The 72,089-nt window shown below is 33.9% G+C and overlaps 1 protein-coding gene across 1 annotated transcript; it reads left to right on the top strand.

Moving 5' to 3' along the window:
* The first annotated feature begins 12,634 nt into the window (after nt 1-12,634).
* Nucleotides 12,635-13,633, top strand: LOC134840619 (serine protease 1-like). Its single transcript, XM_063856555.1, has one exon. The coding sequence runs from the start codon at nt 12,635-12,637 to the stop codon at nt 13,631-13,633; it is 999 nt and encodes a 332-aa protein (XP_063712625.1).
* The last annotated feature ends 58,456 nt before the right edge of the window (nt 13,634-72,089 follow it).

The following is a 72,089-nucleotide window of genomic DNA, read 5'->3' on the forward strand; positions in this document are numbered from 1 at the left end:
GTTTCCTAGAATTTTATGGTTGACATTTTTTTCTGTCCCTTTGAATATGTCGAATTATTGAGCTCGACTGTAACAGAAATCATTGAGCTACCATGATTTTTTTCCAGTGAAATTTGGTTCTGTCAAATTGGCAAAGAGAAATTTTGTTGAAATAATTTTTAAGCTAATTATCTATGACGTTCAGAGTGAAAAGCAAAACTAATTTGAGGTCGTCAAAGTACTTGAATATTCGACGCCTTCAAGTAAACCTTCCTTGAGACTGAAATTATTTTATGCTAATTATCTATATCGATCAGTGTGTAAGCACAAATTATTTGAGCTCAACGAAGTAGTTCAAATTTCGACGAGTTCAAAGAATCATTTTTTGAGACTGAAATAATTGTACCGCAAACTATCTATGACGCTAAGAGGAGAAACAAACACAATTTTTTGAGGTCACCGAAGTATTTCAAATTACAACTCGTTCATTTATCTTTTTTTCTGACTGAAACCTTTTTATGCTAACTATCTATGACGCTCAGAGTTTAAGCACAACTTAATTAAGCACACCGAGCGCGTTCGGATAATCATGATTGAGGCATGTTGATTGATCCCATTTTTTCCATAGAACTGTCTTTGGTACCTTGTTTCAATCACAGTTCTGAAAAACCCGGTCTTGTTCAGATCAATAAGCTAAATAAGACTAAAGCATAGACATCCTTTTTATTGGATAAAATTTGGCTAATACAGGTTTGTTTCAGGCATTAATTCAGCCGACTGGAATAAGAGTTTTTTATTTTAGAAAAAAGTGCAACATAAATGCTGAAATGCGAAAAAAAAAATTGTTTCAAAAGAGTTGGTTTTTATGATTTGATTTTTGTTGAACATTTTAATTTGAGAAACAATTTCATCGTTATTCATAATATGCTTTTTCACTGTCGCCCAGTATATATGAAAAAGTCACGAAGCGATTTGATACTGAGCTGTTTACTACGCAAACTATTATAAACTAAACAAACTATAGTTTTTACGCAAACTTTTTAATGGATCAACTTGGGATCAAAAAATCAAAAAAAAATGCTAAAATTGCTAAAAACACTGCTTCAAAAGAGTTAGTTTGTAACATTTGATTTTCTATGAGTTTTTATATTTTGAGAAAAAAAATTAGCGTTTTCCATTATAATGCGTTTTCACTGTCACCTAGTATTTTTCGAAAAAATCACATCTCGATTCAACCTTCAGTCCTTATTTATTAATGGCCTAGAGGTGATCAAGGCACGTTTAGACAAGTTCAGCACTGTCTTTAGTACCTAGCATCAAATTATAATCCCTAATGATATCTACTGAAACACTCCTAGTTGTTTGGTTGTCAATTAATTGTAAAAGTCTGCCCATGTCAAAAAAGAGGGTTCAATGATCACCCGCACCGGAGTTCCATGGATAATAATCGATTATAATGGATAAATTTTGTCTAAAAGGTTGTCATTATAATCCATTATTGTGGCAAATTTAGACCACGAAATCGATTATATTGTCATTATAATAGATTATTTTCGTAAAAACACAATCTATTAAAAACCATTATAATGGATCATAATCCATTTAAAATCCATTATAATAGTTTATAATCCATTTAAAAATCATTATAAATGATTATAACGGATTATAATCTATACATTTTCTTGCAAAATTATTTGCAAAACTTGCAACAATTCTGCGTTACTCACGGCCTAATAGCAATCTAAACCTAATCGAATTAACCCCCTCCCCACTTTGCTGCCAATTCGCGTTTGCCCAAACCCCCTCCCCCCACTCCCCTACGTTTGTCCCTACGCCCAACCCCATAATTGTTAAAGTTTATCCCCAACCCCCCCCCCAAGTTACAGTCCCCCCCAGTGTGTTTATCATTTTCAACGGGGACGGGGGAGGAATAATACTCAGTTGTTCAGGTTACCTCCCGCCCACATTTTTTACACCCCCCCCCCCCCCACGTTCAGTAAAACGGGGGGGGGGGAGGTAAAACTAAGATGGGGGGTTAATGGAGGTAAATGGGGGGTGTATAAACAGGGAGGAAAACGGGGGGGGGGGACAAACAGGGAGGGGTAAACGGGGTATATAAGACAAAAATTATAAAAAATTGAAAAGTGAATTGTAACATTTTATGAAACCTAATAAAGCAACTGCACTAAACAAAGAAATGCGATAGTTTTGAAAAAAACTTGTAAATTTCATGACTAACCTCTCGAAAAAGTCCATTATAATTGATTATAACCGATTATAAGCGGTTATATTGGCATAAAATATGTACGAAATTTAATCCATTTTTAATGGATTATAATCGATTGTAATCTATTAAAATGGATTATTTTGATATAAAAAAAAAGATTTTTCAGACTGAAACTTTTTAATGCTAACTATCTATGACGTTCATAGCTTAAGCACAATTTAATTGAGCGCGTTCGGATAATCATGATTGAGGCATGTTAATTGGTCGCAACATATTGATTCCATAGAACTGTCTTTGGTACCTTGTTTCAGTCACAGTCATAATGCGTTTTCACTGTCACCCAGTATTTATGAAAAAATCACATCCCGATTCAACCTTCAGTCCTTATTTTTTTTAAATAGCCTAGAGGTGATCAAGGCACGCTTAGACATGTTCAGCACTGTCTTTAGTAACTAGCATCAATATATAATCCCTGATGGTATCTACTGAATTACTACCAGTTGTTTGGTTGTCAATTAATTGCAAAAGTCTGCCCATGACAAAAAAGGGGGTTCAATGATCACCCGCGCCGGAGTTCCATGGATAATAATCGATTATAAGGGAAAATGTTGTGTGAAATGTTGTCATTATAATCCATTTTTGTGGCAAATTTGTACCACGAATCGATTATATTGTCATTATAATAGATTATTTTCGTATAAACACAATCTATTAAAAACCATTATAATGGATCATAATCCATTTAAAATCCATTATAATAGTTTATAATCCATTTAAAAATCATTATAAATGATTATAACGGATTATAATCTATACATTTTCTTGCAAAATTATATGCAAAACTTGCAACAATTCTGCGTTACTCACGGCCTAATAGCAATCTAAACCTAATCGAATTAACCCCCTCCCCACTTTGCTGCCAATTCGCGTTTGCCCAAACCCCCTCCCCCCACTCCCCTACGTTTGTCCCTACGCCCACCCCCATAATTGTTAAAGTTTATCCCCAACCCCCCCCCCCAAGTTACAGTCCCCCCCAGTGTGTTTATCATTTTCAACGGGGACGGGGGAGGAAGTATACTCAGTTGTTCAGGTTACCTCCCGCCCACATTTTTTACACCATCCCACGTTCAGTAAAATGGGGGGGGGGGGGTAAAACTAAGATGGGGGGTTAATGGAGGTAAATGGGGGGTGTATAAACAGGGAGGAAAACGGGGGGGGGGGGGGGGGGACAAACAGGGAGGGGTAAACGGGGTATATAAGACAAAAATTATAAACATTGAAAAGTGAATTGTAACATTTTATGAAACCTAATAAAGCAGCTGCACTAAACAAAGAAATGCGATAGTTTTGAAAAAAACTTGTAAATTTCATGACTAACCTCACGAAAAAGTCCATTATAATTGATTATAACCGATTATAAGCGGTTATATTGGCATAAAAAATATACGAAATTTAATCCATTTTTAATGGATTATAATCGATTGTAATCTATTAAAATGGGTTATTTTAATATAAAAAAAAGATTTTTCAGACTGAAACTTTTTAATGCTAACTATCTATGACGTTCATAGCTTAAGTACAATTTAATTGAGCGCGTTCGGATAATCATGATTGAGGCATGTTAATTGGTCGCAACATATTGATTCCATAGAAATGTCTTTGGTACCTTGTTTCAGTCACAGTCATAATGCGTTTTCACTGTCACCCAGTATTTATGAAAAAATCACATCCCGATTCAACCTTCAGTCCTTATTTTTTTTTAAAGTAGCCTAGAGGTGATCAAGGCACGCTTAGACATGTTCAGCACTGTCTTTAGTAACTAGCATCAATATATAATCCCTGATGGTATCTACTGAATTACTACCAGTTGTTTGCTTGTCAATTAATTGCAAAAGTCTGCCCATGACAAAAAAGGGGGTTCAATGATCACCCGCACCGGAGTTCCATGGATAATAATCGATTATAAGGGAAAATGTTGTCTGAAATGTTGTCATTATAATCCATTTTTGTGGCAAATTTGTACCACAAATCGATTATATTGTCATTATAATAGATTATTTTCGTATAAACACAATCCAACATAGTAATAACATTTTATGAAACCTAATAAAGCAACTGCACTAGATGGGAAATGCGATAACTTTGAAAAAACTTGTAAATTTCATGACTAAATTTCGAAAAGATCGATTATAATTGATTATAACGGATTATAAGCGATTATATTGGCATAAAAATTATACGAAACTGAATCCATTTTTAATTGATTACAATCGATTAGAATCGATTATAATCGATTATATTGATATCAAAAAAAATATTGGATTGTAATCCATTTTTAATCGATTATAATCGATTATTACCAAAATTTATTACAGACCAATTATTACAGACCACGAAAGTTCAATATAATCGATTATTATCCATGGAACTCCGGTGCGGGCAACGCTGCTAAGTGATCGTGCAATAAGCAAGGGTATTGCAATCGGGTACTGGACTTTTTCCCGTAAATAACTTTGTTCTGAGAGTTGTCAAAATTAGAAATAGTAAGTTTAGGTCCAGTTCATAATAAATTACCTTTTTTTGCATCTCCTGCGCACGTAGTCTGGAGGCAAAGAATACGTCTGGGGCAGCAAAGGTCCTAAGTTTGAATCTGACAGGAGTTGTTTTCTTTTCAAACGGTAAATATTCCATTTCAAAAAATTGTCGGTCTATTATTTTTTGCTTATGTTTTGTCGGCTTGTTGCCACATCTTGTTTTTTTTTGTTGCAGATACGTTGCATTGTTGCAGGTAGAATACATTAATTTTTTTCTGCTTTTTGTATTTTCATGAAACTTGACTCAGTATATTTTCTTCTTTTTTTATTGGTTAAAAGTTTTATTTTGCCCAAATATTTTTGGCTCAATTTTTATCTGTTTTCGGTGGTTCGATTTTTGATTTATTTCAAAGGAAACGTATTTTTTTGCCCCCTTCAGTGCATAAAATGCTAAAAACTCTTCAGAGAAATTATAGTTATTAAGACATCAATTTTGTTTTGGTTTTCCCTTTTTCCGCTTGATAGGTTTCAGTTTATATTAAATCAGCATAATGGCCTAATTTTGCGCTTTCGACGAGCGAAAGAAAATGGTATACGTAACTGGTGTGTTATCAGGTCGAGGGGGACCTAAAGTTTTTTCAAAAAAATTTTCAGCTTCTTTATTATTTTCCTTTTTCGGCTTATTAGGTTTTGGCTGGAGTTATATCGGATTAGTGGCCTCATATTGATTCATAATATGACAAGCAAAAAAAGTTTTATATATATATATATATATATATATATATATATATGTGTGTGTGTGTGTGTCTGCGTGTGTGTGTGTGTGTGTGTGTGTGTCTGCGTGTGTGTGTGTGTGTGTGTGTGTGTGCGTGTGTGTCTGCGTGTGTGTGTGTGTGTGTGTGTGTGTCTGCGTGTGTGTGTGTGTGTGTGTGTGTGTGTGTGTGTGTGTGTGCGTGTGTTTGTGAGTTGAGCCAGAAAAAGGAATTATTAACTTTTCATAAGTCTTAAATCTTGTTGATTTTTTTGGCTTGAAAGATTTCTTATAAGGTATTTCTCGTTTGTTACCACTTGGTATTTTTGTCGATGCTAATTTCACATTCGTTTTTTGGCATTTTTCCAGAACGATCGCTATTCATTTTGATAGATCTAGTTTTTTGACGTTTTCGATTTTTTTTCCGTTTTAGCGGCTTTCTTAACTTCACCTCTGTGTGTAAAGTGCCCTCGACCGTTTCGACTTTGTTTCATAGTAAGGCTAAAAGTTTGCTGTCAAAAATTTAGTTTCTAACTTGGCGGTCTACTGACTGCTCAGTTAAAATGAAAAATTTAATTTTTTCGAGCCAAGCCTGCATTTCTGCAAACAATTTTTGTTGCAAAATATGTTTTAGCTGACTTGAAGTATTACTAGCTAGAAAAATCTAGTTCACTCTGCACTCATTGTTTTTTTTGCTCTTTGTTGTCTAAGAGCGTTCACTGCTTCTTTTCCAGTACAATAGCATTTTATCTCCGATAAGCTAATTTTCAAAACCAATTAGGCGTGTAAAAACTTGATGCTTTGCCAAAACTTATTCCTTTTTTCTCGGTTTCTTTTATGGGGCATCCCCTATTGTTATGTCTGAAAAGTTAAATTTCGCATCTTTGTAAATAAAGCTTAAAAACTGGTTTGACTCCTCAAAATTTTAGAAATCAATTTTATCTATCAAAAAGTAGCTGAGTAAAACAGTATGATTTGTTTGCGAATCATTATATCACTGACCAAGTCAACGATGAAATGCATGAAAACAAAATCTTTTTTCCTTTCAACTCAAAATTTTTTTGAAAAGAAGTTATTCAGTTACAGTTCAAAGAAGCTTTATAAACATATTTTTATATTTAAAAATAGTGCTTTGGACAATTAAATCAAATGTATTTAAAATTTGAAGTTCCTGGTTTGAACTGGAATTCTTGAAAAGGGTCGTGCCTAATACGTTCGAGGTCAACGAAAAGGTCAATAAAAATCAGCTTTTTAAAATGAATTTTCTAAAGTTTTAAATTGAATGTTTTACTGATTACGCATGAGAGCTTTTAAACATAATTTTACTTAATGAGCATGCTTATTTCAATGCAGTTAGCTTAATTTTGTCAAAAGTTTTCTGGAAAGTTTATCAAAATATAAATTTTGATGGACATTTGTTGATTATCTCTTAGATGTATAAGAACCATGATCTCAATGTACAAATATATTTGAGCTGAGATGGAGATCATGCTTTTGAGTTTTAAGAATTGCCTTCGATCATGCGTTCGAGATCTACGAAAAGTGAGCTACAAAGAATTGACTTTATATTTTAACGGTGAATGTTCTCCTGATTACACATGCAAGTTGCGAATATAGTTTTATAGGGTGAGCATGCTTTTTTTTCAACGCTTATAACACGTTTTTGTCAAAAATTTTGTTAAAAGCTTATCAAAATACAAACTTTGAAGGACACTTGTTTATTTTTTTTTGGATGTATCAGATCCCTAATCTTAATGTAAGGTTTATTTTCTTTTGGATGTATCAGATCCCTAATCTCAATGTAAGAAAATTATTTCATTCAAGACCATGCTTTCGAAGCTGAGAAATTGCGTTCACTCATGCGTTCGAGGTCAGCAAAAAGTGAGCCATAAAAATGTGACTTTGAATTTCAAAAATGAATGTTCTCCTGATTACACGTGCCAGCTTGCAAACATAAGTTTATATGATGAGCATTCTTTTTTTCAATACAAATAGCACATTTTTGTCAAAAAACTTGTGCGTAGCTGATAAAAATACAAATTTTTGACAGAGATTTGTTCAATTTCTGCTGAATGGACCAATTTCCCAACTTTAAAGTAAAACAGATATTTGATCTGCTTTTGGGTATTAAAAACTGGCACTTTAATGGGCAATCTGACGAAAGCTTTTTAAGGTACTTAACTATGAGGCTCTAAGTGAGAGCGCAAATTTCTGAGTGCGCTGTAGTAATCTAATTTTGCGTTCAAATACTCAATCTAAAATTAATTTAGATGACTAATTGCTCAAAATAGTTTTGCAAATAAAAATTTTGCTAAAACAAAACATATCAAAATTTTTCACCACAGAAAAAAAAACATTTTCTATTGGTGAACCATGGTTGATCAAAACATATTGAGACGTGATCAGCACTGCAGTATCAACGAATCATCGCTCAAATGATCAGAATTAAAGCATTAGAACAAATTTGTTGCAACACTTAACTCCACTGTCTAATTTTACTCCAACCTTTACTGGTCTAAGCAGTATTGTTTTTGTATCTGTAACACCCACATTTACATTTTCTCATCCCCTTTAACACCCACATTATTCTCATCATCTGATTTTTGGATTCTTCTCGTTTTCTTTTCAATTCGGCCAAAAATTTTTATAGCATTTGGTGTAATTTTTTTCAAAGGAAATTAGGTGGTTATAACAATTAAGTGTTAATTGATAAAAATGCATAAGCAATTTTTGATGAACTTTGAAAAATCGCAATTATTTTTTCGGGTTTTTGCTTTTTCCGTATAAAAATGATTTAGATACCGATCTGCCTTTGTTTTCAACGGTTCAATGGTTTTAGCGCATAATTGAAGCTATTAATAAAATATGTGGCACATCAAATTTTGACTAGAAATAGTTTCTTATAGAAATAATTAAAATTACTTTATTTCTTTGTTGTTCCAATTTTAGGAGGAAGGATTGAAAATTTATGCTCGAGGTGGTTTTTATTATTATTCCACAGTTTTCGACTTTTTCACCAGCCTTCTTTGAACGATGTTTTAAACGAGCTGAACAGTATTGACCCCCTTCTCTGAGCTCAAACTTAAAAAGATATCTCATCTACCATTGCTCTACGTAAAGTTAAGGGAAATTAAAAATGCCAATTTGGCTAATTTGGGACATTACGACATGATATATTTCGTTCAATGGCGCGTGATCGTCAATTTAATCCGGCTCAAAATTTTTACAACTTCATTTGAGACACTCTGACTGAAGCTATTCCACGTTGGTCGATACTAAATATATTTTTTTGTAATCTACATAGCGTGTGGATGGACGGAATTTTTAAAAAGTGTTGTCAGAAAAAAGTCGAAACAGTTAAGGCTTTTTACTGATACGAGCAATTTGGTTTGCTGGTTTGCTTGGTAAACAATTGATTTTTTTTCTTTATCTTTTTTTGGTGAATTTATCAGACCTGTTTTTGTTAAAGCAATAACGACTTGTTCTCTCGCCTGGCCCAATAAAAACTGCGTATTATTTGAGATGACTAATGCATCAAATTATGTTACTTTGTATTCTGTTTGCAAAATTTTTTTAAAAGTTTTAAAAAAAAATCAGTTTTTTAAATATTTTTTTTAACAATTTTTAAATTAAAATGTACCTTAGGTGCCTTATAAAACATTAAGAACACACCCGAAAATGCAAATGTTATGCCCCATTACTAGAAGTCATGCTTGTATTCATAAATTGAAACAACTGTGTACATATTTCCAAAAGTTGAAGCTCCAAATGATGTTGAAGCTCCTTTGCCACCCTCAGATTTTAATAATGGGAAAAAAAGTTCGACGAAGGCAATAAAAACAGAAGGATAACTGGTAGCTGTGCAATTAGCACAGAGTATTCCGACCATACTCTCAAAAAAAAAGTAAAGTTTTTTTTTTGAGTGTTGTGATGAGAGAGTCATACGAAATTGTAGAACTTTTATTGAATGCGAGCTAACCGACAAAAGTCCTATTCAAAGCGAAAAAAAAAATAAATTTGAAATTTGAGATAAAAGTTTTTAACATGTTTTTTTTTTAATTTCATTGCTAAGGAAGCGTAATTGAAAATTCCAAAACTAGTTTTTCCTAGTTTGTTCTGAAACCAGTAAAACAGAGAATTTCCCAACTTAAATGAAAAACTATAGTCTAAAATTGAGCGAGTAAAGCGAGCGAGGTATTATACTCGCTTGAAGTTAGACTGAAACACAAAAAAATTCCAACCGGTTTTCTCGACATTGGGACAATTTATAAAAGAGAATCAAATTTTATTCGAATTACGACTAAAAGGGTTTCGAACATTTATGTATATAAATTTACCCATTCCGATTATTATTTGTTGTACCTGATTTGGCGTAGAAAAAAACTAAAACACACATCCAAAAACAAAGTTACTCGCCATTTTTAATAATCGGAACAAGAATCCTAAAGCTGCTAATTTAGCGCAAGTATGTAAAGAAATTGAGAAGCACCAAAAAATGTGCTGAAAAAAGATTATTATCGAAAAAAGTTTGAAAGTTTTCTCGTTTCTCAAATTTTTTAGGTGGACCAAATTGCGTTTCTGGGATCCCTTAAAACCTTATAAAGACCCTATTTTGTCAAAAATTTCTGCGCTTGAACCGGTGGCTGTGCCCTTTTGACTTAAAAATCCCGCGTTTACGGCGCGTGCTCCCCTCTCAAATTTAGCGAAAAAATGGATGTCATAAAAGAAAAGCGAAAGTATTGCTTATTCTACAGAAAATTATGAAGTATCATTTCTGTGTGCACGAAGCATTTCCTTAAAATTACAAAGTCTACATGCAGTCATTGAACTGCTATGCTACACTTCGACATTTGAGGCTTCCGACTTCACATGTGTTAGTATTGAGTACGCACATTGAGACGCAATTGAATTAATTTTGAAAATTTGCAATTGAAGAAGGTGGAGCTCGCAAATTATTTTTCTTTAGAGTTTTTGCTCTCAAGTACTCTGTCCTTGCCTTAATTGGAAAACTTATCGTCCTTATTACTGGAAATTTTTGTGGGTCGGCACAAAATTGAAAATTTTCTTCCATGGTCGATTGACTAGCGGAACTTTTCGTAGCCGACTTTGAAGTCTAGAAAACCAATTTAGCATACAACTTGAGTAGAGCTGGCATGTGTTAGTGCGACTAATTTCGGTGAAAACAATTTTAGCCTCAGACAGAGGTGGAGTGAAAATGATTAAACTAGTATAAAATGCAACGCCTGGGAATGTTCTGTCATCTTGGCGTTTCCTCTATCATTTTTGTAAAATCGAAACTTGAAAACTCCAAGGAGTCTATTGCTAAGAAGATGCTCAAAATAACCTGTTTTGTAGTAATTTTTGCCATAACGGTTTTTGCGAGACCATCAGAGGGTTTCAAGCGCATCGAAATACTGAAACCAGAAGTGCGTGAGATGACTAATGCATCAAATTATGTTACTTTGTATTCTGTTTGCAAAATTTTTTTTAAAGTTTCAAAAAAAAATCAGTTTTTTAAATATTTTTTTAACATTTTTTAAATTAAAATGTACCTTAGGTGCCTTATAAAACATTAAGAACACACCCGAAAATGCAAATGTTATGCCCCATTACTAGAAGTCATGCTTGTATTCATAAATTGAAACAACTGTGTACATATTTCCAAAAGTTGAAGGTCCAAATGATGTTGAAGCTCCTTTGCCACCCTCAGATTTTAATAATGGGAAAAAAAGTTCGACGAAGGCAATAAAAACAGAAGGATAGCTGGTAGCTGTGCAATTAGCACAGAGTATTCCGACCATACTCTCAAAAAAAATTTAAAGTTTTTTTTTGAGTGTTGTGATGAGAGAGTCATACGAAATTGTAGAACTTTTATTGAATGCGAGCTAACCGACAAAAGTCCTATTCAAAGCGAAAAAAAAATAAATTTAAAATTTGAGATAAAAGTTTTTAACATGTTTTTTTTTTAATTTCATTGCTAAGGAAGCGTAATTGAAAATTCCAAAACTAGTTTTTCCTAGTTTGTTCTGAAACCAGTAAAACAGAGAATTTCCCAACTTAAATGAAAAACTATAGTCTAAAATTGAGCGAGTAAAGCGAGCGAGGTATTATACTCGCTTGAAGTTAGACTGAAACACAAAAAATTCCAACCGGTTTTCTCGACATTGGGACAATTTATAAAAGAGAATCAAATTTTATTCGAATTACGACTAAAAGGGTTTCGAACATTTATGTATATAAATTTACCCATTCCGATTATTATTTGTTGTACCTGATTTGGCGTAGAAAAAAACTAAAACACACATCCAAAAACAAAGTTACTCGCCATTTTCAATAATCGGAACAAGAATCCTAAAGCTGCTAATTTAGCGCAAGTATGTAAAGAAATTGAGAAGCACCAAAAAATGTGCTGAAAAAAGATTATTATCGAAAAAAGTTTGAAAGTTTTCTCGTTTCTCAAATTTTTTAGGTGGACCAAATTGCGTTTCTGGGATCCCTTAAAACCTTATAAAGACCCTATTTTGTCAAAAATTTCTGCGCTTGAACCGGTGGCTGTGCCCTTTTGACTTAAAAATCCCGCGTTTACGGCGCGTGCTCCCCTCTCAAATTTAGCGAAAAAATGGATGTCATAAAAGAAAAGCGAAAGTATTGCTTATTCTACAGAAAATTATGAAGTATCATTTCTGTGTGCACGAAGCATTTCCTTAAAATTACAAAGTCTACATGCAGTCATTGAACTGCTATGCTACACTTCGACATTTGAGGCTTCCGACTTCACATGTGTTAGTATTGAGTACGCACATTGAGACGCAATTGAATTAATTTTGAAAATTTGCAATTGAAGAAGGTGGAGCTCGCAAATTATTTTTCTTTAGAGTTTTTGCTCTCAAGTACTCTGTCCTTGCCTTAATTGGAAAACTTATCGTCCTTATTACTGGAAATTTTTGTGGGTCGGCACAAAATTGAAAATTTTCTTCCATGGTCGATTGACTAGCGGAACTTTTCGTAGCCGACTTTGAAGTCTAGAAAACCAATTTAGCATACAACTTGAGTAGAGCTGGCATGTGTTAGTGCGACTAATTTCGGTGAAAACAATTTTAGCCTCAGACAGAGGTGGAGTGAAAATGATTAAACTAGTATAAAATGCAACGCCTGGGAATGTTCTGTCATCTTGGCGTTTCCTCTATCATTTTTGTAAAATCGAAACTTGAAAACTCCAAGGAGTCTATTGCTAAGAAGATGCTCAAAATAACCTGTTTTGTAGTAATTTTTGCCATAACGGTTTTTGCGAGACCATCAGAGGGTTTCAAGCGCATCGAAATACTGAAACCAGAAGTGCGTGAGATAAATGTCACTGAATCACCATCTCCTAGATCATTTCAGTGCGGGCAAGCTCCCTTGTTTGAGCCTCAGATAGAGAGAATCATCAATGGATCTTACGTACCAGTCCGAGGTGCGTATCCTTTTATGGTCAATATCAAAATGGGCTGGCAACACTGGTGCGGAGGAGCTGTATACGACAAATATAATGTCATCTCCGCCGCCCATTGTTTTTGGGAAGGCCAGGACCCTAGTAGTTTGAAACTCTTCTTCGCCGACAAAGATCAGAAACTGGGATACGAGATTGAAACCGGACAAGAAAGGAGATACGTGGAAAAGATCACTCTTCACCCGAGGTACAGCAAAGATGGCTGGAACTCAAACGACATCGCAATTCTGAAAATGACCGAGCCAGTGCCTTTCACTGATCAAATTCAGCCTATCTGTCTGCCTACGGTCGAGGTACAGGGTGGTGAAAACACAGTCACAATGGGGTGGGGGGACACGAGAGGAACGTCAAATGGGAACATCTTGAGTGTCGTGCAGGTTCCCGTGATTCCCAAAGACACATGCAAGCAATGGTATGGAGGACTAATTAAGGATTGTATGGTGTGCGCTGGATACGAAGAAGGGATGCAGGACTCCTGCCAGGGCGACTCTGGAGGTCCTCTGGCCATGAAGAATGCGGACGGAGCCTTCGAGTTGATTGGCGTTGTGTCGTGGGGATCTGGCTGTGCGCAAGCCAGACAACCGGGAGTCTATGCCGATGTTCTAGACTATGTCCCTTGGATCAAAGAAGTAGCTGGAGAAGCCATGTACTAACGCCAATATCAATGAAATAATAGGCAATTTAAATCTTGTTCGATAGGGTTCTATTATTTCTTCGGGTTTTCTGCAGATATTAAACAACTAATTGTTTTCTTTAAATAAAATTTATTGAGGAAAAAAGATGTTTTGAAACCAAAATCGGCTGAAGAAATAATCAAATTCAAACTTTTTGTTATTTTCATTTAAGGTGATCAAATCGAATAGTAGATTTTTTCTTGTTGTGAAGCATTTTCACAAAATCAGAAGCACACAAATACGCTCTCACATTAACTACCTTTCAAATGGTTTAATTCAGGGTTTGACCTTGGATTTTTTCGAGAGTATCTAGCTTTCTCAATAAAATAAATAGTGATACAAAATTTTCTGCGCTCTTCCAAAAATCTGAATTAGCTTAAAAGGCTCCTCCTTTACAGGCTTTTCAAAATAAAAATAGCGTTTTGTCTCACTCCCACTTTTAAAATAAATGCGTGTTAGGCAAAATTGGGAGTCGTACTGGGGACTTTTTGGGTGGCGAGGGGAGGGGTGGTGATTCGAATGGCGAGGGCCTCGACTTCCTGGCGGGAACTTCCACGCAAATTTAAGATGGGTCAATTCCTTTGAGAGTTTTTTAATTTTTCATACGGAGTAAAAACGGAGTAAATCAGATATCTTAGAGAATTTTAGTTATCAAATTTTCAGTCGAAGTGTTCTATATTGTTTTTTAATGGTCTTAGTTTTTGAATGTTTGCTGGATCTGGAATTTTCCGAGCTGTATACTTTAAATTTTAAGGATTGTTTTTTGTTTTTTAAAAAAGATTCCATTGCGCTTGCGATTAGCAAACCTTATGAAACCGGAGTATAGCCTATATTGGGTCAAAGAATTATTACACAAAGTCAGTCGAATCATTTGGCACATCTGCTCTGATGAAATGCCTGGCATTGTAAATGGCCATACACTGCCTTGTAAATGGCCATTCCTTTCAAATTTTAAATGTTTGTTTTGCGCCAACTAAATTTTTTCTAGCTTTTTTGCTGACTTCTAATTTTTTTTCAACTTAAGGTATCTTGGACTTCGCCAGGTTTCGGCAGATGCTATATCTGTTTAGAAGCCTCACTATTCGTCTTTTGAAGGACCAAAGTTTTTTTATTTCATTTTTGCTTCCCGTTTTTTTAAACTCAACATTCGTCTACCCATATCGTGATTGCTCTGTTAGAGCTTGATCAATTTTGTGTACAGTTTTTATTCAACACTGGCAATTGGGCCTCTCGTTATTTTTCCTGAAATTCAACAGCATTCGAGATAGGTTTTAGAAAAACCAATTTTTTGTTTGTTTTTTCAGTTGCTTTTTTGCCTACTTTATTAGGTTAGCTGCCGTGCTAATTTTTTGCATCGCAAGTGGTACATTATGAAAGCTTTTTGAACCTTAAATTGGGTTCCAAGATATTTTTAACTGTTCATTGAACCAACCGGTAAAAACTGAGCCAATGCACAATGAAAACAAGGAGTCAAAGTGTTCTCCGTCAAGTTCAAGATATTTCTCTTGTGAAGTTATGTTCAAATATACCTTCTGTGCATGGCACTAAAAATCCAAAAAGGAAGTTTTTTTTACCAAGGTATGACTTTTTTCCAGGAATTTTATTTGCATTTTGCTTCTAACAGTATCACTGCTTACAACCAAATCATAAGACTTGTTTCAAATTTCATGCAGAAAAGGTTTCAAAGTTTTCCGCGGACATATTGTTCGGTGCGTGATTCCCAAAAACTTGAAATAACTATCTTAACCAATGTTTCTCTGATTTTCTTTGAATCGATCTAATTGTTTATTATAAGGCCCACTAAAACTAGAATTTGGACTAGGAGTTATTGATATATCTAAAGTGCATGGAAACAACTCTCTAAAGTTTTGTTAAACGAGGTTATCAGAGAAAATTATTTGAAATTTAGGCTTTAATTTATACGTTTGCTTATGAAATTTGGGTCTAGGACAACAAGCCGACGGGACTTCAAGCCGAAGGGACTTCAAGCCAAAAAAACAAAAAAACGGTTTACAAGAAATTTAATTACGAAATTTACTGTAAATATTAGAAACACCTTCCCAATAGTTTTTCAAAGACAACTTCCATCTAAGTATAAGTTTTTTAGGCGGGAAATTTTCTCATTGAGGTCTCGATACTTCTTTTTTTGAATATGAGATGCTTCTTCTGGAGAAATACGTCGTATATCGAGTGGCGAAAAGCGCTCCTGTTCTCCAAGTTTTTGGACAACCGTCTAATGAACCGGATTTTTTGTCCCCGCAGATGCGTTCCAGTCACGATTCCAGCTCTCACATTTGTTGGTTGTCCTCAAATTCAGGGGCCGATTGAACACATTCCATAAACATTCCATAAAGTTAAAAGAATTTGGCCAAAAATCCAAAAATTTCACATATAAGCATAAACTTGTCCGGTTTCTGGGAATCGCGAAAAAATCGGATCTTCTTCGATATCGGCCTCGAAACTTCCGAGAGCGGCTTCAATTTCATTTCAGGCAAAACGCTAAACTGAAAAGCTTTTGCGCTGTTTTTTTTTCAGGTTTTCGTCTTGATAGCTTTTTTGAAGACCAAAATCTTTAAAGTTTCGAAGTATACATTGTTGAACCAGCATCCTCAAGGAGTAGATAAAGCGAAAATTTTCTTGACAGCTGCAACTGCCCCGCTTTCATAATCTGTAATGATTGATTCTGGCATCAAATAAACCGAAAAACTTTCGAACGATTTTTCGCTCAAAATTGTAAAAAATTTTGAGAAAGTTTCTTCAGTTTTTGAGACCAAAAACGCCCAAACTACCAGAACAATCCATTCACCGTTAATTCCGAATAACGCAAAAATTTAGTTAAACGGCGGGGGTGCCGATTTAAAAGTTCCATCGTTCATAATATTTTTGAACGAACCAAAAACTCTAGGCCTTCAGTTGTCGCAAAAGTTACCAGACCAATTTCTTAATGAAGAACAAATTCTTGACCTTGTTTCGTTTTTCGCCATGCACCCTCATTTTTCACGTCTTCTAAAGTTTTTGGAGATTCTGGTAAAATTTCTGCTTTTTTTTGACTCATGCTTTTTTCCTTTTTTTTCGCATTTTGGAGGCAAAAAATCTCCACTGTCCACTCGAATCCACTGTATTGCTTTGTCATACGATTTCTTCAAACTTCTATTGACATTTTGCTCAACGCTCTGAATCACTGTTTTTCGAAAAGTTTCTTGCAGAATTGTTTCGTCTGGGGGGACGTGATTGTGATCTCCAGGTTTTTTTAAAACCGATTTTGAGTCTCCTGTCATTGTTACACGCGATGGACAATTGATTTCAAAACATTTGAAGTAAATAAAGTTTTCATCAGTTTTATTTCTTCGGAACACAAATCCTTTTATAATTGAACCCTTTTATCCGTTTATAACTTGACCCTTTTTGTTTTTGGCTTCGATAAAAAAAATCCATATTTAGTTAGGATATAATAAATAAAACTGTTTTAGAACATTGGTACTTATTCTCAAAGGCTCAACCGGAACGAAAATTTTCGTTTCCGCGACCTTTTTAAGTTATTTTCTAAATTTGCATTCAAATTTTCGGCTTCCTGACATTTTTTTTCTATTCGGCTTGAAGTCCCGCGGGTTGTTGTCCAGCACCCATGAATTTTGACAAATTGCCCATAGTGACAAAAGCAGCAAAGCAAGCAAACCGTTAAAGTTTTTACGATTGTGATTAGTTGAAAAATCAAAATTGTAGGAAATTGGCTCACCGCATCGACTGCGGATTAACTTATGCTGTAACAAATCTGTAAACGCAAGTTTAAAAAACGTGTGATCATCTAAACTGAGTTCCCATTGGTAAGTTATTTTGAAACTTCGCTCAAACTGCATTGTTTATTTGAGCCAAGCTTTAAATGTAACGCTCTGCAACAGCTGTTTACAACAAAAAAACTATTGGTGTGATTTTTTTTGTGATTTTGCTACGGATCAACCAACCCGCATTGGAGTTCCATGAATAAAAATCTATTATAATTTAGTTTCCTTGTCAGTGTCCACAAAAGTCGACTATAGTCAATTAAAAATGGATTATAATATTATTCTATTCCGAGTCAACAAAAAACCTTTTTTCATCCATTATAATCGATTTTTTTCACTTTTGTGGACACTGACAACAAAACTAAATTATAATTGTCTTTTTTCCACTTTACTGAGAATGCGAACTTCAACGCACATAAAGTATTTTCTACATTTTGAATGAAAGTTGGTTACGTTGATTACTTGTTGTTCAATTTATTTTTTTTCTGCCTAACTTTCATATTTTTGTTACTTTTTTTGTTACTAAAAAACTGAATTTTGTTCTGTTCAACAATTTTGTTAAATAATTACAAACTTTGGGGGGGGGGGGGCGTAAAAGTGGAGGTGGACAAATCCTCTTTCCATTACCCCCCTAGCTTTTTCCCATTTACAACAACCCCCCCCCCCCGGGGGGGGCTTCAGGTGGGAAAGGCGGTGGGTTAAGGTGGGGGAGGGGTTGTTCAGGTGAGAGGGGTGCTCAGGTAAAGGGAGCGGTTCGGGGGGGGGGGGGGAGGCTTCAGTCAGGAGGGGTGTTTTCAGGTTGGGGACGGGTTGGGTTCAGGTGGGGTGTCTGTGTTCAGGCGGGGGGCGAGTTCAGGTGGAAGGGGGTTGTTCAGGGGGGAGGGGGGAAGCAAAGAGACAAACGTTAGGGGGATTGTTGGGGAGCAAAGGGGTAAACGTTGGGGAGGGGGAGGGGAAAGCTTAACGGAATCTTTTTGCAATTTGAGTTTAGGTTTGGAAATGGAGGATTAGACCATATACTCGCTTTGCAAAGTTTCCGCAGAAATCACTTGATAAATGCAAAAATTCTTGCAAAATTTTGTAAGACAGGCGAAACAAAAATAAATTGGAAACTTTCATATTTTTGTTACTTTTTTTGTTATTAAAAAACTGAATTTTGTTCTGTTCAACAATTTTGTTAAATAATTAGAAACTTTGGGGGGGGGGGCGTAAAAGTGGAGGTGGACAAATCCTCTTTCCATTACCCCCCTAGCTTTTGCCCATTTACAACAACCCCCCCCCCCCGGGGGGGCTTCAGGTGGGAAAGGGGGTGGGTTAAGGTGGGAAAGGTGGGAAAGGGTGGGAAAGACTGCCCGTACTTCATTATTTCATCACTTATTTTAAAACCCATTATAATGGATTCCAATTGAATTTTTGAATTTGAATTTAGATAGAGTTTAAAGAACATTAATGAACTAACAAACTGCATCAGGGTTACTGTACGGGCAGTACAGCCCAACTGGCAGTAACCCGAGAGAAACTTAGGTAAATCAGTGAAGGCAAAACCAGAGATATTAGAAATTCACCCTTGGATACCACATATAATCATCCTATTAGCGTGTCAACAAGCAATCGATTGTCATTCAGGTTTATTTTTTAAGTTTGACGAAAATTTTTTTCTTTTGCTTGTCAGAGTATTCCTTAAGGTTGAGGGGTAACAAATCGTTAGATAACAAAAATTTGAAGCATTTCAGAGTTTTGTAAGACACCGAATTTTGAGCTAACTTTGTTTTTCTTAAAGGTAGTGACTAAACTGCCCCTGCGCGTGAGTCTACCCATCTTTCTTGATTGAAGATTTAAAAAATTTAAGGTGGACACTTCTAAGAAATGAAACATTGCCTCAGAACATAAATGGCTGATGAACATTTCATACACATTTCGCAGCTGATAATTTGAAAATTACTCGGGCACATGATCATACTTACGAAGGAAAAAACTGGTTCTTATAATTTTTTCTGTATCAAAAAAAATTAATCAAGATTTGTTTTCGAAGCACATCCGTACGCTATCAAGCTAAAGGAAATTAACGGAATCACGTATGCCATGTAAAACTTAACTAATGACTGTTTAGAGAAGCATGATCTTCCTCTGTACAAAACACCATTGAATTTCGACAACTTTTTTCAAATTTGTTCAGTTTGATTTTTAAAATTCAGTTTTTTGTCAACTTCGATACCCAAACAGTTAAAACTATCCATATTTTCCATAGTTTGTCCAGCAATTGAAATTTTGGAATCCGATAGGTCTTTTCCAAAAGCCATTAGTTTACTCTTGTCTGTATTAATCGATAGCTTGTTGACTGCACCAGTCATTTATGCTCTGGACATCTTTGCTGAATTCTTTTATAAACATTGGTGTTTTTCCAGAACCTACAATGGCAGTGTCATCAGCAAAAAGACTTACTTCAATTACTTCATTAATAATTGAAATATCATTGATATATATCAAAAAAAGGACCCAAAACTGAGCCCAGGGGCACACCACAAGTTATTTTTTCTAAAGACGATTTTATGGTACTATCAATCACATATTATACCCTGTTAATTAAATAGTTCTGTAACAAATTTAAAAATTTTCCATGAAAGCCATTTTTTTTCTAATTTAATGATTAAAATATCATTATTAACAGTGTCAAATGCTTTTTAAAATCCATAAAAAGGGCCATCCCATAATCTTTTTGCTCCAAAACTGGGCACATATTTTCAGTTATCCGTGTAATTGCATGTAAAAATGAGTGCTTTGTTCTGAACCCAAATTGTTCAGGACAAAGTATTTTGAATTTTTGTTAAAATTTGATCATTCGTCGGTAGATAAGTTTTTCAAAAACTTTGCTAATTGTTGAAAGAAGGCTAATTGGCCGGTAAATATTTAAATCAATGTCACTTCTTTTTTGAATAAAACAATTACCTGGTCAATTTTGCAAATATCAGGAAAAGTCTCTGTGATGAACGTTTCCTTGAAGCAATCAACCATGAGCTTCATAATGACTGGTGCACAAAGTTTAACCATCATATTACTCAACCCATCATGACCAATCAAATGTTTGTTTTTTAAATTTTTAATAGATTTTGCCATTTCGTGAATGTCAGTGGGAAAGAAAACAAAAATCTCGCAATTGCAAGAGATTTTATCAATATTTTTGCAATCCCCAATTTTTTTTGAAAGTTGAGGTCCAATGGTTACAAAAAAGTTATTCAAATCGTTCGCCTCTAAATTATTTGAACTAGTTTTCTTTTTTCCTTAAAACTTATTAAAAACTTGAATCATTCTTTTTGAATCATTAGAGTTACCTGATTCATTGTCATAAAATTTTCGCTTTTCTATCGCAATTTGTTTTTGTTGATTTCATTCCTCTTTCTTTTTGATTCATCATTGGGAAAAGTAATCATTATTTTATGCGCAGTATCTCTGTTTTTGCACTATTTTTAATATTATTAGTTATCCACGTTTTTTTTAATGTTTTTTAATATCGTCTAATTTAGAAGGGGAAAACCTATCGAAAATATTGATCTTTGTCCGAATTAAAAACTGAACTTTAAAATTCACTGATTTATCTATGCTCAATTTTTCCAAATCGATATGTAGGAAAAATAGTAGTTTAAGTAGGTTGTCGTCAAAGTTCAGTTTTTAAAATTTCTGGCATATCAAACCGTGTTATCAGCCTTAGTGATTGTAAATGGCAATTCACCAAACAATGCATAGTGGTCACTTATTGTTGATTTAATAACTGTCACTGGAAAAAAAATCTTCTGATATCAAATGATCAATGCAGGTTGCACTATTTTTAGTGACTCAGGTTGTTTCACTCATGAAAATATTCAAACTAAAAGATTTCAGAAGCAATTTATAACTTAAGACTTCAGGTTTCTTATCACTCGAAAATATGTCAATATTGAAATCTCCCACAATTATAGGTGTTCCTTTTAAAAATTGAAGTTCATCAACAGAGTATCCAGATTTTCCAAAAATTTTAGGCACGTGTGATCAGGTGGTGTGTAGACAACGTCAAAATTAAACTTGGTTAAATTGCTGCAAGTAGTTATAGCTAGATATTCCAAATCTGCTTTCAGATCTTGAAGAATAAATTCAACTTCTGTTTTTACAAAAAATGCTACACCGCCACCCTTTTTTCCCTGTGATAAAAACCCCTTTGTGATAACCATCCAACTGAAACATTTCCAAACAATCGTTTTCGGTCAACCATGTTTCGCATAAAGCTATAACAAAAGAATTTTTCTTGAGTGAATCACACAAAACACAAAGCTGGTCATGATGTAACCTAAGTGATCTTATGTTAAGAAAAAAAACGCTCTAAGTTCTCCCAGTATTTGCCAGCATTAAGCTTCCCAAGTCCAACAAAAATTAAGGCATTAAATTAAGTTGTTGAGTTAAGGTTGAGTTAAGTTGTATGTTGGAAGTACTTTACTCATCGTTTTCTGTTTCATTTGACTGCGTAGTACCGCCCACGAATCCTTTAATGAAATGCGATAAGGAATTATCATCATCCATATGCTTGACCAATTAGATTTTCAGAGTTTGCCTTTCTTCGTTAGTTATAGATGCTGGTGATGGTGAAACTTGAAAGCGAAAACGCTTTTTTAGCCGGTGCTATTTTGTCCTTCAAAACCTTACTATACAAATTTTCCGAATTAGTTTTAGCTGACCTGATAGTGTTGACTTTGCTAACCGCAGTGTTGCTTAGCCCTCGAACACCTCCATAGTATCCATCTTGACACATTAAAATTTCCTCCAATATCTTTAACTTTCACAAAAGGAGTAGAGTTCCATGTAGAAACAATCATGCCTCTCGATTCAGCTTTATTGTTGCACGGGTTGACGAAACTTTTTTTGTCAAATCGTATAAATTTCGCAATAATTGGAGGCGGTCCGTTGAAGTCCTTAACAGGATACAAAGGATGGCAAGCCTTGAGATCGTCTCCTGTAACCGATATATTCAGCACTTTTAAACAAAAATATGATACATCTCCGATTAAAGTCCCAGTAATTCCCAGGGGCAAGTTGTTGAATATCACTGAATCCTTGGAGTTATATCTCTCTAATTCGTTTCAATACTAAGCTGTTGCACACTGGATTTTAGTTGAATAACAGATTTCGTAAGTTCCTTGTTTTCTTCAACCAATTGTTGGAATATTTCTTTATTATTTGGGTCTAAGCTCGCTGAATCCATAATTGTTTCCACTTTTTCTGCAGCCAATTCTATTTGACACTTGAAATTCAGACCTAAGCAATTGCTTTCGTTTGCTCGAAAATTCAAGCTATCATTTTCATTGCTCTTGTTTGTGTTTTCTGATTATAATGCTTTTTGTTTTGGCGAGAAAAAGTGGATTTAAATCCATTTTTAGTCCAATTTTGTTGTCTGAACGTAACGTCTGGGAGGTAATTGATAATGTTTACAATTTTACAACAAAAATCTATTATAATCGATTTGTTTTCAGTTTTCCTAATTGCGGGAATGACAAGTTGGTTGCCGAAAACAAGTATTTGGACGTTTTAATCAAATACTTACTTTTCAGCACAAAAAACTGCAAAATGCAATCTAACATTCTTGTTTCCCAAGATGATGAAAAATCAAGGAAACCATCTTACATCCAGTTTTCGTTTTTATCAAAAAAATGAGATCAAGCAGCTATTTTTTTGCTCATACCAAAAAGTGAAAAAAATTTCTGACTTTGCGCGTCTTTTAATTTTTTCAAGCAAAATAATACTGCAAAAAATCATCAAAGTTTTTTTTGCGCAAATTAAATGAGCACGTAATGAGCGTAAAGCAAATATTAGGCTATCAAATATGCTTTGCTTGAAGTTTCATTTTAAACACTTTCTCACCCAAAACTTTCAAAGATAAACCGAAAATTTTTTGAAAAATGAAACTGGTTAAGTTTTTTTTCAATTTTTGAGGAAAATTTTGTTTTCATTTTTGTTCTGAAATGAAATATTTTTTTGAAATATTTTTACTGAAAGTATTATTTTCATTTCCTGGCGGAATTTTACTCGGGGGCTTTTGACTCGGGGGCTTTTGTCGCTCAGCCATTATTCTCATTTCCTTGCGGAAATTTATCTCTGGCCTCTCAAATTTTGTTGTCACTGTGGTCGGAGCCGTCTGTGCTAACTGCATAGGAAACGGCTGTCTTTGTTTTATAATTGATATGGTTTTATGCAAATTTCATTGGCCTTTTTTTCAAGTTTCCGATCCAAATAGTATTTTTTTTATTCAAACAATTACAAAATTTTTATTCAAAGTTTTTAAACTGACGTTTTTTGCTTTTTCACAATTGTGTATAACTTTCGCAGATTCTTGATTGAACTGAAAACTTGTTTCCTCGGTGAGTTTTCCTTATTCTTTTATAACCTTTATTAGGATTGATTATCTTCTTCCTGCAAATCACGCGAAGCTCCGCTTCAATTCTGACAAAAAGCATCGGTATGCTTTTTGCATTTATTTCTAAATCTTGGTACATTTATTGTTCATAAAACTTAAATTAGGGAAGCTTTTATTCAATTACGCTATTTTTTTTTGCTTATATATAGTAATTGAAAAATGTTCTTTGTCATTCAGACCAAAAAAAAACTGATTAAGATTCCTTTATCAGGTGTTTTCGACTTCAAAATCAGTAAATACGCAAAATCAGGTACAACAATTATCTGTCAGATAAATTTGAGTAATATCAAATGACATTCTACTCAATCGTGGCTTTTTTTGAAATGAGATATTGCAAAAAAGTTATTAAATTACTACAAAAAATTGATATATAAGAACGTTTTTTGTACTAATATAAAGTGGAGAGTTGTCGATGACAGAACAAAAAAAATGACAAAAATCATTCGCATATGAAAACTAGACTTCTTTATTTCTAGACCGCTAAAAATACGAAAATAAATTTTCCAAGAAACTTTTCGAGAAACTTCTTAAGAAAAAATTTCTTCCTATGAAAAACCTGTTTTGAATACCATATTTCACATGCGCGCTCCAAATTTCATGCATGAATAAAAAATACTTTCACGTATTGTCTTAGGAACAAAAGTTTTCCCACCTCATCTAAAACCACGCAAATTGGGGGAAAAAGATGAAAATGAAAACAAAACAAAAATTTTTTTGTATACTGTGATCGGAATATTTTCTACTTTTAGCCGTTAATGGAAGGGTGATTTTGAAAACCAAGCTTACGGTCTGTTAACTCATTCCTGATCATCGTCATCATCATCATCCTTTCTAATCAAAGATAACAACTTAGCAAGACAAGCAATCTCTTTAAAAATTCTCGAGCATCATTTTGCAAAAAGGTTTCTTGATAACTGTCATTTGCGAACTGTGCAAAATTAAGCAAGGCAGTCAGCTTCAAGCAAATAGGATAGGTTCCAACACAAAACATATTTTTTTTATTGGGCACAACCAATATATTATTTGACTTATGATAACGCATGTTACTACGTTGATGACATTAGTTCAAAAGTTCTAATTGCTTGCAGTTTTTTTCCTTAAAATTTTAGCTTATCTTTTTCGCAACTTCTTCAGATTTGAGAGAGGGTACTCTGTTAGTGGACTCCTTGTTCGATGTTTTGTCGTCTTCATTGTCTTTTTCTTTTTCTTCAGTGGTATTATGCTGGCTCTTATCGTTATGACTCAGACCATGATCACTTATTCTCTTCGACTTCAATTCTGACGTCACTTCTGATTGGCTCTTATCGTTATGACTAAGACCTTGATCACTTCTTTTCGACTTCAATTCTGACGTCACTTCTGATTTGCGAGCAGGTGAGCCGAATGTCACTGTGAGGGGATCGAGATTGTCGAATGCGACTATGAAACTCTGTCGTAGCTTCATCATCTTGTCCCGATCCCATTTGTCCTGCACATCTCGACTCTTTTGCATGCGTTCAGTTCGTTTTTCCATCTGGTACACATCGCTCTTTGCGTTCTCAATCTGATATTGAAACAAAACTTAAAACAATACATTTACTAAAAACTATAGTTACTTTCGAGTATTTTCTGTACACACTACACTGCGTCCGTATTTAAGTTCATTTGAAATTTCAAATGTAGTTTGTTTTACTTTTTCTTTCTCAAAATTGTATGTAAGTTTGATCAAACCGACATTAACCAGAATTAATTATTCTAAGAAATCCTAATTTACGTAAAGCTCTCAAAGTTTTGACAACTAGGTCCGAATTTTTTCGTAAAAAGAACTCACAGATTTTGCGTCTGATCTCAAAATTTTTTAAAAATTTGATGACAATCAGGAACGTTTTTTGACAACCCGAATTTTTTTTTGTACAAAATCCGCACAGATTATGCGTTTGATCTCAAAAAAAATCAAATTTTGATGACAATTACGAACATTTTTTGGCAATCCGAATTTTTTCGTAGAAAGGCCTCACAGATTTTGCGTTTAATCTCAAAAAAAAATTTAAACTTTGATGACAATCAGGAACGTTTTTGACAATCCGAATTTTTTCGTAAAAATGCCGCACAGATTTCGCGTCTGATCTCAAAAAATTTTAAAAGTTTGATGGCAATTAGGAACGTTTTTTGGCAATCCGAATTTTTTTCGTAGAAAGGCCGCACAGATTTCGCGTTTGATCTCAAAAAAATTTTTAATAAAATTTGATGACTATTTGTATTTCAGCAGGTCATATCAATTTTTCAAATGATAAATTGCTTTTTCAATGGAAAAAACTTTTTTAAATGTTAATGAGCTTCAATATTCGGTAAATGAATGAGAGACGCCTCTGATGTAGACATTGCACTTTAAAAAGGCAAACAGACAAATTGGAAACAATTTGCCTGGTAATTTAATAAATTAAGGCGGTGAACGAAGCTAATGAGATTCCCAGAAACTGATTGCCCCTAAATTGAACTAAAATAAAACTAACTGATATAGACAATGGTGATCAAATTTTCGGCTAATGTTTATCGGGGGCTACTCGCATGGGCGATAGAAAGAAAGGACGAAGGGCCCATGTGCAAAAAACCGAAACCAAAAAAGTCAAAAATCAATAATTATAGTGAATCAATTACTGTTCAACAAACAATTTGCTTCTTTTATAACGAAATCCTTGAACTTTAAAATGTGATCCAATTCTGATTTTTATTTCTGCCCATTCGATCCATCGCCTATGAGCGCATCCAATTTGTTTACTTTTAAAATCAGTGCATTGCTTTTGATTGAACAAACAAGCGCTTGCTTCGTTGCTTAATCGACTCTCATGATTGCCTATTCAGTTTCTAAAGCAGACCCATGCCTATGTTATTTACCTCATATACCAAGAATATATATATTGCAGTGGTTGGACTGAGCAGAAAAACATGAAATTAGTGAACTATCAAACTAACCAAATTTAACAAGACTGCTCGTATCAGGACGAAACTCTGAATGTTCCGACTGCCTATTAAGGTATACGGAGCAGTAATAACATTAAAAAAATTAAATGTAAATAAATAAAATGAAAATGTTTTATTTTTTAAATTTGAGATTTTGTGTGAAAATTATCCCATGACACGCGATATTAAAAACAGAGTGTGAAAAAAATAGCTCCTAGTTACAAATCAAATATAGCAAATAAGCTTCCTTCAACCAATTTAGATTAAGAAAACATAGTGTGGTGTCAAAGTAAAGCCCTACGTCAAACTGTTTGATTAGTTTAAGCAGGTTTTGAGCAATCATTTTGGTTTAATGAAACATCCAACAATCTAATTGAAAATAAAATACTAAAGAGTCGATAAGAGCCTTTAGTAGTTTAGTAAGCCTCGTCTTAGCGTTTATAACTGAAATAAGTCAAATTTTCGATCTGATGTGTGCATCAACTGCAGGATTTTTTGGGTGTGATAGGTGTTAACATAAGGAGTTCACACAGCATGAATATCAGTGTTAAGTCATAAGAAAGGAGTTAAAATGTATGGGACTTACATTTTGAATTAGGTAGAAAAGTTTACGGTGTTAAATAAGCTGTTATTAAATTTTAGGACACCAAAAAGTTTGGTCACCGTTATATTTTTTCGATCTTGTCGACTGTCAAATCCATAATTCCTTCTTTTTTCAGTTTTTCTGCTCTTGGGCTACTGTTGAATTTTCTAGTGCTTGACAGGCGATTCAAGTTTGACGCAACACAAGAGAAAGAAGAGTAACACTTATTACAGATTCTTTTTAGTTAAAAACCCATATTCGATAGTCTGCTTGGAACTTAAAAAAATATACATCAGTCAAGATGAAATGACCCTGTAATCATAATGTGAAAAAAAATTGTAGCTGAGACTTCTTGGCAATAACCTTTGACTCTGGAGATGCCAGTTTGCTTTTTCAATGTTTTTTTGATGGCGTGAAACATTCATTTTTTAAAGAATTGTTTTATATCATGACATTATAGAAGAAACTAAGTAAGAAAGCGCGCTCAAAAACCCTGTTACTTTTCTGAAATTTATCACACCATCGGAGAAACTTAACAAAAATGAAAACTATACTTTTGTTAAGATAAACAATATGAACACGACCTTCAGAATAAAAAAAAACAGTAAGCAGTTTAAATTTAACTTTGATTACTTACTCAAAATGAAATAAGTGTCATTTCTGCCGACTGATTGAGGACTTTTTTTCGAACTTCAAACATTCGAAGTTTCAATAGTTCCCTTAAAACCAAGAGTTTTATGCTTTTAATTTTGTCCACTTGAGTATGTTTTTGAGTTTTATGCTTTTAATTTTGTCCATTTGAGTATGTTTTCGACTTTTGCGAATCTTGATGTTTTTGTGGTAGCTTGTTTTAGTTCGTGATATTACGATGAAATCATGATGGGTGGGCGTCGCAGTCGAAGTTTTGGCCTTTTTCCTGTCCAACATGAACAAGTGAACAGATTGGTATGAACACACCTTTTTTTTACGAGCAAATTGGTCTATGAACAATTTATCCAGAATGATATTTTGTAATTTTACGAAGGGGATGGGAAACTGGAAAAGAGCCGATATTCTGAACGAAAAGTTAAAAAAGACGTTTTAAAGAACTTTTGGAAAGTTTTGACCAAAACATGGCATTTTTTGTCACCCCTCCGTTGACAACTAGCAATTTTTGGCGCCATCAGCTGCTTGAAAAAAGCTTACGGTCGGTCAGTAAAAAATGGAGTTTATGAAATTGTACCAAAGGAGGGACCCTGAGGGAGATATCATTGGAGAAAAAGCACGTACCTGCTGTTTGAGTGACTCTATCTGTGCCTTGAGTTTATCCCTTTTTGCCCTCTGTTTGGGCAAGTGCATAGTCTTCTCTATAAAATGCGCCCTACCGAATGAGACGCTGTTGGAGAACAGAGCACCGTACGCCTCCAGTGTCATGTTGACTTCGTTGCGGATGCGCAGAAGCATTTTCCCCCAAAGAAGGTTCTCAGTTGACACTTGACGCAACAGCTGAAAATCAATTTTAGCTCAAAATCACTGTTCTGCTGAAAAATAATTTGGCCGAATCAAACATCGGTTTTAAGCTGTAACGAGTAGTTAAAAACTTTGTTCATAGTAGTATGAACAAACGTTAAAATTGAAAACTTCACAGGGTGAGTTAAAAGGAAAAATAGCCTTCAATTTAAGCTGAAAACCAACTGAAACCTGATCTAAACTATATTTTATGATTGGATAAATTAAATGTTTTACCAATGTAAAGTATTTAATATTAACCAATCATGATCCATCTAACTAACAACCCACTTATTTGTAAGTGCTGAAGTTACTTGTAATTTCAGCACCAGAGAGATTTGAATTTAACTTAGAAATTAGTTGGACTCTCCCGAGCACTTCAGCAGCCGCAATAAACCAGTATACCCTAGATCTATTGAGCCTAGCAGAGACTAGTTAAACAACCTGAGACTAGATAGTATAAGAGTAAGATTAGGATCGGTATTAGACTAAGAAGTTGCACGAATCTATCCGGCCGAAAATAAGATAGCGTGACGAGCAGACGGTGTACCCTATCCGAAATTACTCTATGAGTTACACTTCGGTCATAACTCATCTGGTGCGACCATAAGTCTCGAACAAGACCTTACTAGATTAGAATTAACCAAAATTAGATTAGAAATTAGACAAAAACATTTAAAAAATGTTATACGACAATAATTTAATTGAAATGTCTCTCCGACTCAATAGATCAGAGCCAATATTCCGAACCATAATAGAACTACCCGGAATTGGAAGAAGACCTCGAACCAAAGACGACATACGACAAAGTAGAAACTTGCCGTATAGTTATATGATAGTTCGGCAAAAGCCAGAACAAACTTTTATATTTCGAATACTACTTGCAATGAATTTAGATTTCCATTTGCAAACATAAAACCTTGAAGTTAATCTTCAAAATCATTTCAGGCGCTAAACAAAATTAATATTATACAATAACGATTGATAAAAAGATCTAAGATCGTTTTCCTAAAACTCTGCAGTATTATACAAAACATGTTTGAAAAATATTTATTGGAAAATAAAAATAAAAATTAGTAGCATGACAATAAATGGTTAGTAATCATAAATCATCTTGTTGTTCCAGCTTCATCACCTAAAACATAACAGCAATCATCAACTCACTAATATCATCAAAACACTAAATCTTTCCTTTACACACATTTAAAACTTTATTAAAACTTAAAGTCACTTAATTTTTAAAACCAGATCATCAAGGCTTATCCTTGGATCTTAAATCACTTTCTACTTAATTAAATTTTAAATTTGATCATCAAGGCTTATCCTTGGATCAAACAGAACAACTTTGTTCTCCCCCACCCACTTAATTAGTGTCTAACGACCTCAAACGTCGATTCACTACCCAACCCTTTCTAAAAACCCAGGACTAATAGAAATTTTTAAAACAAAACTAATCATTCAAATTAGGATAAACAGTGAAGAACTTCGGTTATTCATCCTTCACTTGACCCCCCCTCTTACCAGGCCCAAGATAAATCTTAGACTTAGTAAGTTTAAAATAGTATCTAACGAACTACTCGCGTTCTAATTATACCTGAACCTTGTGGATCGATTTACTATTCTCCAACCCTTGAACACAATCACTACCCCTAAGTAAGATTAAGTAAGTTAACACCTTAGCTTATACTAGTCACGAGAAAGTAAAAATCATTCTTCGGAATCGATATACTTTTCTCTCCAACCCTGAACAAATAGACCCAGGTTAAGCTAACCAAAAAATCGTAAGAACTAACAGTTTAAGAAAATAGAAATCATTTAACAACTTTTTGCATCCGTCATTCTAAACCTTATGTCATTTAAAAACCTAGGAAATAAACAAACAATCATTTTACACAATTGTGAAATAGATAACAAAAAATACGACCTTGTAATCACACCTCATACACAAACAGTTGGATACATTCGCACAAAACGACAAACACTAAAAAGAAAAATAATAACTAAACAAAGACAAATAACACGAAAAAGATTTTCAAAAAATCGAAACGCATTTTCAGAATCAGAAACCAACAGTTTAGACGAACTTTACAAATTAAAAGAATCAATAGATAAAAATTACCCACAACACGATCAATTATATTTTTCTGACTCAGAAACAACTTCAAATTCATCACAAAGAGGAAAAAGAAGAATAAAAAAAACAGTATAAACACAAACCAGTACATCTATACAATTGGAATCAACCAATTCGACACATTAATAATTACATATTAACAGTCATCGAACGGAAAAATGAGTTCAACACACACCCCAGGTGACGAAACTCCAGATGACGATGAAATCTTTCCTTTTATAGTAGACGCAGATACTGATAGAGGACAACACATATTTTGTCAAAATTTACTCGTAAATTTATTTGAACCCGGAATCAGTCCATGTAAAACAGAGTTCCCCGATGTAAAAATCAAAAGACAAATCATAGATCACTATCTAAAAGATATATGCAACATAACACAACAGTATGGAATCTACTCCATAGAATTCACTTCCCCAAACCATAATAATAGAACATATACTATTCAAACAGACGATCTTGATTTAGAATTTTCAAAAGTTTTTTCAGAATATATAAAAAGCATCCAATACCATAACTCACAAAGAGCAAACTCCATTTTCACTAATGAAGTTTTCGCAATAATATATAGTTATATTTCGATATTAGAAAACGAAATCCCATTAACAAATGTCTCACCGACAGAAACATCTAAACATTTGAAAGTACGACATGAAATTACACTACTCTCTAGTTATTTAAACATCATTAAAGAAAATTTCACGAAAGATGACGTTTCACAACATACCAAACACGATCTACAAAAAATTTTGGCATGGTTCATAATAGATTATTTCACACACAATATTGATTTAATTGCACAAGCAAGAAAAAATTTTAGACCCCAAAATTCGAACGATGATACCGCTATCACAGAACAATCAGATTATGTTTGGGACCCCGAATGGTCTCATCCCGCATTTATAAGCTTTCCACAATCAATCTCAAGTCAAGCAATAGGTACAATATCTTACATAAGAGATTATGTCAGAGTAATACCATTAACAATTGATGCAACACCATTAAACTATAATACATTTTTGCCCGATACACAAAATAATAGTTTAAACTCTACAGTTATACACAATGAAAACCTCAATGGAACTAGGAATCTTACTCAACAAGATATCCAGACACCATCACACTTCATAAATGAAGAAATTGTACACACAACAACTACACAACAAAGTATTTCACCAATACGCCCAAATTTAACAACACCAAGAAATACAAATCCTTCACAAACACAGGTAACCTTACAATCAACCGTTAAACCTTCGGTTGCCCCTAAATATTCACATATGGATTACCAAACATTCAGACCCATGACCATACCATCAAAAACACGCAAAACATTCACTAGAAACAACTTTGCAGACCATAATTATAATTATACACATCCATCAAAAACAAATTATCAACCACAAAGGAATTTTAATCAATATACAAAACCTCGAAACTGGGATAACCCAACGGCCCAATATAATTCCAAAAATTTTCAACCAAATCCTCCACAGGATCACAGTGAAAATTACCCATTTTTTCAACAAAATAAAAATAAAAAACAGACATCTTATCAAATGGATTATTTATCCTCAGATGACGATTTCTTACAACCAGATATATTTGCACCAAATACTCAAGAATATCGTAGACAAGGAATACAGAAAACACGTACAAATCATAGGAATTTTTCTCCACAACCGATAGATGCACAACATCAACAACCAATTCAACAACAAAATCCAATTAATACACAATCTTTTCAACCAATTCAACAACAAAATCCAATGACTGCACACTCGTATCAAGCATCACAAATGCAAAATGAAATACCACTCCCATATTATCTTCAACAACATGAAATAACAAGAAACCAACTTTCAAATTTTTCTCAAATGCCAAATGCAGCAGAATCATTACAAATGACAATGAATCCATACCTAATGGGTGGATCATCAATAACATCAAACAAACCTTTAATGGTTTTCACAGGAACAGACCCTGAATACTCTGTAGAAGATTACTTAAATGCAGTAACAGCAAACCTGATTTTAAACATAGGACCTGAACCAATTAATACGCCACTACATCAAAACTGGATACATCGACGCACAGCGTTGATACAAACAACCTTAGATGGCGCAGCCCAAAAATGGTTTTCAGTACTACCTCTAGAAATAAAATCAAACTGGAAAAGATTTACACAAGAATTTTCAAAAATGTTTGACTCTGAAAGAAACAAACAACAACAAAGAGTTTTATGTAATGAAATTCGCAGATTACCAAACGAAACCATCAAGCAAATAGCAGTACGAATCGAAACACTAGTTCGAAAAGCATATTCACTAAATACACATGACTATAAAAACACAAAGATGACAGAAATCTTAATGATGACCTTAACACCACAATTAAGGAAAATAGCAATAAAAAAGAGAGCATCCCATCCTTCTTCAATTCGAGAACCCGATTTAGATTTTCGAAAACTAGTAGACAAACTAGAACAAGCAGAAATCACGATGAAACTAGAAGAAACGGAAAATCTGAAATTACAATACGTTAACAAAATTGAAACGACTCCCACTAATATTAATAATATACAGGAATCAGAAACAGACCTCGTTGAAAAAATCACTGAAATACTCAATATTTACGAAAAGAACCCGAACTTTAAAGGCAAACCATCTTTCAAAAAATGGTGTAATTATTGCCGCCGATACGGACATAGTATTTCCGAATGTAAACAAAAGCAGCAAGATAGTCAAAATAAACCTCAAAAATACAAAGAACCAAATAAATCATTCTATCAATACATGAAAAAAGATCAAAATTTACCGAACAAAACAGTTCACAGCAACAACAGCTCAGGAAAACCACTCCCGAACAATACAAATTATACAAGAAATCAATCCCCATATAACTCAAGTTACAGAGGAAGATCACCAGAACGAAGAAACACGTATAATTCATCACAAAATCACTACAATAGACCAAATAGTAGAAATAACTACTCCAGATCAAATTCAAATACACAACGATTTGTTTCTAGATCTAATTCCCAATCAAGAAATAACTACTATCCAAACAACCAATCACGAAATTCATCATACAATAGGAATAGAAACTACTCCTATAATAGAAATAGAAGTTATTCAAACAATCGAAATCAGAATTACCCGAACAATCGATCAAGGAATAACTCATATAATAGATCGAACTATAACAGACCAAACAATAATTACCAAAACAGATCGCGAAATAATTCACAAAATCGACACCCAAGTTATAATAATCGTTATAGAAATTATTCCCAATCACCACACCGGAATAATAATAACTATAATAACTCTAATAATCGTCATAGAAGCAGTACACCTAAACATCAAAGACAAATCAATCAAGTACAAGCTAATCCAGAAACAACATCAGACCCCCCAGGTATTGATAACACAGTAACTGATACGTTACAACTCAATCAAATAAACTGTACATCATCAGATTCAGAAAGTGATACTGAAAACACTCTTTCTATCAATATGATAAAAGTCGAAAATGACTATGAATCTGTCATATATGAACAACCCTTTCCATCACATATATATGAAAATCAATCAGAATTTCTTCAAAATTATTACACTACACCCATAAATTCCACACCAACGACACAAGAAACAAATGAGATTAACACTACAAATCAAACCAATAAAAACACCAAAACAAAATGCTTGAATACAAACCACATTTATCAAAATATACAAAAAGAACAACCCAAAGAAAAAATTTGGACAATACCATTTCTCTTAGAAAGCCCAAGAAATAAAGAATTTCAACCACCAGACCTTGAAATAGATTTTTTAATTGATTCAGGAGCAGAATCAAACATAATAAACATCCCCACATGGAATGAAATAAAAACTTTACATCCAAAGCTAACACCTCTTGAAACCTCCAGCAAACTAGCAACAGCACAAGGATCAACATTGATAAACTACGGAAAAATCCAATTATTTCTCCTCCCTACCAGGACAATGGAGCAAAGTAAAATTCTAAACAAGCCATTTAAACAAATATTCCATATCACTGATATTAAATATAATATCATTGGAATACCATTTATTTCGAAGTATATACCAACAATTAACATCCTAAACAGTAAAATATTAATCAAAGATAAATATACAAAAACAAAAGAAACATCCCTAACATTTTTTCAAAGATTAAACAAACAACCACCATTCTTTTCAAAATTTTATCCAATATATAACCAACAAAGAAAACACCTGAAACCACTATCAGGAAACATATATAATTTTTCAATCAAACAAGTTCACCAATATGATAAAGAACAAAACAAACAAAAATTTTATATGTCAGATTTTGAATTCAAACCTATTCATAAATTTTTCAAAATCACAATCTCATCAATAAAATATTTGAAAAATTCGAATTCAGATATTATTTCCTTACATGTCTATAACAACACACCTTACCAAGTAACATTACCTTTAGGACTTTTAGGATATTGTGAAACCAACGCTACAATATCACCAATACACGAAAAAGTCTATCGCGTAAATAATATACTCCAATTACTAGATATTTGCCAATCTACAATTCTTAATGAAGAATTATCTATAAATAATATAATAAGTAACGAAAACAGAAATACGGATTATTTCACAAAAACTCCATATTTCAAACCTACATTCAACATCAGTAACTACACAGAGAAACAACAAAAATTTTTAACAATGTTTAATTTCCAACATTCACAAATAACACAAGACGAATTCGAAAAGTTAGCCAAACAGCTAATTAAATATTCATCAGTCTATGCAACATCAAAATTCGATGTTGGAAAAATCAGTTCATCACTACATCTCCCGTTAAAACCAGACGCAGTTTTCAAAAAACAGAGAGCAAGTAAAGTACCAATTCACTTACATGATAAAGTAAACAGATTACTCGATATTTTAGAACAATACAACATTATATCACCAGTTAATAAAAAAGAACAACCAAAAGGCAACACATTCATCAACCCCGTTATCATTCTAGCTAAAGGAGAATCATTAAAAATCGTTCTCGATGCTAGATACCTCAATTCACTTATAGATGAATCAAAATGTAATTGGCCCATTCAACCAATACAAGTTATTTTAACAAAAATAAACGGCAAATACTTTACAACCGCCGATATGAATAGTGCATACAATCAAATGCCACTAGATGAACAATCACGACGTTTAACACAATTTGTTATCGGAAACCAACAATACGAATTTAACCGCTTATTCTATGGAATATCCATAGGACCAGCAGCATTTTCAGCTTTTATGAGCAAAATTTTTAGACCACTAATACTCAAGAAAAACGCAATCACCTATTTAGACGATGTTTTTATGCAATCACAAACAAAAGACGAAATGTTCAAAGTTTTAGAAAAATATCATCAAATACTTCAGAACGAAAATCTGAAGGCCGCCCCCGATAAATCACACTTCTTTTTGACAAGAGTTAAATTCTTAGGACATAACATAGAAAGAAAAACAATAACTCCACTGAAATCACGCATTGACGCTATTCAAAAACTTCAACCACCAACAAATAAAAAGAAAATCCAAGAATTCCTTGGAATGTTAAACTTTTTAAGTAAATATGTTTATAAAATGCAATTATATCTACGACCATTTTACAACATCCTTAGACAACAAAATAATTTTGAATGGAATACAGAACATCAAGCACGATTCGAAGAAATAAAGAAACTTTTAACCGAACAAATTTCAAATACAATCCCAGACCCTGATCAACCATTTTATGCAATGTGCGATGCTTCGAACTTTGGCATCGGCGCAGCACTATTACAATCACATAATGGTACAAATAAAATGAACCTCATATCAGCAAATTCTCGATTATTCACTCAAGCAGAGCTACGACTCTCAACTCTAATGAGAGAATGTACAGCCATAATATATACATTGACAGAATATGAATTTCTGATACTTGGATCAAAGCATCCAACAGTTTTATTCACAGACCACAAACCCATCATTTTTCTTTTCACACAGAAATCTAACCCAAACCACCGAGTTTACAGATTTCAACTAATTCTAATGAAATTTCCAAACTTACATATAGTTTGGACTGCAGGAAAAAATCTTGCATTACCAGACACCTTAAGTCGAAATACACCACCTGAATTACTTACACGAAAAACAACAGTTGAAATACCCAAGAACATAAAATTCTACCTTGCAGAAAACGAAACATCACCCCGATTGGAATGCAAATATGCAGTAAAAACTGATATTGAACAATCACAAATAAATAATTTACAACATTTCCCACTTTATTTAGATTGTCAAAATAATCATTATGAAGTTGACCTACTTGGAACATCAACTTTCAAACCAATCCCATATTCTCAATGGATAAAAAATAACACCCAACAAAAACGAACAAAACAACACCCGCCTAAAAAAGACCATTTTCCACTAATTGAAAAAGAAGATTTAACTGATAAAATAAATTTATCAGGACCACAAACAAATGATTCAAAATACACAATAAATCAAGTTTTTGACCTCCATGACCCACTTGATACAATACCCTTATCTAAATTAGAAATCGAAAACATTTTTCTCCCCCCAACAGAAACAATTACAATTTCAACACTGAAACAATATCAAAACCTTGACCCAGTAATTAGACAACTGAAATCATGGCACAAATATAAAACTAAACCTATCAAAGCAGATTCAACCATTCTAGGAAACAAAACACTCCTCCGATACTTTCGCAAATTTAACAACACAACAATTAACGAAAACACAGACCTTTTAGAGTATAACCTGAATGAATCTACAGTTCCATGTCTCCCTATAAGTATGATTCTTATAGCTTTTAATATTTCACATACACAAAATATTAAAGGACACTCTGGATCAGAAAAAACATATTCAAATTTTATACAAAATTTTTACTTCCCAAATGCACCAATCTGGATAAAAGTACTATGCAATGACTGTATAGTATGTCAACTAAATAAACCTTACCCAAATCAAAAACAAATAGCACAAAAACAAGATTTTAAAGGACAAAGTTTATACTTTAATCATCGTATCTCATTTGATACTAAAGGACCAATTTCACCCTCATCAGAAGGAAACTCGTACATTATGGTAATTGTTGACGCATTTACACATTATGTAGCACTTAACCCAGTACCACATTGTAATGCTTATTACGCATACACAACACTCTATGAACACTGGATAGCAAAATTCGGACTACCAGAAATTTTAGTTACAGACAATGGTACAGAATTCATAAATAATGAAATAATAACACTATGTCATTTATACAACATTAAACACAAACCACGTACATCTCATGCACCTTGGACAAACGGCTTAGTCGAAGGTATGAACCGTTCACTACAAGAATATCTTAGATGTATCATCAACGGAAATGATACAAAATATACCGAATGGTCAGCAGATGTAAAATTATTTCCCTTAGCATATAATTCACAAATCACGACAACTTTAGGAATGTCACCATACGAAATGGTTTTTAACCAAAAGCCACGCAAACCAATAATGTTTACAGCAAATTCTCATAAAAACGCACAAGGTTATTGTCAACCAAATAAAGACTCAATTTGTTATAACCTCCCATTACATACGCACGATGAAGATCATTTTCATCACCCACAAATTCTTAAATTAGCCTCCGGTACACACACCGAATGGATTCTAAATAGAGATAAAAAACACAATGAAATTTATCAAAAAATAACGAAAAAGTTATTACAAAGACAAAACATAAATGACCAAATCAATTCACGTTTTACACCAGCTTCCGATTTAAAAATTGGAACATTTGTTTTAATACCTAATTTTAATACTCAAAAAGGAATTTCTAAAAAATTACAACCCCTCCGAAAAGGACCCTACCAAATAATTGCAAAACCCACTGATGTCACATATAAATTTACCGACTCAGACAAAAAAGAAATCGTTCAACATCGAAACAACCTATTACCTTATTACCCAAAAGAATACGCACTCCGCGAATTAACTCAATTATATTCTTTCACAGGATTAAAAATCATTCAAAATGAACCACATCTGAAAAACACAGAACAAAATGATAACCCCACCGAAAATCAAAACACAAAACCAACCGCCACCAAAAACACTACAAAAAATCAAAACCATAGAGAATCTCCAAAACCAAGAAAAAATAGAAAAATGACAGAACAAATAATACCCCAAGAAGAAATAGACAAATCAGAACATAGAAAAACATCAAGACTCCGAAATCAACCACGTAAAAACTACAAAATGTTCATCCCCCAATCTAAAATATTAAAGAAAGTAGAATTTAAAAAGTAATTTTAAGATTTTATACTTCACAATCTTGAAACATCCGTAACATTTTTCATTTCAATTTTTCAAAATAACATGCTCACAAGTACGCAATAATTCTAGTTCAAAATAGACCAATAGGATTCATCCAATCCGCCACTTTCTCTAACTCAAACTAAGATCAATTAGACGAATAATCTAGAACTCCAGGCACATCTCTAACTATAACTTTACAACCTCCAGGTCAAAAATAAGCAAACCACTCCAACTTGACAACTAAAATAAATATCACCATAATACCGTACCCCTCCCTTATCTAATAACCCAAAGATCAACAATATTTCCCCAATTCAGACCACGAATACCCCCAAAACAAATTTGATAACTTAGCCTAAAGTAACAAAATGAAGATTTTAATTAGCCTAAAGTATAAAAATCTCACCATACCCCGGATCATTTGACAAACAAAAATAAAGAAAAAGACGACCTCCCAGTCACCATGAAAATTGCCCCCAACAATTTTTTACAAAACTCAACCCACTTGTCAAAAAACTAATAAATAATTCGACCACACTAGAAAATCGCCTCAAACAGCAAAAAATATTCGACCAAGAGATCATTTCTTAAATGCTTTTCTCTCAAACAGTTGCTCAAATACTTATAAATTTTAAACATTTTTTTTCAATACTTGAAGCCTTTATAATATTTCTTTTTGATATACTTGAATCTTTTCTAATAATCCTAATCATTTTTTGTAACATTTTTTTAATTTTCTACACTATACTCGAACTATTCCTCCAACTTTCCAAAACCCTTGAATATATCCACAGGTACGATTTTCACAACTTGTCTAAATGATACGAACAATTTTCAGTAGAACTGATATTTTTTTATTGTTTGTAATTTTCATAACATTTTTATCATCCCTCATTTTGACCATATGTAAATGTATAAAGAAAGCAATCATCACATTTGCCCTAGCAACAATCCTTCTAATTCTTTTTTTGGAAGAATATTATAATAAACACAAAATTTCTCACTAAATTAACAATTCAAAAATCCATCAAAAATTGCTACCCAACAGTCACAGAATCAGTCTTCACCGACATCATCCCAAGATAACCAAACACCACCTTCAACTACTCAAAATCCTCAAACATCTACACGAATTTCTTTTCAAGACAATCCATACACTTTTGAAGAACGGCACGCTCGTTTATCTGAACCACTAGAACCAGTTCAACGACAAGCATCTCTAAGTGAACCAACATATAATCTTTACCCAACACTACCACAAGAACTAAGCAGAATACGAAACCTTAGTCAAAACCAAAACACAACGGAAATAAATAGACAAATTATACATCCTCGACGAAATAGAAATTTTCAAACTCCCCGAGTTCATTTTGATATACCTCAATCCCCATCACAAACCACTCCAGAAAACACCACTGGTATCACACCAGAAACTCCTACACTTTTTTCACAACGAAGCACTTCAAGTCTACCTTCAGACTACTTAGGTTCAACACCAACATCTGAACAAGCACGAGAAAATCCTTTTAACCCCCCAAACCTAACATCACGACTGCCATATTGGACTACACATTCATTTACACAAGGTGAACCAAATTTAGTCAATGACCCCATAGATATTTCTACGGATACAACAACATCCTCATCACTACCAGAAACATTATCACTACCATCAACACCATCAATAAGCCAATTTTCACCACTACCCTTTAACTTAAATTTTCCAAATAATCTCGACGCCAGATATCGAGAACAATCATCAATAAATATTCCTTTAAGACTAGATTGGAATACATTCACAGCACCTCCACCATTATTTGGACAACATCAAGAAAGTAACCGCCTTCATAACTGGGCACTTAATAGATTACAATATCGCCAAGATATTCATAACGATATCCGTGATCACAATATTCAAATACTCCAACAAAACAGTTTACAATTAAAGTTTGAAATCACAGTTAAGTTAAATAACATTACCCAACATCCCTACCCATTAAATCCACCTAACATAACAGCTCAATCACTACCACCACCGTTTATTACTACTGAAGTAATATATAAATACGACAGATACACCAAAAACACAATTGGTTACATTACATTTTATAATCCATACTCAGGATTATCATACACATGTATATTTTAAAATTATTAATTTTTCTCCAACTCCCTTTTCTAGTAACCTCAAATCAAAACATAAACCCTTCCCCTCGTACAGGACCACAAGATTTATTAGTAACACATTACGATTGCGAAGAAAATGAACAAAAAACACTACACAAATATGCAATAAATCAAGTATCACAATGTGAAACAGAACCACAAGCTATAGAAACCACAGATATAATAGCAACACTCTATTCCAAAGCCCGAGCAACAACAGTTACAGGTTATAAATTCACAGCAACATTTTCCGAAAAGAAAGTACATTGTTCACAAGTCTCGAACGGAAACAAAAACCGACTTGACCATGAATCATTCTATCAAAGTAATATAGAACGCCTCTTACATCTCAATCCCGACGATTGTAAAAATGAATTACTTAGACTAAACATCACACAAAATAAAAACTCCCAAAGAAAATTAGTTAATTTTCAAGTTTTTTCAGACTCTGTACACCAATCACAACTTGAAAGACACCAAGGACATATAAAACTAGACGAAAAATACCCGTATAACGGCGCACACGGACGATTAACCTATGACCTACATGATAAACATTGGATACCACACATTGGTATAAATAACCCATCAAACTGCAAAGCAGACACGAAAAATAAAGGATACCAAGAAATAATGTTTTTCGATTGGAAAATACAACTCGAAAAAATACAACTCACACGAGATTTATCTGATAATACAATGATCTATCAAGGAATCCGACTACCTTGTAAAAATGATCAAGGATATTGCGACCCTACAACAAGAACACAAGCAACAATTGTTTGGTTCCCCGAAGATACATGTACAACATTTCAAGTAGCAAAAATACACGCTCGTATGATAAAATTTCACGAAAAATATTTTATACAATCAATTCCATATGAACAAGTCCATCCATCACGCAAACTAAGTTCCGATTTTAGAAACATAGATAATATAGAAAATAAATTGACACGTTTTCAAATATATCAAGAAACAGAACTTGCATGTAAATACAGGAATCCACTTCACAGAACACAATACTCTGAAATATTAGTTGAATACGAAAAAGGATTCGACATGACCACTGGAAAAGTAAAAATCGACCCATATGCCACAGGTCATCCTCTAAACGAAGGAACATCCTATATACCAGTTAATTTTGAAAAAAGCAACGGACAACCTGGTGGACATCTAAAACCTTATGACACCAGAAGCACACGCTTACAAGAATTATCACTAATGAATACTACATATTTCGGTAATATCCACTATGATATTCATTTGGATATGAAACTAGACTATACAATTAGCCGCATTTTTCAAGAAATGTCACTCTCCGAATTAGAAACACTACACCAACTATGCGAATTAGAACGAACACAAATATTACAATCACTTGCACTAGCAGTATTAAAAATACCCTACGCAGGATACTTATTATCAGGAAATAGATCAAATTTTTTAGACTATGAAGGAAACATCTTATGGTTTTATACTTGTACCAAAAAAGTATCACCACTATACGTTTTTGAAGATAAACGATGTTATAAAAGAATCCCTATCTTTTATAAGAATAAAGTACATTTCGTGGATACACTTTCACGAAGAACCTATTTCTGGGATACCGCAGTCCCATGTGGATCAGAAAATAGCCACAATGTAGTACAACTAAACCCTGATGAAAATAAATATTATCTTCTCACTCCATATCCCACATTAATGCAATCACTCAAAAAATTTTCACCAGAAAGCATTCGCGCTATCGCTCGAAACCCAAATAAAGACTTACAATCAATAGGAATATACTCAAAATCAGATATTCAACATCACATTAGAACACAACAATTCCAAGAATTATTAACACAAATGGACACAATACAAAGACAATCAATTGACCAAAACTTACGCAAACTTGCAGAAACCGCAGGTTTTGCCGATATCTACACACAAGACTATAGCGGATATTTTAAAGACATTAAAGATTATATATATCTAAACGGCGAAAAATACCGTCCCCAAGATATATCACCAATTAACATTTTTAGCTTTGTTACACTCAAAAATGAGATCCTAGATTTTCTAGGATGGCCCTACTACATCTTAGAAAAATTGACTATTTTATACGCAATGTTTAACTTTATTGGATTTCTTTTCTCACTCTTAAAAGGAATCTACAATACATGTGCTATACACACACAAGTAAACAGACAAGCAAGCGTAGCACGCATACTCTTTGCAGGATTTTTTGGAATTTTTTCCACATCTATAAACAAAATTCTTTTAGACGCACAAATAAAAGAATATAACACAAAAATAACAACACGACAGAATACATACGACGAAGAACATAACAATGTCGACACACAGCCAACGGCACCACAACTACCACCCCTACCAAATAATCATCCACTATCCCTAGTCCCACGAAATTTTCGAAATTTAGCAATCACACATAATCCAAATTTTCGACTCAATACATCACAAAGTCCCGTCCAACATATAATGACACACCAGTCACAAGATGATAATACTTATGAACAAATTATTGAACAACCCCATACCACCGCTTTTCAATCTCAAAATAATAATTTTTTTAGCCCACGATGAGCCGCCAACTTGGATCACTACACCGATCAAATTCCCATCCAACCAATCTTACCTCTTCAATCCCAATCATACCACTTTTTGCTTTTCCGCCACCCGATTTTCCATCTAGCAATGTAACATCAGGCATGAATTCCGACACTAACTCACATATTTCAGTTTTATACTCCATCTCGCAGCTAAATAACCCGAATATTGAAACCCCCGATGAATTTGCCGACTCAGAACCATCCCCATCCAATAATTTTCATAACCCTTCTAATTTTTCTCAACCTCCTTTTCAACCCATATTCTCAAATAACCCTGACCCAATCACTCCGACACCCTCTTATGCTTCCCAAGTTACCCCAACCTACTCCTCATACCATTCTGACCAATCATCTCATTCTCCAGACACCCCCCGAATCTCCCCAGAACTAGATAATTTTATTACCCTCCAACAGCAACCCTACCATCTTAACACCCCGACCATAAACCAAATCTCCTCCACTACAAATTCATCCAATCCCCCTACACCCTCTTCAAATTATACTGAATCATTAACACCATCATCCACATCCACTATATCTTCCCTAAACACTAATAGAGCTTACCGCACTTTTAAAAGAAAATTCCCCAACCATCCTTTCCCAGCAAAACCAGGAACAGCCCGTGAATACATCAACCACCCCCAGCATACTAACACTAAAGAATTTTTAGCTATCACTTTACCCTCATTTCCACAATACACCTTAAACACCCCTCACGACGCTAACGAAACACGCAACTTTGTAGATGAATACGTTTTAATGCCCACTCTCTCTTGGACCTCATACTATCATTTCACTAACCCTCTTTGCTTACCTTTATCCAGCACTTCCATCGATATAGACCGAAACAAAGACATGCTATATCGACTAACTACACCACTAACCGCTAGACAGTTTACTTACGTTGGATATAAAAAATCACTAAAAATACACACTGCACCTAGAGCTAATGAATATACGCTAGAATACTACGATCACAACATCATCAGAGCTAACCAAGATCAATTCTTAGACGACGATCGCTTCGCTAATCCACAAATCACCGAGAAATTTTTCATCAAGACACCATATATATTTACACTAAACATCTTCGACCGCAAGTTTGATCACATTATTTCAGAAGCACTAACAGACACACAGGCATACGAAAGTTTTAAAGAACGCTTCCAAATATTTTCACTAACCTTTCATTTCCTTGCACCACACGAAAGAGATTTACACTGCTCACACGATATTATGTTGCGCACTAAACAAACACATACATACAGTTACTATCGTTTCATCCAAAATCACTTTGACCTCCACACACCCTCTAGACAACCACACCATCGTTTCCAATTCATCAATTCAAAATACACTTCACCGTATTTCCTAAATTTCACATATTGTATTAAAGACACTAACCTCCATGGTATTCTTCGTAATTATGACCCAATAACCCAAATGTACATTTTCTGCCCCATCACCAAGACCTTCAACGCCGAAGAATCCCGACCCTTCCTTATCCCGCATGAATTCCTACAACCTATAGAAATCCCAATTTTAGAATTCATCCACAACACTAAATTTAACCACAAATTATATAACTTAATCCAAAACACACCTTATGAGTTTGCAGTAGGCACTGAAGAACTAACCACTATTAAGGCACTTCAATTGCTTTGGCCACTGCTTCAAACTAAAAATATCATCCGCATCTTAGCTAAACTACTAACAACTTCAGAACTAATTCACGACATCTTCCCCCACGGTTTTTTCCCCGACGACTAACAGGTAAGTATAAATTAAGTAAATATTACTAATTAATTACAGTATTAAAAAACTCACCATTCTTTATTCATGTTTTCTTTAGATTTTTAGCCTTCATCCTAGATCATCTGAAAAATTCACAAAAGAAAAATAAAAAATAGCAAACTTCTTCAAAACTGTTCAAAACCCTATTAAACTTTTGCACCAACAATTAAATAAATATAATACTAATGCAGTAAATTAATTTATAAAATTTTCCCCCAAACAGCAGTAAATATACATATGATGAAAATTTGTATCTTAAAATTCCCCCATAACTAGCAGTAAATTTCTAAATTCTATGTAGTAAATTAATAAAATGCAATTGCAGTACTAACCTTTTGATATTTTCATTCATTCGCACAGAAATTCTATCCACACTCGCACAGCTCGCCCACGAAGAATTGTTTAAAATAATGAATTTCAGTTTCAAGTTTTCACACTCAACAACTCTAACATACAATAACATGTTTCAAACTTTCCTTTAACCCGGTTGGAAAGGAATCATATACTAAACAAAACTAACCAACGCAGCTTACTAAATACCACAAATCATAGAATAACAGCATGACTTAGAAAAGGAAACCAACGGTACCCAAACCGGATTAACCCAGTTTAAAACTGGATAATTTATTCTTTTGAAGACTATTACAAAGTCTTAGAAAGAAATAATAAAACACAAAAAAGTCGAAAGACAAACCCATACCACAAACAATTTGCTTTTTGGAAAAAGTACATAACCAACAAGACATAAGTAAAACCACAACAAACCCAACATAAAACGTTGTCACATAACAGGACCCCTCACAAACACCGCATGAAATCATACTCCCACTCCTGGCCTAACCCACCAGGAAAGGACGTCCTGAGCATGCTCTATAGCCGGCCTAACCCACCGCGCTACATCCACGCTTTGTGACCACACCTTTATTTTTAATAAGAGCTACTCAAGGGTGAGTAACTCTTCAAAATAACCGAACTAAAACAAAAAGCTTTTGTGAAAACAACTAACTAAAATCATTATTAAAAAATATTAAACTAATAAAAGTTTTATAAAATGTAAAATCACATGATGCAATATATAGATCAGAATACAACACCAAGGACGAACATCAAAAGACAAGACGACCTCACTACACTCGAGAGAGAATGACCAACTACAATCGATATGCCGCTCACAATCACAACTCAAAGGATTTAGAGTACGACTTGACTTCGCAGAAAAGGACTTCATTGAACTAGACCAATGACCACCTCGATGTTCAAGTATACGTACAGATCCGAGTAACCAGGCATCCCCTCCACGCACAATCTCCACGCCATTCCCAAACTAGATCATACACAAAAGAAGTTCTCCACGCAGAACAGAAAAACCTGACATAGCCAACCATTCTGGAATCAGAATTGACTTTGTTGCAGAGACTCAGTCGTTGTCACAAGAAGAAGCGAAAGAAAATTATGATGTTCGCCAAATACCAACGTCCATCATCCACCCTTGAATTACAGAAGAACTGTTCTAAAAAACTCTGTAAAACCCGGATGGGTGAAACCTGATCTAAACTATATTTTATGATTGGATAAATTAAATGTTTTACCAATGTAAAGTATTTAATATTAACCAATCATGATCCATCTAACTAACAACCCACTTATTTGTAAGTGCTGAAGTTACTTGTAATTTCAGCACCAGAGAGATTTGAATTTAACTTAGAAATTAGTTGGACTCTCCCGAGCACTTCAGCAGCCGCAATAAACCAGTATACCCTAGATCTATTGAGCCTAGCAGAGACTAGTTAAACAACCTGAGACTAGATAGTATAAGAGTAAGATTAGGATCGGTATTAGACTAAGAAGTTGCACGAATCTATCCGGCCGAAAATAAGATAGCGTGACGAGCAGACGGTGTACCCTATCCGAAATTACTCTATGAGTTACACTTCGGTCCTAACTCACAACGACCAGTTGGAAATCAATCGGTTTTTTTCACACCGCTCGCCCGCACTTGAATTTCACTGCTAAAAAACTATTCAAAAGTTGTCAAAATGTGACAAAATTTTGCATGGTAATCGAAAAAGGCTTTTTTCTTCCCCCCTATGCTTACTGTATGCAATTTTGGTCCCTGAGTGAGCTGAATCCAAACGTTTTCAAACTTCATAAACTTTGTATAATAAACCAGCCGAAGTATAAACCAATCGAAAGGGCCCAGAGTGTATAAGCCAGCCAAATATTATGTCATATGAATAAAAATTGCATGAAAAGTAACTGTTACCTATATATTATAACAAGACTGCTCGTATCAGGGCAAAGCCCTGAATGTTCCGACTGCCTTTTAATGTCTATGAAGCATTAATAACATGAAAATTTTCAATGTAATAGAAAAAAAATTTGAAAAAGTTTGAGATTTTTTGTAAAAACATCCCCCCACACGTCATATTAAGTACAAAGTGATAAATTTTGCGCCTATTAACAAATCAATTATGGCATAAAAGCATCTTTGAACCAATTTGGAACGATTTCTAAGACGGATTAAATCTCGCTTACGCGTTAATAGCACGAAATTTATCGCGCGTTAATTGTCCCAAATTGGCCAAAATGGCAGTCTTTAAAACCCCTTAACTTTATGAAAAAAGATCACAGGAGAAATATCTTTTCAAATTCAAGCTCAGGACATCAATAGCTTTCGAATGACATAATAGCTCTTTTTCCTTCCCTCTTCCCCCTCCCCCCCCCCCCCCCCCCCACCTCACTCAAACATGAATTTTATGGTCTAGCGAGCGGTTTTACAAGGTTAATTATGGAGACCAGATATGTGTGTCGATTAATTAGTCTACATGCCAATTTTCATGACAATCGGACAAAGTGAACAGTAACTTCAAATATAAAAATTTGCAGGTGGGGGGGAAAAGGAAAAAGAGCCAAAAATTCCGTCAAAAATGACTAGTTAAAAAGTCGAAATTTGTCTGAAGAAAAAAACCCACCCCGAGCACAAATATTCCGTTATTTTCGTATCGAAAGTCGGAACAATTAATTATTATCTACCAATTACGTTTTTTCGGCTGGTTTATGTAGTAGCTGGCTTATACTTCAACTGGTTTTTATACTTGTCTGATGTAAATTGGGGGAAGAGGCCAAATTAACTATTGTGAACACAATTATTGATCTTCATAACTAACAACAATCACACATATGCAGCTAGAACTGCATTAAAAAGTATTAGTGGCCCAGCTATGGAGGAAGATGTTTGATACTTTTCAAAAATAAGTTTTATTGATGCGAAAGGTAAAGGCGCTGTTTTCTAAATAGGTCTTTTTCCCAAATCCATATCGATTTCCTTTCCAAATTTAAGTGGTCACTTATGCAGGGGAGGTTCCTACAATCTCGTTTTTCGAATCCTTCAATCTCAGATTTGGCAGGGTCGTTTTAAACAAAATGGACAAAGACCATAAAATGGGTAAAAAGATCTTTGTATTTGATCCTTTTCAAATAATCTTTAAAAAAACATACCACTCCATACATTTTCATAATATCTGTTTTATCAATGAAGCCAGGACTAAGGAAATTGAAAAATTTTAAACATGTAACGAAATCCCTGGAAAAAAAAAACAATCTTGATCAAAAAATCAATCTTTAGCTGAAAAGTAATTTTTAGCTGAAAGTGAACAATACAATATATTTTAAATTCCCGATGCAACTAAGAGAGCCACCGAATACTTAATCATTACGAGCAGCAAGACTGCTCGTATAAGGGCAAACCCCCTGAACGTTCCGATGGTCCGACTGTCTTTAGTTTTTGGTTAATAAAACATTGCCAAACTATGAACTTTAAACTGAATGTTAAGAATCGTTTATGGAATTAGTAAGACCACCCGGGCTGACCTCCATACACCGAAAATGCTTATCAAACAATTCCATGCGTAAAGTTAATGGAAAACTGCTTGTAATACAACTTTCATACAATACAATACTTAAAATACAAAAACCCGTGGAAATTGTATGACTAGCATTTTTTGATGGCGGCACAAAAATTTTGAATTGGCTCAAAAAGTAATTTTAAAATTGGCCCAAAAAATTTTGTTTTTTTTTTCAACCTCAAAAAGAATTTGGTACACAAACAAACATTTTCTAAAAAATTTTTTTAGCATGCAAAACTTACTTTTTATTGTGTGCATAACGTAGTCCCGGATACGCAAAAGTTGGTTTTTTTTCTGTTTCTCTAGATAAATTTTTCCAAAACGCTCAAAACGTCTACTACTTATTTTGAATGGCATGTTTATGTATGCCTAGATCAGTCCATGAATAATTAAAAACTCAAAATCTAAAAGTTTGTTACTTTCGTTATTTTGAGTTAACCAAGGTTTTTTTCACTTGCTTTCGGTTACGAACACAATCCAAAAATTTTCAGTAATTAATTTAGAAAAAAAATTAAATTTTTGGCTTATGGAAAAAAATTTATCAAACAATTTTCATATATGGCAAAATGCTTATCTTAGAGATTTCATGCAATTTTCTGTACGCTTGGCATTGTAAGGAATTGAATGGTAAAAAAAATTTCTCATATATGGAAATTGTATGATGAGAAGTTACGGTCAACCCGGCCAATTAGCCTGCCTCAATTGATTTTGGAACAATTTTGTGGCGCGGGATAGTCCGCGTGCTTGTATATTACTGAGCGTAATCTCTAACTCAGGATAGTCTAGTGGTGAGCACGGCACCTCTGGGATCACGAAAGTTAAAGAATCAATCCCCCGAGTCAAAACCTTTTGAGAATTCATTTGAATAAAAAACTACCGCAAGCATATATATTTCATACTTTATTCGAAAGTCGGAACGATAATATGAAACTAGAGCACTTTCATCTTTTAATTGAAAGTTTGTTCATTCCACGGTCATGGTGATCCTCTTTTGGTAACCAGATAAAGGTTACTTAATTATCAAGATATTGATTACACATCTCAACGAATGCCTGTAATTATTCTCGGTACTAGAAATCCAAATGCTCGAATGCTCACTTTTCTGTGCGGGTTACAAATAAATCAATTTTTTGTAGGCTGAGTCTATTCAAAAGCCACTTTTCTCTAAAAAATTACAGTGGCAGAGTTTAAATACCTCTTTTCCACTACCCCCCCCCCCATTTTTTAAATTCAATTTTAAAAACTACTTGAACATTGTCGTATTGCAATGAATCTTGGCATGCTGAACAAAGTAACACAAGTGAATTGTTTTGTTATTCATTTTGTTCTTCATCTCACATCGTAACATCACGCGTTTAGCCGTAATAAAACGTGAAACAACTAGAAAAAGGGCCCTTTTTCCTTCCCCCACCTGCAAATTTTTATAACTAAAATTACTGTTCGCAATGACCGATTGTCATGAAAACTGTCATGCATACTGATTAGGCGATGGCCAACATAATTGTTTTTCATAATCAATCTTGCAAAACCACTAGTTAGACCAAAAAATTGATGGTTGTGTGTGGTGGGGGCAAAGGAAATAGAGCCGAAAAAAACTTTAAAGGTAGGAGAAATTGAAAAAAGTCATAATTATTAACACGCCTGCTCGTATCAGGGCGAAGCCCTGAATAATCCAACTGCCTTTTAAGGTCTATAGAGCAGTAACAACAAAAAAAATAAAAAGAAAGAATTTAAACTTTGAACTAATCCAAATATTAACACTATTTTTGAAATGCGTAAATTATACAATTACCTCATTTCAAAAATTGACCTGCATTTTAGCAAGCTTGGCTCTTTTCCAGTTCCCCCCTTTCAAATTCAATTTTGAAAAGCTTATTTAACGTTGTCATAATGCAATGAATTTTCCAGTTTCCCCCCCTCGGGAATTTACAAAACTAAGCTGTTTAAAAATTGTTCACACGGCATTTTGAATGTAAGAAAGGTTGTAAAAATTTGTTCACTTGTTCACGCTGACACGTTTTAGTGCAGTTTATAATGAGAAAAAGCATTTAAAATTGATTTTCGTATATTGACTTTCAGAAAAAATCAAAGAGGGGAACTGGAAAAGAGCCGCAAGCTTGACCAAAAGTTAATTGTAGTCAGTAAACACATTTCAGACACGAACAATACAGTTACGTCTAATTTCCCATAATTGTAGTTTTAAATTCATTTTTCTGGTTACGTCTAATTTGCTTGTCTAATTTCCTAGGCACCGCCCGAAATATAAAATGTTTATTGTCCCAAATTGGCCAAAATGGAAATCTGTAAACCCTCGTAATTTAACAAAAAAAGATCACAAATGAAATATTTTTTTTTAAATTTGAGCTCAGGACAAACATACTTTTTGAATGAGAAAAAAAAATCCGTAAAAGACAGCTAGGTAAAGAGTCGAAATTTGCCTGAAGAAAAAACGCACCCGAGCACAAAAATTCCGTTACTTTCGTTTCGAAAGTCGGAACAATAACTATTCTCGATTCGAATAATAGGCTGTTCGACCGTTTCCTCTTCTCTTGCATACTACCTCGTCGAATAACTGGGAGAATATTTCCCTTCGTATTGCACAAATGCCACTGTGTTTGGCCCTGCGTGAGTTCAGCAGAGTGTCTATCCGCCTGCCCAGCTCAATGGTCTCCTCCCTACTCGAGGGCTCCTTCTCCAGAGTCTGCACATAGTACCTGAAAAAAAGTGTTAGGCTCTTTTCCAGTTTCCCCCCCCTTTTCAAAATACCGAGTTTTATGTTTGATTTACGTGTTATTACGGCTAAATGCGTGATGTTACGCTGTAAAGTATGAAGAACAAATCTGTTCAGAATTGTCGATTTGTTCACCACGCCAAACTTCATTGCATTATGACAACGTAAAATAAGCTTTTCAAAATTAAATTTGAAAGGGGGGGGGGGGGAAACTGGAAAAGAGCCAAGTGTTATTCACAGTTTGATCATCAAACTCAAAAAACATAGTTTTTTTTTTTCATTTTTTTTTGATAAAAAAAAACAGGGCTCTTTTTCCTTTTCCCCCCCACCTGCAAATTTTTATATTTGAAGTTACTGTTCACTTTGTCTGATTGTCATGAAAATTGACATGCAGACTAATTAGGCCATGACAAACATTATTGGTCTTCATAATTAACCTTGTAAAACCACCCATTAGACCATACAATTCATGTTTGAGTGAGGTGGGGGGGGGGGGGGGGGAAAGGAAAAAGAGCCAAAAACAGATTAGATTGTGTATCTGAACAAAACCTTAACGCTACGGGCTTAAAATTACTTAAAATTAAACGGGAAAACTTAGTCGGCCCCAATTGCACTATTTGCTCAAATATTAGAAACACAAAAAAGGCATGAGGGGAGGGGGGTGAAAGAGCGCCATGCCTCACAGATCCCCTGATTACATCACAAAATTTATGCTGGTAGATTTGGCTTTGTGTGGATCTGCGAGTGGTGATGAATGTGTCTTCAGTTCATATTTGAATAATAGTTTGCGTGCAGTTTGTCGAATGAACAAAGTCTAGATAGCTCAATTTTGGGCTCAGTTTCCCACCCAGCTCGTAAAATTACTGAATAAAATTGTTCAAAAATTGTTCACACGGCATTTTGCATGTTGAAAATGCTGTACAAATTTGTTCACCTGTTCACGCTGACACGTTTTAATGCAATTTATAACATAAATAGTCATTATAAATAGACTTTCATTTATTGAATTTCAGAAAAGGGGGAACTGGAAAAGAGTTCAATTTTGTAATTTTAAGACCGAAAAGGGAAACTGGGAAAGTTGAGGATAACTTTAAATTCTCACGTCGAGTTCTCAGTCCACTCTTTGGGAGCGCAGATCTCGTTGAGGTGCTGCATCAGCTTCAAATCACTCACCACTATCTCCGAGTGTCTCCGAGGAGACTTCTTGGACACCAGTTGCTTCGGAATCCCATGCTTGGACATCTTCCTGGCCAGCGGGTGGCTCGAGGGATCTTCCAGCTCTCTGGGGTGGGTGAAAACGGACGATCGTCTAGGAACCCCGCTGGATACACTTGTAGGCTCCCCATACTTAATAATTGATGTGACCGAATCCTGAACTTGATTTGAACTAGATTGTTTCTTATCCATTCCAAGATATTTTGAGGTACTTTTTAGTGAAATGATCACGTGCGTTTTCGATGTGTTCTACGAAAAATTGTATCAGCTCTGTTTTTTTAAGCTTCACTGATAATAGCTGAAATCCGTACAGAAAGATATAGCTGAAAGAATAAAAGCGCGTTGCTGTTCAAGTAATATAGAATGCCTTGATCACAAAATTTTTTTTACAAAACTTGAAACAAGCAATTTCTATAAAAAATTAAGCTTCCCCCCCTTGCAAACTTTTATAATTAAAATTACTGTTCACATTGTCCGATTTTCATGAAAATTGACATTCAGACTAACTAGGCCATGACAAATAAACTTGGTCTCCATAATTAACCTTGTAAAACCACTCATTAGACCAAAAAATTGATGCTCGCGTGAGTTGAATATTAAATAAAACATTAAACAATAATATTGGAGATTCAGTCTCAATCTTCCTGTTTGAAAAATCTATGGTCTGTAATAGAGGGGTTCGCAAAAGATCCTTTTGGGCTTTTTAGGGGTAAGTTGCCATGGGACGCCATAGATACTTTAAGGGGACCTCTGCAGACATTGGCTGGAAACTAAAAAAACTCATCCAATATTACTCATTAATGCTTTTATAGCCCATTATAGCCCTCCAGTAAATGACCCAGACAAAACAATTAAACCTGCCACAGTGAAATAATTAGTATTAATGATAATAAATTGATTGCAAGATGGATTTTACTGCCACAGTGCATCTTTATTGTTCCGACTTTCTAAGAAAGCGAGGAAATTGTATGCTCGGGGTGGTTTCTATATTCTGACCACTTTTGCAAGACTCTGTTCCCTCGGGGATCGATCTTTTGATCTACACAGGGCCAGCCGAGTGTGCTCAGCACTATAATAACCTGCCATGAGTTTGCCGAATACTGCTTGTTTTTATCACGCCTTACAAAATTGTTTCAAATTGAAATGAGACAGCCAACTTGTTTTTATCAACAACATGCGCGACCCAAATTGTAAACACTCAATTTTTGATATTATCAGCCTAAAATTCATAGCTTTGCCAATATGTAATTTACCAAAAAACATCCGTTACAAATTAAAAAGCATTTGGAACATTCAGGGTTTTGCCCTAATAGGAGCAGTCTTTTTATATTTTAAGCATATATATTAGCTATCTGTAAGCGTTTAGTTTAGTACTAACAAAACATGGATGCATTTTGTATGAATGCTTTTAGGAAGCGAAGCACAACAAAAACTGTTTTACAATCAACTGAAAATAAAAAGTTTGTGACGGACTTTTGTTATGTTATTGCTGGAGGGGTTATGATGTGAAAAACCCGCTGAATGTTCAGTTGAGGTCTTTCAAATTTAATAACGTGTCAACTTACGTCATAACGAATGCAGTTAGCTTAAATACTCTTCGTCAATATAAACGTCATCAAAAAGGAAAAACTCGCATCATGGTTTAAATATAAAGCCTAATGTTTTTTTTTGTAATTTAAATCTAAATAGCAGTAGAGTGTTTCGATTATTTGAATTATGATTCTTTTGAAAAGTATGACAAAATTGCTCGTATCAGTGTGAAGCTCTGAAACTTCCGACTGCCTTTTAAAGTTTATATGCTTGTATTCGTTCTAACAAGGTTCATGGTATGTTTAAAAAATTCAGAAAAAAAATCCTTTTCTGAGATTTGCTTAAGAACTCATCTCCCCACATGCTATTTGAATGACAAAGTAGTATATTTTGCTTTAGCAAAGTAAAAATAGACCAAATTGCATGCCTCAAATCAATTTGCAACGATCTCTAAAATTAATATGCCGCTTTGTAGCAGTTAGAACCTAGATGAAAGATGCCCGAGGGAAAAAGAGCCCGTCCTAAGGGCACGAAGTGCCTGATGGCGGCTCTTTTGCCCGAGGCCATCTTCAACTATGTTCTAAGTGTTGAAGAGTATGTTTTTTGCTCGTTTGCCCGAGGCCATCTTCAACTATGTTCTAACTGTTGAAGAGTATGTTACTGCTCTTTCTGTTTGTTTTTGCACTTTCAATTGTTATAATCGGGCTTCTTAAAAAAAGAGCCTGGATAATTGTGAAAAGTGCGCATGCAACTATGCTTATGAAACTATGAAAATGTTTTCTTTTTTTTCCGTTCATGCAAAAAAATGAGCACAGAATTAATATTTTTTTAAAAATTTTTGGCTGGTGATCATGGTGGCTTGGTTATATAGTGTGAGGCGATTGTTAAAATTGTTGAAAAAAAGAACTAAATGAATAGAAATTTACAGAAATAGCAATCCGAGGATAATGAAAATGTTTGACTAATTTTCACGGCTTTTTTAATTGGTGTTAAAAAGAAAAGTAATTTTATTCAAACTTATCAACCATTTTTCAATTCGAGTCGCAAAAAAAAGAAAACTGCTCATATCAAGGCAAAACTTTAAACTTTTCGACTGCTTTTTGAGCTCCATTGAATCGTGCTCGCTCAAAAACAATGATATCATTTTAAAAAGAAAAAAACAGAAAGCTTTAGCGTTGTTTGAATTTTATTTTTAAAAATCATCCAATCATTTGGTATGAAAAGTACATAATGATATAGTTCGTCAAAAAATGCTAGTTATAAAATCAAACTTTGTCTGGAGAAAAAAAAACAAAAAATCACCCCGAGCACACATATTCTATTATTTTCATTGACCGTCGGAATCATAAACAAAATAATACAGGCAAATTTTTTATGAACAATTTTGATGAACAAAATGGTAAGGCGGTTGATCAGACAATTGCTACTACTTGTCTGATCAACCGCCTTACCATTTTGTTCATCAAAATTGTTCATAAAAAATTTGCCTGTATTATTTTTTCATTTTATTTTATTTAATTTAATTTTTTCATGTTGTTTATGTTATTACTGCTCCATAAACGTAAATAGCCAGTCGTAACTTTCAGGGTTTTGCCCTGATAGGAGCAATATTGTTGTTCCGACTTTCGATACGAAAGTAACGGAATATTTGTGCTCGGGTGGGTTTTTTTTTTCTTCAGACAAATTTCGACTTTTTAACTAGCCATTTTTGACGGAATTTTTTTATATCATTCAAAAGGTATTGTTGTCCTGAGCTTAAATTTGAAAAGATATTTCACCTGTGATCATTTTTCGTAAAGTTATGAGGGTTTAAAGATTGCCATTTTGGCCATTTTGACCAATTTGGGACAATTAACGCGCAATATAGTTCGCGCTATTAACGCGTAAGCGGAGATTTAATCCGTCTTATAAATTGTTCCAAATTGTTTGAACGAAGCTTATTTGCCAGAATTGATTTGTTACAAGGAACGAAATCTATCTTTTTGTACTTTATATGGCGTGTGGGGGGATGATTTTCATAAAAAATTTCAAATTAAAAAAAAATTTTCATTTTAATTTATTTAATTTAATTTTTTATGTATTACTGCTGCTCAATAAACCTTAAAAGGCAGTCGGAACATTCAGGGCTTTGCCCTGATACGAGCAGTCTTGTTTATTTTTTGTAATTAAGCCATTTTCGAACTACACAATTTTATTTTTCTCAAATTATCTTTTATTAACTGACGTAGGTATCAAATGCAGTTCAAAAATTGAGCAAAAAATCTCATCCAGCCTGACAAGACTACAACTGGGAATAGGCGAAATTACCAGCTGGTGAAAATAGGGAACATTTAAAAAACCAGCGAAAATTTATCAACTTAGTAGTTCAACCGGGCTGCTCAGTTGTTACGTGCTTGTCAATTTCGGGATCATCGAGGCTACTTTTCCTCAATCTTTTTATGAAAATACTTTGAAAGCTATCGAAACGAAATAAGTTCAACGTCAAGCCAGTGGAAAAACCCAAGTGTCTACCAGTTGCCGATTGTTTCCAGTTATCAGTTGTTTCAAGTTGTCAAATTTTGCTATGACCTTGTTCAGTTTACAGACCAATCATTACATATGCAAGCCAGCGATTGTAGTTTTATCTAATCAACTCACATGTTTCCAATGCAACTCGCAAATGAAAGCTTTCATTTCGTAGCACTTTTGCTGCCTAGCTTGGCAATTAAGTACTAACTTTGTATTTACTTTATAAGTCGCCAGTAGTTGAAGATACCCGAACTGACAAAGTTGAGATTGAAATCGATTTAAATGGATTTTTGTGTAAAAATATACTGTATAGAAACTTTTGACCCGTAAATTGATTTAGAAAGGATGAATTGGATTTTTACTGTAGAAAAAAAAGTTTTATTTCATAAAAATTGGATTCGAATCAATTTTAAGGGATTTTTGAAAGCTAATGAAAACCATCAAAATCTCAACAAAACTGACTTAACATAATTAATTCAACATTTTTTTTTCAATATTTCGAAGCTTGAGCAATTTTTTCTATTCAAGAAACTCTCAGGCAGAGCTAGAGAGCAAAAGTCACTCGAGGAGAGTCTTAAACCATAAACATTTGCGTTTATGAGATTCCTTTTTAAATTGGGCAAAACTGAGTGTTCCCGAGGTAAACAGAAATACAGCTATGCAAAACTTTTGCAAATGTCATATATACTGTCAATGTTTTAGGGTCAATTTTGTTAGACGAATACCATATATTTAAAATTATCAAATAAGGCAAAATCATTTGTGCAGAAATTTTATGTATTACTTATTGAGTTAGAACCGAGGTGGTTAACTCATAGAGTAATTTCGGATAGGGTACACCGTCTGCTCGTCACGCTATCTTATTTTCGGCCGGATAGATTCGTGCAACTTCTTAGTCTAATACCGATCCTAATCTTACTCTTATACTATCTAGTCTCAGGGTGTTTAACTAGTCTCTGCTAGGCTCAATAGATCTAGGGTATACTGGTTTATTGCGGCTGCTGAAGTCTTCTTGGAGAGTCAACTAATTTCTAAGTTAAATTCAAATCTCTCTGGTGCTGAAATTACAAATAAGTGGGTTGTTAGTTAGATGGATCATGATTGGTTAATATTAAATACTTTACAGTGGTAAAATATCAAATTTATCCAATCATAAAATGTAGTTTAGATCAGGTTCCACCCATCCGGGTTTTACAGAGTTTTTTAGAATAGTCTTTCTGCAATTCAAAAGATGGATGATGGACGTTGGTATTTGGCGAACATCATATTTCGTCTGGGTTCTCTTGTTAGAGAAGTTCCAGATTCAATCGTTGTGTCTTCTCATGACAACGACTGGGTTTTCGCAACAAACTCAAATCTGATTTCAGAATGGTTGGCTATGACAGGTTTTTTCGTTTCATGTAGAGAACTTCTTTGTGTTTGACCTTGTCTGGGAATGGCGTGGAGATTGTGCATGGAGGGGATGCCTGGTTACTCGGATCTGTACGTATACTTGAACATCGAGGTGGTCATTGTTCTAGTTCAATAAAGTCCTTTTCTGCGAAGTCAAGTCGTACTCTAAATCCTTTGAGTTGTGATTGTGGGCGGCATATTGATTGTGGTTGGCCATTCTTTTTCGAGTGTAGTGGGGTCATTTTGTCTTTGGATGTTCGTCTTTGGTGTTGTATGCTGATCTATATACTGCAAGATATAATTTACATTTTATAAAATTTTTATTAGTTTAGTGTTTTAGTTATGATTTTGGTTAGTTGTTTTCACAAAAGCTTTCTGTTTTAGTTCAGTTATTTTGAAGAGTTACTCACCCTTGAGTACCTCTTATTAAAAATAGGAGTGTGGTCACAAAGCGTGGATGTAGTGCGGTGGGTTAGGCCGGCTATAGAGCATGCTCAGGACGTCCTCTCTGGTGGGTTAGGCCAGGAGTGGGAGTATAATTTCGTGCGGTTTCTGTGAGAGGTCCTGTTATGTGATAACGTTTTATGTTGGGTTTATTGTGGTTTTTCTTATGTTTCGTTGGTTGTGTCCTTTTTTCAAAAATCAAATTGTTTTTGGTATGGGTTTGTCTTTCGACTTTTTTGTGTTTTATTATTTCTTTCTTAGACTTTATAATAGTCTTCAAAAGAATAAATTATCCAGTTTTAAACTGGGTTAATCCGGTTTGGGTACCGTTGGTTTCCTTTTCTTAGTCATGCTGTTATTCTATGTGTTGTGGTGTTTAGTAAGCTGCATTGGTTAGTTTTGTTCAGTATATAATTCCTTTCCAACCGGGTTAAAGGAAAGTTTGAAACTTGTTATCGTGTGTTAGAGTTGTTGAGTGTGAAAGCTTGAAACTGAAATTCATTATTTAAACAATTCTTCGTGGGCGAGCTGTGCGAGTTTGGATAGAATTCTTGTGCGAGTGAATGAAAATATCAAAAGGTTAGTACTGCATTTGCGTTTTATTAATTTACTACATAGAATTTCAATTTTATTGCTTGTTTTGGGGAAAAATTAAGTTACAAATTTTCATCATTATTAGAATTATTGCTTTTAGGGAAATAATTTATAAATTAATTTATTACATTTGTATGAATTTTATTTAATTTAGCTGGTGCAAAAGATTATTAGAGTTTGGGACAATTTGAAGAAGTTTTCTATTTTTTATTTTTCTTTTGTGTATTTTGCAGATGATCGTGAGATGAAGACTAAAAATCTAAATAAAACATGGATAAAGAATGGTTAGTGTTTTATTTTTAAATTTATTAGTATATGTATAAATTATACTTACCTGTTAGTCGTCGGGGAAAAAACCGTGGGGGAAGATGTCGTGGATTATGTCGGAATTTGTTAGTAACTTTGCTAGTATGCGAATGATGTTTTTAGTTTGAAGCAGTGGCCAAAGCAATTGAAGTGCTTTAATGGTTTTTAGTTCTTCAGTGCCAACTGCAAAATCATAAGGTGTGTTTTGGATGAGGTTATATAATTTGTGGTTATATTTAGTGTTGTGGATGAATTCTAATATGGGGATTTCTATAGGTTGAACAAATTCATGTGGGATAAGGAAGGGTCTGGATTCTTCTGCGTTGAAGGTCTTTGTGATGGGACAAAAAATATACATTTGGGTTATGGGATCATAATTGCGAAGAATACCGTGAAGGTTAGTATCTTTGATGCAATATGTGAAGTTAAGAAAAAATGGTGATGTATATTTAGAGTTAATAAATTGAAAACGATGGTGTGGTTGTCTTGATGGAGTGTGTAGGTCAAAGTGATTTTGTATAAAGCGGTAATATGTATATGTGTGGGTTTGTTTAGTGCGTAACATAATGTCATGTGAGCAGTGCAAATCTCGTTCATGTGGTGCAAGGAAATGAAAGGTTAGTGAAAATAATTGAAATCTTTCTTTAAAACTTTCGTAAGCTTGTGTGTCGGTTAGTGCTTCAGAAATGATGTGGTCGAATTTGCGATCAAATATATTGAGTGTAAAAACATATGGTGTTTTGATGAAAAATTTTTCTGTGATTTGTGGGTTAGCGAAGCGATCATCATCTAAAAATTGGTCTTGGTTAGTTCGGATGATGTTATGATCGTAATATTCTAGCGTATATTCGTTAGCTCGGGGTGCAGTGTATGTTTTTAGTGATTTTTTATATCCGATGTAAGTAAATTGTCTATGTGTTAGTGGTGTAGTGAGTCGATATAGCATATCTTGATTTCGTTCTAAATCGATGTGTGTATTAGATGTGTGTATTAGTATGTGTGTATAAGTAAAATGATAATATGATGTCCAATGAAGTGTAGGCATTAAAACTTGTTCATCTACAAAGCTACGTGTATCGTTAGTATCTGTAGGGGTGTTCAAAGTATACTGTGGAAATGAAGGTAAGGTGATTGCTAAAAATTCTTTCGTGTTAGTGTGATTTGGATGATTAATATATTCACGGGCTGTTCCTGGTTTTGTTGGAAATGGATGGTTTGGGAATTTTCTTTTGAAAGTGCGGTAAGCTCTATTAGTGCTAATTGATGATTCGGTGGATGTGGATGATGGTGCTAATGATGCGGTATAAGCTGAAGAGGGTGTAGGGGTAGGTGGGTTTGATGATTCTATTGTGGATGAAATCTGATTTATAGTGGGGTTTTCAAGGTGGAAGGGTTGTTGTTGTAAGGTGATAAAATTATCTAGTTCTTGGGAGATTTGGGGGGCGTCTGGAGAATTGGATGATCGATCTGAATGAAGCGAAGAGTAGGTTGGGGTAACTTGTGAAGCATAGGAGGGTGTAGAAATGGATGGGAGTGGGTTATATGGTGGGATTGGTTGAAAAGGGGGTTTCGAAAAAACTGAGGGATTGGTTTGAAAATTATTGGATGGAGATGGTTCAGAGTCTGCAAATTCGTCAGGGGTTTCAATATCTGGGTTATTGAGTTGTGAGATGGAGTATAAAACTGAGATGTGTGAATTAGTGTCTGAATTCATGCCTGATGTTATATTATTGGTTGGGAAATCGGGTGGTGGGAAAGCAAAAAGTGGAATTATTGTAATTGGAGTGTTGAGGTTGGTTGGGTGTGAATTTGAGCGGTGTAGGGATCCAAGTTGTCGGCTCATCGTGGGCTAAAAAAATTATTGTTTTGAGACTGAAAAGCGGTGGTATGGGGTTGTTCTATGATTTGTTCATATGTATTTTCATCTAGTGAATGGTGTGTCATTATATGTTGAATGGGACTTTGTGATATAGTTGGTCTAAAATTTGGATTATTTGTTATTGCTAAATTTCGAAAATTTCGTGGGACTAGTGATAATGGATGGTTATGTGGTAGTGGTGGTAACTGTGGTGCTGTAGGCGTAATGTCTACATTATTATGTTCTTCGTCGTATGTGTTCTGTCTTGTTGCTATTTTTGTGTTGTATTCCTTTATTTGTGCATCTAAAAGAATTTTGTTTATTGATGATGAAAAAATTCCAAAACATCCTGCAAATAGTATGCGTGCTACACTTGCTTGTCTATTTACTTGTGTGTGTATAGCGCATGTATTATAGATTCCTTTTAAAAGCGAAAAAAGAAATCCTATAAAGTTAAACATTGCGTATAAAATAGTCAATTTTTCTAAGATGTAGTAGGGCCATCCTAGAAAATCGAGAATTTCATTTTTTAGTGTAACAAAGCTAAAAATATTTATAGGTGAAATATCTTGTGGTCGGTATTTTTCACCGTTTAGATATATATAGTCTTTAATGTCTTTAAAATATCCGCTATAGTCTTGTGTATAAATATCTGCAAATCCTGCTGTTTCGGCAAGTTTGCGTAAGTTTTGGTCAATTGATTGTCTTTGTATCGTGTCCATTTGTGTTAATAATTCTTGGAATTGTTGTGTTCTAATGTGATGTTGTATATCGGATTTTGAATATATTCCAATTGATTGTAAGTCAATATTTGGGTTTCGAACAATAGCTCTAATGCTTTCAGGTAAAAATTTTTTGAGTGATTGCATTAATGTGGGATATGGAGTAAGAAGATAATATTTATCTTCATCAGGGTTCAGTTGAACTACATTGTGGCTATTTTCTGATCCACATGGGACTGCGGTATCCCAGAAATAGGTTCGTCTTGAAAGTGTGTCAACGAAGTGTACTTTATTCTTATAAAAGATAGGGATTCTTTTATAGCATCGTTTATCTTCAAAAACATATAGTGGTGATACTTTTTTGGTACAGGTATAAAACCATAAAATGTTTCCTTCATAATCTAAAAAATTTGATCTATTTCCTGATAGTAAATATCCTGCGTAGGGTATTTTTAATACTGCTAGTGCAAGTGGTTGTAGGATTTGTGTCCTTTCTAATTCGCATAGCTGGTGAAGTGTTTCTAATTCAGATAGTGACATTTCTTGAAAAATTCGGCTAATTGTGTAGTCTAATTTCATATCTAGGTGAATATCATAGTGGATGTTACCGAAATATGTACTATTCATTAGTGATAATTCTTGTAAACGTGTGCTTCTAGTGTCATGGGGCTTTAGATGTCCACCAGGTTGATTTTTACTTTTTTGAAAATCAACTGGTATATATGATGTTCCTTCGTTTATAGGGTGACTTGTGGCGTATGGGTCGATTTTTACTTTTCCAGTGGTCATGTCGAATCCTTTTTCGTATTCAACTAATATCTCGGAGTATTGTGTTTTGTGAAGTGGATTTCTGTATTTACATGCAAGTTCTGTTTCTTGATATATTTGAAAACGTGTCAATTTATTTTCTATATTGTGTATGTTTCTAAAATTAGAAATTTGTCTTCGTGATGGATGGACTTGTTCATATGGAATTGATTGTATGAAATATTTTTCGTGGAATTTTATCATACGAGCGTGTATTTTTGCTACTTGAAATGTTGTACATGTGTCTTCAGGGAACCAAACAATTGTTGCTTGTGTTCGTGTTGTAGGGTCACAATAGCCTTGGTCGTTTTTACAAGGTAATCTAATTCCTTGATAGATCATTGTGTTGTCTGATAAATCGCGTGTGAGTTGTGTTTTTTCGAGTTGTATTTTCCAATCAAAAAACATGATTTCTTGATATCCTTTATTTTTTGTGTCTGCTTTGCAGTTTGATGGGTCATTTATACCAATGTGTGGTATCCAGTGTTTATCGTGTATATCATAAGTTAATCTTCCGTGTGCGCCGTTGTATGGGTATTTTTCATCTAATTTTATATGTCCTTGATATCTTTCAAGTTCTGCTTGATGTACAGAATCTGCAAAAACTTGGAAATATACTAATTTTCTATCTGTGTTTTTATTTCTTGTGATATTGAGTCTTAGTAACTCGTTTTTACAATCTTCGGGATTGAGATGTAGAAGTCGTTCGATATTACTTTGGTAGAATGATTCGTGGTCAAGTCGGTTTTTTTTCCATTTGAGACTTGTGAACAATGTACTTTCTTTTCGGAAAATGTTGCTGTGAATTTATATCCTATAACTGTTGTTGCTCGGGCTTTTGAATAAAGTGTCGCTATTACATTTGTTGTTTCTATGGCTTGTGGTTCTGTTTCGCATTGTGATACTTGATTTATTGCATATTTGTGTAGTGTTTTTTGTTCGTTTTCTTCACAATCGTAATGTGTTACTAATAAATCTTGGAGTCCTGTGCGGGGGGAAGGGTTTATGTTTTCATTTGAGGTTATTAGAAAAAGGAGTTGGAGAAAAATAAAAACAATCCTGAGTATGGGTTATAAAATGTGATGTAACCAATTGTTTTTTTTGGTATATCTGTCGTATTTGTATATCACTTCAGTTGTTATAAACGGTGGTGGTAGGGATTGAGCTGTTATATTTGGTGGGTTTAATGGATAGGGATGTTGAGTAATGTTGTTTAATTTAACCGTGATTTCAAATTTTAATTGTAGACTATCGTGTCGTTCTTCAAAGGTATATGGGTTATCTTGAAAGGAAATTCGTGTAGATGTTTGGGGGTTTTGGGTAGTTGAAGGTGGTGTCGGGTTTTCCTGGGATGATGTGGGTGAAGACTGACTGTGTGATTGTTGGTTAGCAATTTTTGATGGTTTTTGATCTATTCTTTTAGTGAAAAAATTGATGTTTATTGTAGTATTCTTCTAGAAAAAATATTAGGAGGATTGTTGCTAGGGCGAATGTGATAATTGCTTTCATTATACATTTGCATATTGTCAAGATGAGGGATGATAGAAATGTTATAAAAATTACAAATAGTAAAAAAATATCTGTTCTACTAAAAATGGTTCGTATCATTTGGATAAGTTTTGTGAATCGTACCTGTGGATATAGTCAATAGCTTTTGAAAGCTGGAGGTATAGTTCGAATATAGAAAATTGAAAAAATATTGCAAAATATGATTAAGATTATTACAAAAGATTCAAAGGTATCAAAAAGAAATATGATTAAAAGTTTAAATATCGTGAAAAATTGTTTGAGATTTGTTAGAATTATGTTGACTGAATGAGAGAAGAGCATTTAAGAAATGACTTCTCGATCGAATATTTTTTGTTGTTTGAGGCAATTTTCAAGTGTGGTCGGATTATTTATTGGTTTTTTGACAAGTGGGCTGAGTTTTGTGAAAAATTGTTGGGGGCGAATTTTATGGTGATCGGGAGGTCTTCTTTGTCTTTATTTTTATTTGTCAAGTGATCTGGGGTATTTTTGAGATTTTTATACTTTAGGCTAATTAAAATGGTCGTTCTTTTACTTTAGGCTAATTTAACATATTTGTTTGGGGGGTATTTGAGGTCTGAGTTGGGGAAATATTGTTGATCTTTGGTTTATTAGATAAGGGAGGGTTATGATATTATGGTGATATTTATTTTAGTTGTCAAGTTGGAATGGTTTGCTTATTTTTGACCTGGAGGTCGCAAAGTTATAGTTATAGATATGCCTGGAGTTTAATATCGTTCGTCTAGTTGATCTGTGTTAGAGTTAGAGAAGGTGACGGATTGGATGAATCCTATTGGCTAATTTTGAACTAGAATCGTTGCGTATTTGTCAGCATGTTATTTTGAAAAATGAAAGTTCAAAATATTTCAGAGGTGCAAAAATTATTAAATATAAATTTAAAGCTGTTTTTGAAATTCGACTTTCTTTAATATTTTAGATTGTGGAATGAATGTTTTATAGTTTTTACGTGGTTGATTTCTAAGTCGTGATGATTCTCTATGTTCTGATTTGTCGATTTGTTCTTGAGGTATTATTTTTTCTATCATTTTTCTATTTTTTCTTTCTTTTTGTGGTGTATTTTGATCTAGCTTTTTTGTATTGTTTTTTGTTGTAGTTGATTTTTTATTTTGGTTTTCGAGGTGAATGTCATGTTGTTCCTTTGTTTTATTTTCCGTATGTGGATAATTTTGAATAACTTTTAAACCTGTGAAAGAATATAATTGAGTTAGTTCGCGTAGTGCGTACTCTTTTGGGTAATAAGGTAATAGGTTGTTTCGGTGTTGAACAATTTCTTTTTTGTCTGAGTCGATAGTTTTATATGTGACATCAGTGGGTTTGGCAATTATTTGGTATGGTCCTTTACGAAGGGGTTGTAGTTTTTTAGAGATTCCTTTTTGAGTGTTAAAATTGGGTATTAAAACAAATGTTCCAATTTTTAAATCGGAGGCTGGTGTAAGGCGTGAATTTATTTGTTCATTAATGTTTTGTCTTTGTAACAACTTTTTTGTTACTTTTTGGTAAATTTCATTGTGTTTTTTATCTCTGTTTAAAATCCATTCGGTGTGTGTATCGGAGGCTAATTTAAGAATTTGTGGGTGATGAAAATGATCTTCATCGTGTGTATGTAAAGGTAAGTTGTAACAAATTGATTCTTTATTCGGTTGACAATAACTTTGTGCATTTTTATGAGAGTTTGCTGTAAACATAATCGGTTTGCGTGGCTTTTGATTAAAAACCATTTCATATGGTGACATTCCTAGAGTTGTCGTGATTTGTGAGTTATATGCTAAGGGAAATAGTTTTACATCTGCTGACCATTCGGTATATCTTGTATCATTTCCATTGATGATACATCTAAGATATTCTTGTAGTGAACGGTTCATACCTTCGACTAAGCCGTTTGTCCAAGGTGCGTGAGATGTACGTGGTTCGTGTTTGATGTTATATAGATGACATAGTGTGATAATTTCATTATTTATGAATTCTGTACCGTTATCTGTAACTAGAATTTCTGGTAGTCCGAATTTGGCTATCCAGTGTTCATATAGTGTTGTGTAAGCATAATAAGCGTTACAATGTGGTACTGGGTTAAGTGCTACATAATGTGTAAACGCGTCAACAATTACCATAATGTAGGAGTTTCCTTCGGATGTGGGTGAAATTGGTCCTTTTGTATCAAATGAAATACTGTGGTTAAAGTACAAACTTTGTCCTTTAAAATCTTGTTTTTGTGCTATTTGTTTTTGATTTGGATAAGGTTTATTTAGCTGACATACTATACAATCATTGCATAGTACTTTTATCCAACTTGGTGCATTTGGAAAATAAAAGTTTTGTATGAAATTTGAATATGTTTTCTCTGATCCAGAGTGTCCTTTAATGTTTTGTGTATGTGAAATATTAAAAGCTATAAGAATCATACTTAGAGGGAGACAGGGAACTGTAGATTCATTTAATTTGTATTCTAGAAGGTCTGTGTTTTCGTTAATTGTTGTATTATTGAATTTTCGAAAATATCGGAGGAGTGTTTTATTTCCTAAAATAGTTGTATCTGCCTTGACGGGTTTAGTTTTATATTTGTGCCATGATTTTAGTTGTCTAATTACTGGGTCAAGATTTTGATAGTGTTTCAAAGTATTAATTATAATTTTATCTGTTGGGGGGAGAAAAATGTTTTCTATTTCTAATTTAGATAAGGGAATTGTATCAAGTGGGTCATGGAGGTCAAATACTTGATTTATTGTGTATTTTGAATCGTTTGTTTGTGGTCCTGATAAATTTATTTTATCAGTTAGGTTTTCTTTTTCAATTAATGGAAAAAGGTCTTTTTTGTGCGAGTGTTGTTTTACTCTTTTTTGTTGGGTGTTATTTTTTATCCATTGTGAGTATGGAATTGGTTTGAAAGTTGATGTTCCAAGTAGATCAACTTCGTAGTGATTATTTTGGCAATCTAAATAGAGTGGGAAGTGTTGTAGATTGTTTATCTGTGATTGTTCAACGTCAGTTTTTACTGCATATTTGCATTCTAGTCGGGGTGATGTTTCGTTTTCTGCAAGGTAGAATTTTATATTTTTGGGTATTTCAACTGTAGTTTTACGTGTGAGTAATTCAGGTGGTGTATTTCGACTTAATGTGTCTGGTAATGCAAGATTTTTTCCTGCTGTCCAAACTATATGTAAGTTTGGGAATTTCATTAGAATTAGTTGAAATCTATAAACTCGGTGATTTGGATTAGATTTTTGTGTAAAGAGAAAAATGATTGGTTTGTGATCTGTGAAAAGAACTGTTGGATGTTTTGATCCAAGTATCAGAAATTCATATTCTGTTAGTGTATATATTATAGCTGTACACTCTCTCATTAGAGTTGAGAGTCGTAGCTCTGCTTGAGTGAATAATCGAGAATTTGCTGATATAAGCTTCATTTTGTTTGTGCCATTGTGTGATTGTAATAATGCTGCGCCGATGCCAAAATTCGAAGCATCGCACATTGCATAGAATGGTTGATTTGGGTCTGGAATTGTATTCGAAATTTGTTCAGTTAGGAGTTTTTTAATTTCTTCAAATCGTGCTTGATGTTCTGTGTTCCATTCAAAATTATTTTGTTGTCTAAGTATATTATAAAATGGTCTTAGGTATAATTGCATTTTATAGACATATTTACTTAAAAAATTTAACATTCCAAGGAATTCTTGGATTTTCTTTTTGTTTGTTGGTGGTTGGAGTTTTTGAATAGCATCAATGCGTGATTTTAATGGGGTGATTGTTTTTCTTTCTATATTATGTCCTAAGAATTTAACTCGTGTTAAAAAGAAGTGTGATTTATTGGGGGCGGCCTTCAGATTTTCGTTCTGAAGTATTTTGTGATAATGTTCTAAAACTTTAAACATTACTTCTTTTGTCTGTGATTGCATAAAAACATCGTCTAAATAAGTGATTGCGTTTTTCTTGAGTATTAGTGGTCTAAAAATTTTGCTCATAAAAGCTGAAAATGCTGCTGGTCCTATGGATATTCCATAGAATAGGCGGTTGAATTCATATTGCTGATTTCCAATAACAAATTGTGTTAAGCGTCGCGATTGTTCATCTAGTGGCATCTGATTATATGCACTATTCATATCTGCGGTTGTAAAGTATTTTCCGTTTATTTTTGTTAAAATAACTTGTATTGGTTCAATAGGCCAATTGCATTTTGATTCGTCTATTAGTGAATTAAGGTATCTAGCGTCTAGAACTATTTTTAATGATTCTCCTTTTGCTAGGATGATAACAGGGTTGATAAATGTGTTACCTTTTGGTTGTTCTTCTTTGTTTACCGGTGAGATTATATTGTATTGTTCTAAAATATCAAGTAATCTGTTCACTTTATCGTGTAAATGAATTGGTACTTTACTTGCTCTTTGTTTTTTGAAAACTGCGTCAGGTTTTAATGGGAGATGTAGTGATGAACTGATTTTGCCAACATCAAATTTAGATGTTGCATAGACTGATGAATATTTTATTAGCTGTTTGGCTAATTTATCAAGTTCGTCTTGTGTTATTTGTGAATGTTGGAAGTTAAACATTGCTAAAAACTTCTGTTGAGTCTCTGTGTAGTTACTTATGTTGAATGTAGGTTTGAAATATGGAGTTTTTGTGAAATAATCTGTATTTCTTTTTTCATTACTTATTATATTATTTATGGATAATTCTTCATTAAGAATTGTAGATTGACAAATATCTAATAATTGGAGTATATTATTTACGCGGTATGCTTTTTCATGTATTGGTGATATCGTAGCGTTGGTTTCGCAATAGCCTAAAAGTCCTAAAGGTAATGTTACTTGATAGGGTGTATTGTTGTATACATGTAGAGAAATAATATCTGAATTCGAGTTTTTCAAATATTTTATGGATGAAATTGTGATTTTGAAAAACTTATGGATAGGTTTGAATTCAAAATCTGACATATAGAGTTGTTGTTTGTTTTGTTTTTTATCATATTGGTGAACTTGTTTTATTGAAAAATTATATATGTTTCCTGATAGTGGTTTCAGGTGTTTTCTTTGTTGATTATATATCGGATAAAATTTTGAAAAGAATGGTGGTTGTTTATTTAATCTTTGAAAAAATGTTAGGGATGTGTCTTTTGTTTTTGTGTATTTATCTTTGATTAGTATTTTACTATTCAAAATGTTGATTGTTGGTATATATTTAGAGATAAATGGTATTCCAATGATATTGTGCTTAATATCAGTGATATGGAATATTTGTTTAAATGGTTTATTTAAAATTTTATTTTGTTCTATTGTTCTTGTGGGGAGAAGAAATAATTGAATTTTTCCATAGTTTACTAATGTTGATCCTTGTGCTGTTGCTAGTTTACTGGATGTTTCAAGGGGCGTTAGCTTTGGGTGTAGTGATTTTATCTCATTCCATGTGGGAATGTTTATTATAATTGATTCTGCTCCTGAATCAATTAAAAAATCAATTTCAAGATCTGGTGGTTGAAATTCTTTGCTTCTTGGACTTTCTAAAAGAAATGGTATTGTCCAAATTTTTTCTTTGGGTTGTTTTTTTTTGTATATTTTGATAGATGTGATTTGTATTCAAGCATTTTGTTTTATTATTTTCATTGGATTGATTTGTAGTGTTAATTTCGTTAGTTTCTTGTGCCGTTTGTGTAGAATGGATGGGTTCAATATAATAATTGTGAAGGAGTTCTAATTGATTTTCGTATATATGTGATGAAAAAGGTTGTTCATATATAATAGGTTCGTAGTCATTTTCGATTGCTATCATATTTATGGAGGTAGTGTTTTCTGTATCACTTTCTGAATCTGATGATTCACAGTTTATTTGATTTAGTTGTAGTTCGTTATTTCCTGTGTCATCAATACCTGGGGGGTCTGATGTTGTTTCTGGGTTTGATTGTACTTGATTAATATTTCTTTGATGTTTAGGTGTACTACTTCTGTGGCGATTGTTAGAATTATTATAATGGTTATTATTCCTGTGTGGTGAGTGGAATAATTTCTATAACGATTATTATAACTTGAATGTCGATTTTGTGAATTATTTCGTGATCTGTTTTGATAATTATTGTTTGGTCTGTTATAGTTTGATCTATTATATGAGTTATTCCTTGATCGATTGTTCGGGTAATTCTGGTTTCGGTTGTTTGAATAACTTCTATTCCGATTATTGGAGTATATTCTATTTCTATTGTATGATGAGTTTCGTGATTGATTGTTTGGATAGTAATTATTTCTTGATTGGGAATTAGATCTAGAAACAAATTGTGTTGTATTTGAATTTGATCTGGAGTAGTTATTTCGACTATTTGGTCTATTGTAATGATTTTGTGACGAATTTTGTGTATTTCTTCGTTCTGGTGATCTTCCTCTATAACTTGAGTTATATGGTGATTGATTTCTCGTGTAGTTGGTATTGTTCGGTAGTGGTTTTCCTGAACTGTTGTTGCTGTATACATTTTTGTTCGGTAGATTTTGATCTTTCTTCATGTATTGATAGAATGATTTATTCGGTTCTTTATATTTTTGAGGTTTGTTTTGATTGTCCTGTT

Source organism: Symsagittifera roscoffensis, chromosome 1 (assembly GCF_963678635.1).
Source record: "Symsagittifera roscoffensis chromosome 1, txSymRosc1.1, whole genome shotgun sequence".
Lineage (NCBI taxonomy): Eukaryota > Metazoa > Xenacoelomorpha > Acoela > Convolutidae > Symsagittifera > Symsagittifera roscoffensis.

Excerpts from the sequence above, each read along its gene's own strand:
- LOC134840619 (XM_063856555.1), top strand. The coding sequence starts at position 12,635 with ATGCAACGCCTGGGAATGTTCTGTCATCTTGGCGTTTCCTCTATCATT.